This window comes from Ovis canadensis, chromosome 1, assembly GCF_042477335.2.
Source record: "Ovis canadensis isolate MfBH-ARS-UI-01 breed Bighorn chromosome 1, ARS-UI_OviCan_v2, whole genome shotgun sequence".
Lineage (NCBI taxonomy): Eukaryota > Metazoa > Chordata > Mammalia > Artiodactyla > Bovidae > Ovis > Ovis canadensis.
In genome coordinates, this window is record NC_091245.1 from 133,539,050 (window position 1) to 133,611,138 (window position 72,089).

The 72,089-nt window shown below is 41.3% G+C and overlaps 1 protein-coding gene and 1 long non-coding RNA gene across 2 annotated transcripts; both read left to right on the forward strand.

Annotated features, from left to right (window-relative positions):
* The first annotated feature begins 16,113 nt into the window (after positions 1–16,113).
* Positions 16,114–31,140, forward strand: MRPL39 (mitochondrial ribosomal protein L39). The gene is made up of 10 exons (XM_069549915.1): positions 16,114–16,289; positions 17,066–17,272; positions 19,047–19,186; positions 20,878–20,977; positions 22,313–22,380; positions 24,522–24,634; positions 25,940–26,005; positions 26,920–27,073; positions 28,981–29,028; positions 31,017–31,140. Exons 1-10 carry the CDS (start codon positions 16,226–16,228, stop codon positions 31,062–31,064), a joined length of 1,008 nt encoding a protein of 335 aa, XP_069406016.1. The 5' UTR covers positions 16,114–16,225; the 3' UTR covers positions 31,065–31,140.
* A 7,828-nt stretch (positions 31,141–38,968) lies between these two features.
* Positions 38,969–42,202, forward strand: LOC138418494 (uncharacterized). The gene is made up of 2 exons (XR_011248606.1): positions 38,969–41,154; positions 42,034–42,202. It is a non-coding gene; the product is annotated as an uncharacterized lncRNA (long non-coding RNA).
* Positions 42,203–72,089: the final 29,887 nt, after the last annotated feature.

Sequence of the window (72,089 nt, forward strand, 5' to 3'; positions counted from 1 at the left end):
AGCCCATTTATTAATGAGTCAGAAACAAAATAACTGTGTTACTTAACACAGTTTATACACATGTATATATACATATTTAAAAAAACATAAAATATTACATATGATAAACTCTATACCTTGATGATCTGTATCCTTGGTTCTCTCCTCACTATTAGGAAAAGAACTGTTAAGATTTTCTTATGGTATAATGAGGAAAGGGTGGCTTAAGGAGGAATGGCAGTGGAGGAAGTGAACTAGTGTATATCTTTATATTCAACTGCTTTTCAGTTCTCCAGAAATCCATCAGCAGACGCGCGCGCACACACACAGACACACACACACACACACACACACACCCTCCACTGCCACCTCAGCCCATGAAGGAGCTGGTAAGGACTGATGCTGAAGTGAGGGGCTTCCCTGGTGGCTCAGTGGTCAAGAATCCACCTGCAAAGCAGAAGACGAGTGTCCGATCCTTGGGTTGGGAAGGTCCTGTGAAGGAGGAAAGCGCAACCAGCTCCAGTAAGCTTGCCTGGAGGATTCCATGGACAGAGGAGCCTGGTGGGCTTCAGTCCACAGAATCTCAAAGAGTCGGACATGACTCAGCAACTGAGCACACTCGCATGCCTGATGCGGAAGTGAATCACCATTTAGCCCTGGGCTGCACTTGCTTTCTCTTCTCTTGCTATTTCTCAGCAGCAGCTTGTCCATCCTCACTTGTCAGGCCAGGTGCAAACTAGGGGTGTTAAGCCCTGATGTGAGATAATTGATAGAAACATGTGTGTGTGTTTAACACATAGGAAATGTAAAATGCATAGCAAGTGCTTCTTTATTTAATTTCTTAGACACAGCTTACTTCGTGTGCTTCCCAGATCTCCAAGTACAGGGGGCGTCCCTGACTGAGAGCCCCAGTTGCTAACTCTGAGACCCTTGGCCTTGCTGGCAGCTGCATCATCCTCTTCCCATCAGTTGCTCCAGCCAGAGACTGGGTGTGGCCGGGACACTGAGGCAGGTCCACTCCTGGGGCACCGGGACCCGCTGATGGTGGACTTTGGCTCAAGGGTACCCCCACCCCCGTGGCCTTGCGGACTCTTTTTTTAACCTCCTCTCTATCTTCCACCCTTCTCCCTTCTGTGCGGCATCAGCTTTACCAGGCTGAGTCTCCTTTTATCCTCACAGATGACCCCCCTCATAAAACCCTTGCTTGTTTCACTCTGTCTGTGGTTGTTTCCTCGGGGGACCCAGATGAACACAAACTGATTAAAAAAAAAAAAGTATAGGTTTTCAAGGCAAAGAACCATGCGTTTGCTTGGTTGCATTTTGGTTCAAAAAGGGTGGAAAATAAGAACATCTTCAATTAGTGGACTAAGGACTCAAGAACTCTCTGGCATAAGAAATTAATCACAGTGGTAAGATTGGTGAGATTTTGGAAATCACCTGTGAATGGGGACAAAAGGTGAGAGGTACCTTTTCATGGTGTGTGTACTGTACAATATACATGTTTTTGATTTTCCAAGTGAATAAATGCATGATCATTTGAAGACATAGAGTCAAATATTTGGCTCAAATAACATGCAAACCTGAGAAAAAAGAAAGCATCGATTTTGGAGATGGATCTGAATTTGAGCTCTTCTCTGGATGGGGGAGAGTAACTGGGCTACCAGATTCCAGATTTCAGCGTTCTGCTTCTGGAAGGAGATGTCTATGACTTCATTCTCTGACTCCATAGCGAAGGCAGACACCTCCTGCCAGACAGGCTGTGGGACTTGCTGGGTTAGGGGACTGGGAGGCTGAGAACCAGGTGGGTCTGACTGGACACTCTGTAGAGTCCTGAAAAGTCCCTACTTTCTTTCCTCTGGCCCCAGAAGTGCAAGTCCCAAGCAGGGACCGCTTCTGAAAGGCAGCAGGACCCTGTGGTCCCTGCCCCCCACCCCCCACCCTGTCCTCTGCATGACTTTTGTCTGTGGAAAAACTTTAGCCCAGGAATAAGCTTAATCAGAGAAATGAGAAAAGGCAGAAACAAAGGAAAACAGTCAAAGGAGACCAAATAATAATTCAGTTCAGTTCAGTCACTCAGTCGTGTCCGACTCTTCGTGACCCCATGAATCGCAGCACGCCAGGCCTCCCTGTCCATCACCATCTCCCGGAGTTCACTCAGATTCACGTCCATTGAGTCCGTGATGCCATCCAGCCATCTCATCCTCGGTCGTCCCCTTCTCCTCCTGCCCCCAATCCCTCCCAGCATCAGAGTCTTTTCCAATGAGTCAACTCTTCTCATGAGATGGCCAAAGTACTGGAGTTTCAGCTTTAGCATCATTCCTTCCAAAGAAATCCCAGGGCTGATCTTCAGAATGGACTGGTTGGATCTCCTTGCAGTCCAAGGGACTCTCAAGAGCCTTCTCCAGCACCACAGTTCAAAAGCATCAATTCTTTGGCGCTTAGCCTTCTTCACAGTCCAACTCACATCCATACATGACCACAGGAAAAACCATAGCCTTGACTAGACAGACCTTAGTCGGCAAAGTAATGTGTTGGTCATAACTTTTCTTCCAAGGAGCAAGCGTCTTTTAATTTCATGGCTGCAGTCACCATCTGCAGTGATTCTGGAGCCCAAAAATATAAAGTCTGACACCGTTTCCACTGTTTCCCCATCGATTTCCCATGAAGTGATGGGACCGGATGCCATGATCTTCGTTTTCTGAATGTTGAGATTTAAGCCAACTTTTTCACTCTCCTCTTTCACTTTCATCAAGAGGCTTTTCAGCTCCTCTTCACTTTCTGCCATAAGGGTGATGTCATCTGCATATCTGAGGTTATTGGTATTTCTCCCGGCAATCTTGATTCCAGCTTGTGTTTCTTCCAGTCCAGCGTTTCTCATGATGTACTCTGCACATAAGTTAAATAAGTAGGGTGACAATATACAGCCTTGATGTACTCCTTTTCCTATTTGGAACCAGTCTGTTGTTCCATGTCCAGTTCTAACTGTTGCTTCCTGACCTGCATACAGATTTCTCAAGAGGCAGGTCAGGTGGTCTGGTATTCCCATCTCCTTCAGAATTTTCCACAGCTTATTGTGATCCACATAGTCAAATGATCCATGATCCATGGATCCAGCGGATGTTGGCAATTTGATCTCTGGTTCCTCTGGCTTTTCTAAAACCAGCTTGAACGTCAGGGAGTTCACAGTTCATGTATTGCTGAAGCCTAGCTTGGAGAATTTTGAGCATTACTTTAGTTGCATGTGAGATGAGTGCAATTGTGTGGTAGTTTGAGCATTCCTTGTCATTGCCTTTCTTTGGAATTGGAATGAAAACTGACCTTTTCCAGTCCTGTGGCCACTGCTGAGTCTTCCAAATTTGCTGGCATATTGAGTGCAGCACTTTCACAGCATCATCTTTCGGGATTTGAAACAGCTCAAGTGGGAATTCCATCACCTCCGCTAGCTTTGTTCGTAGTGATGCTTTCTAAGGCCCACTTGACTTCATATTCCAAGATGTCTGGTTCTAGATGAGTGATCACATCATCATGATTATCTGGGTCGTGAAGATCTTTTTTGTATAGTTCTTCTGTGTATTCTTGCCACCTCTTCTTAATATCTTCTGCTTCTGTTAGGTCTAGACCATTTCTGTCCTTTACTGAGCCCATCTTTGCATGAAATGTTCCCTTGGTATCTCTAATTTTCTTGAAGAGATCTCTAGTCTTTCCCATTCTGTTGTTTTCCTCTCTTTCTTTGCATTGATCACTGAAAAAGGCTTTCTTGTCTCTTCTTGCTGTTCTTTGGAACTCTGCATTTAGATGCTTATATCTTTCCTTTTCTCCTTTGTTTTTTGCCTTTCTTCTCTTCACAGCTATTTGTAAGGCCTCCCCAGACAGCCATTTTGCTTTTTTGCATTTCTTTTCCATTGGGATGGTCTTGATCCCTGTCTCCTGCACAATGTCACAAACCTCCGTCCATAGTTCATCAGGCACTCTATCAGATCTAGGCCCTTAAATCTATTTCTTACTTCCACTGTATAATCATAAGGGATTTGAACAGAGATCATTCTGTCATTTTTGAGATTGCATCCAAGTACTGCATTTCACCGTCTTTTGTTGACCATGATGGCTACTCCATTTCTTCTGAGGGATTTCTACCCGCAGTAGTAGATATAATGGTCATCTGAGTTAAATTCACCCTTTCCAGTCCATTTTAGTTTGCTGATTCTTAGAATGTTGATATCCACTCTTGGCATCTCTTGTTTGACCACTTCCAATTTGCCTTGATTCATCAACCTGACATTCCAGGTTCCTATGCAATATTGCTCTTTACAGCATCAGATCTTGCTTCTATCACCAGTCCCATCCAAAACTGGGTATTGTTTTTGCTTTGGCTCCATCCCTTCATTCTTTCTGGAGTTATTTCTCCACTGATCTCCAGTAGCATATTGGGCACCTAATGACCTGGGGAGTTCCTCTTTTGGTATCCTATCATATTGCCTTTTCATACTGTTCATGGGGTTCTCAAGGCAAGAATACTGAAGTGGCTTGCCATTTCCTTCTCCAGTGGACCACGTTCCGTCAGACCTCTCCACCATGACTCGATCGTCTTGGGTTGCCCCGCAGGCATGGCTTGGTTTCATTGAGTTAGACAAGGCTGTGGTCCTAGCGTGATTAGATTGACTAGTTTTCTGTGAGTATGGTTTCAGTGTGTCTGCCCTCTGATGCCCTCTTGCAACACCTACCATCTTACTTGGGTTTCTCTTACCTTGGACGTGGGGGTATCTCTTCACGGCTGCTCCAGCAAAGCACAGCCACTGCTCCTTACCTTGGGTGAGGGGTATCTCCTTACTGCCACCATTCCTGACCTTCAACGTGGGATGGCTCCTCTAGGCCCTCCTGCGCCTGCACAGCCACCACTCCTCGGGTTGCTCCTCCTGGCTGTGGGCCCTGGCCTCGGGCATGGGTGGCTCCTCCCACCTGCCGCCCCTAACCTCGGACGCAGGGTAGCTCCTCCTGGCCACCACTGACATACTCATTAATAACCTCATGCGAAGAGTTGACTCATTGGAAAAGACTCTGATGCTGGGAGGGATTGGGGGCAGGAGAAGAAGGGGACGACTGAGGATGAGATGGCTGGATGGCATCACTGACTCAATGGACGTGAGTCTGAGTGAACTCCGGGAGATGGTGATGGACAGGGAGGCCTGGCGTGCTGTGATTCATGGGGTCGCAAAGAGTCGGCCACGACTGAGCAACTGAACTGAACTGAACTGAACTGAACTGGAGAACAGTCAAACGGCTGTGAAAAGAAGAGAAGTGAAAGGCAAAGGAGAAAAGGAAAGTTGAACTCTGAATGCAGAGTTCCAAAGAATAGCAAGGAGAGATAAGAAAGCCTTCCTCAGTGATTAATGCAGAGAGATAGAGGAAAACAATAGAATGGGAAAGACTAGAGATCTCTTCAAGAAAATTAGAGATATGAAGGGAATTTTTCATGTAAAGATGGGCACAATAAAGGACAGAAATGGTAGGGACTTAACAGAAGCAGAAGATATTAAGAAGAGGTGGCAAGAATACACAGAAGAACTATACAAAAAAGATCTTCATGACCAAGATAATCACGATGGTGTGATCACTGACCTAGAGCCAGACAACTTGGAATGTGAAGTCAAGTGGGCCTTAGAGCATCACTACGAACAAAGCTAGCGGAGGTGATGGAATTCCCACTTGAGCTGTTTCAAATCCTGAAAGATGATGCTGTGAAAGTGCTGCACTCAATATGCCACCAAATTTGGAAGACTCAGCAGTGGCCACAGGACTGGAAAAGGTCAGTTTTCATTCCAATTCCAAAGAAAGGCAATGCCAAAGAATGCTCAAACTATCACACAATTGAACTCATCTCACATGCTAGCAAAGTAATGCTCAAAATTCTCCAAGCTAGGCTTCAACAGTACGTGAGCTGTGAACTTCCAGATATTCAAGCTGGGTTTAGAAAAGGCAGAGGAACGAGAGATCAAATTACCAACATCCACTGGATCATGGAAAAAGCAAGAGAGTTCCAGAAAAACATCTATTTTTGCTTTATTGACTATGCCAAAGCCTTTGATGGTGTGGATCACAATAAGCTGTGGAAAATTCTGAAAGAGATGGGAATACCAGACCACCTGACCTGCCTCTTGAGAAATCTGTATGCAGGTCAGGAAGCAACAGTTAGAACTGGACATGGAACAACTGACTGGTTCCAAATAGGAAAAGGAGTACGTCAAGGCTGTATATCGTCACCCTGCTTATTTAACTTCTATGCAGAGTACGTCATGAGAAACGCTGGGTTGCAGGAAGCACAAGCTGGAGTCAAGACTGTCAGGAGAAATACCAGTAACCTCAGATATGCAGATGACATCACCCTTATGGCAGAAAGTGAAGAGGAACTAAAAAGCCTCTCGATGAAAGTGAAAGAGGAGAGTGAAAAAGTTGGGTTAAAGCTCAACATTCAGCAAACTAAGATCATGGCATCTGGTCCCATCACTTCATGGGAAATCGATGGGGAAACAGTGGAAACGATGTCAGACTTTACTTTTTTGGGCTCCAAAAGCACTGCAGATGGTGATTGCAGCCATGAAATTAAAAGACGCTTACTCCTTGGAAGAAAAGTTATGGCCAATCTAGACAGTTTATTGAAAAACAGAGACATTACTTTGCCAACAAATGTCCGTCTAGTCAAAACTGGTTTTTCTAGTAGTCAAGTATGGATGTGAGAATTGGACTGTAAAGAAGGCTGAGCGCTGAAGAACAGATGCTTTTGAACTGTGGTGTTGGAGAAGACTCTTGAGAGTCCCTTGGACTGCAAGGAAATCCAACCAGTCCATCCTAAAGGAAATCAGTCATGACTATTCATTGGAAGGACTGATGCTGAAGCCGAAACTCCAACACTTTGGTCACCTGATGTGAAGAACTGACTCATTTGAAACTGACTCTGATGCGGGAGGAGAAGGGGATGACAGAGGATGAGATAGTTGGATGGCATCACTGACTCAATGGACATGAGTTTGAGTGAACTCTGGGAGTTGGTGATGGACAGGGAGGCCTGGTGTGCTGCAGTCCATGGGGTTGCAAAGTGTCGGACATGACTGAGCAGAGCAGCACAGGGTTTTCCATAATATTGTAAGCTATAGCCTGTGAGTTGTCTTATAGATACCCAAATCCCCACCAGGTGGAGAAGTTAACTACCTGATGACCAGACTGTAGCTGTGACAAAGAGTCTGACGCATTCCAAGGGCTGGCCTCCAAGAAATGCAAACTATCTGACCCTGGAACCGAAGATTAACTGTGCTTAAAACAATTAAAATGATGCTTGGTCAGACCACTGATGACCAATTTCAAGATGATTGTTGGAGCTGACTGTGCTGTTTCTGCATGTAGACCTCTCCCTCAGCCTATTAAAGCTCTTGCCCCTTGATTGTCAGTGGGGGCATTCGGCCTTTGGACACGAGTGCCCCCCTCCCTCCCAATCCCAAATTGCTGGCATCTGAAATTAAGCAAACGTTTCTGTCCATCAACCTGGCTCCTCTATTGGCTTTTGAGGGGAGAGCATCGGACCCCAGTTTCGGTAATGCTTCTACAGCTCGGAATCTGGGATAAGGTTGTCAAGACCCCCATGGGTGCATACCTGCTACCCCAGAAATGCAGTATGAGCAAAGCCAACTTCTGTGGTTGAAAACTACTGTGGTCACTCCCTCAACATTTTATTTGGAAAAATTTGAGAGTAAAGTTGAAAGAGCGGAACCATCAACACCTCATTTAGCCTCACCGATTGGTTGCATTTTGCTCCCACATTTGTTTAATTGCTCTTGCCCCCTCTATGTTTGCTGGACCATTTGAGAGTGACTAACTGGCGTAAGGATGCTGCACTCCTAAATAGTTCAACATTATATCCCAAGAAAAGGGTTTTCTCCTCTATCAATACAATGATCATATCCACAAATATAACACTGATACAAGAATACTATTTAGCATACAGTTCCTATTCAAATTGCTTTCATAATCATATCCTTTGTACATTATTTTCCTTTCTGATCCAAGATCCAAGCAAGGATCAAACAGCTGTTAGCTGCATGTCTTTCCCTTCTCCTTTAATTTAAAACAGGTCCTTGACCTTTTTTGGTTCATCTTCCATGAAAGTGGCATATATACATTTTAAAATTAATTTTTATGGGAGTAGAGTTGGAGAAGGAAATGGCAACCCACTCCAGTGCTCTTGCCTGGAGAATCCGAGGGACGGGGGAGCCTGGTGGGCTGCCGTCTATGGGGTCGCACAGAGTCGGACACGACTGAAGCGACTTAGCAGCAGCAGCATAGTCACTTTACAATGTTGTGTTGGTTTCTGCTGTACAGCAAAGTGAATCAGCTGTACATATACACATACCCTTCTTTTTCTTCCCATGTACGTCACCACAAAGCATTGAGTAGAGTTCCTTGAGCTATACAGTAGGCTCTCATTAGTAATCTTTCACACGTGGTATTGAAACTGTTTTTTTTGAAGAGTTCAAGCGAGCTGCTTTAAAAAATGTATCATTTTTTGAACAAATCTGATTATTCTTCCTCATAATTCTTTAGATTCAGGGTCAGCATTTACAGTAGGAATACTTCATTGGTGATGTGGTTTATTTCACAACTGGGAGGCACAGACAATGTTAGATTGTCTCATTTTGTGTGACGACAGGTTTTACTCTTATGTTAAGGTGGTATCCACTGGGTTTCTCCATTGAAAAGTTTCCTTTATCCCTTTATATTTTGTCGGTAATCTATGGTGCAATATTTGTATCTTGATCCTCAACAACTTTCCCCGTTGGTTTTAGCATCCATGGATGATCCTTTCCGGAAGGAATCATTGCACTGCTGCTTGTGGGATGGCTGATCTCCCCTCATTCTGTAATTCCTACTCTGGCATTCTTTTGTAAAGAAAACATCTTCTCCACTCTCTGCTCCCATTTATCTTTGAGTATCACTATGGGTTCATGGATTTCTAACACATATAACATTATAATCCTTCATCATTATTCTTTCTGTTATTTAAACTATCCTAAATTTGTACAATGAGAGTCCCCATTCAAACTGAATCCTGTGTTCTCAATTAAGATAAAGACATATTTGGGGGGATTCTTGACCAAAGATCCATCTCAGGTAGGTCTCTCAAGTTCTCTAAAACTGCATCACCTCTCTTAGAAAGTGAAGATTATTATGGTTATTGTATGAGTCATTTGTGATTGATTGATTGGTGTGTTCAACCTTGCAATAGGTTGAGTATTTGTTCGACATTATCATTACCAACATCCTTCCAAACGAATTAATTTCTATGATACTTGTAACTTCCAATTACTGCTTCCAATGCAATTTATGATTAAACTTGCTTAAATTTACATTCTGAAGCTTTAAGTATTGCTCTTCTGAAGGCAACTAGATGGGGTTAAATGGGGACAAACTCTAGTGAAACAGTTTCACTAGAAAGACAGCTTCACTAGTGAAACAAAGATGGCCAAGGGAATAACTGTACACAGATTGAAGGAGGAAGCAAAAGATACACTTCTCCCATACATACACATCATACAAATATATCGACATATGTATATTTCGTGCTTTGAAACAGAATCTTAAATGAGTAAAACTTGGACTGGGTATAAATTCAAGGTAGGACACTTACACTTCTCCTTTAAAAGCTGAAGGTAGTTACCCTGTGCAATTGTGGATGTACAATTTGGGCCAAGGAGACAGATCTATCAAGGAACAGAGTAGCTTTTTTCTTTCAACTAATGTACAGCACTGTTTAAGGTGTACAGCATCAGTTCAGGTCAGTCGCTCAGTCGTGTCCGACTCTTTGCGACCCCATGAATTGCAGCACGCCAGGCCTCCCTGTCCATCACCAGCTCCCGGAGTTCACTCAGACTCACGTCCATCGAGTCCGTGATGCCATCCAGCCATCTCATTCTCTGTCATCCCCTTCTCCTCCTGCCCCCAATCCCTCCCAGCATGAGTCTTTTCCAATGAGTCAACTCTTCGCATGAGGTGGCCAAAGTACTGGAGTTTCAGCTTTAGCATCATTCCTTCCAAAGAAATCCCAGGGCTGATCTCCTTCAGAATGGACTGGTTGGATCTCCTTGCAGTCCATGGGACTCTCAAGAGTCTTCTCCAACACCAGATAGTGATTCAATATATGTATATGTAATGCAAAATGATTGCCATGCTATCCTAAGTCGCTTCAGTCGTGTCCGACTCTGTGCGACCCTATGGACAGCAGCCTTCCAGGCTCCTCTGTCCACAGGATTCTTCAGGCAAGAATACTGGAGTGGGTTGCCATTTCCTTCTCCCTAAAATGAGAGTAATTAGTCTCTAAAAAGAAACTCTCTTCCCTCCCCTTCCAAATAATCACAGGAGCTAAGAGAGCATCTATTTTCTAGAACATAAGGAAAGCCTCTTATATGCTTTCCTATACGGCTAACGTAAGAATTTCTTTCTAATCAGTGATTAGTTTTACTCTTAAGATGAAATGTGAGAATATTAGAAAGCAAAAAATTACACTATTTCTAACCTTTTAGTTACCTAGGATGAAATTAACACTATCAAGACAGAAAGGCACCTTCTCTCTAAATGCTCTCAATAGAACAACTGCATTTATTTATTTTTTTTTCCTGCATTTATTTTTTTTAATTTTTTTTTAAAAATTTTAAAATCTTTAATTCTTACATGCATTCCCAAACATGAACCCCCCTCCCACCTCCCTCCCCATAACATCTTTCTGGGTCATCCCCATTCACCAGCCCCAAGCATGCTGCATCCTGCGTCAGACATAGACTGGCGATTCAATTCACATGATAGTATACATGTTAGAATGGCATTCTCCCAAATCATCCCACCCTCTCCCTCTCCCTCTGAGTCCAAAAGTCCGTTATACACATCTGTGTCTCTTTCCCTGTCTTGCATACAGGGTCGTCATTGCCATCTTCCTAAATTCCATATATATGTGTTAGTATACTGTATTGGTGTTTTTCTTTCTGGCTTACTTCACTCTGTATAATCGGCTCCAGTTTCATCCATCTCAACAGAACTGATTCAAATGAATTCTTTTTAACGGCTGAGTAATACTCCATTGTGTATATGTACCACAGCTTTCTTATCCATTCATCTGCTGATGGACATCTAGGTTGTTTCCATGTCCTGGCTATTATAAACAGTGCTGCGATGAACATTGGGGTACATGTGTCTCTTTCAGTTCTGGTTTCCTCGGTGTGTATGCCCAGAAGTGGGATTGCTGGGTCATAAGGTAGTTCTATTTGCAATTTTTTAAGGAATCTCCACACTGTTCTCCATAGTGGCTGTACTAGTTTGCATTCCCACCAACAGTGTAGGAGGGTTCCCTTTTCTCCACACCCTCTCCAGCATTTATTGCTTGCAGATTTTTGGATCGCAGCCATTCTGACTGGTGTGAAGTGGTACCTCATTGTGGTTTTGATTTGCATTTCTCTAATCATGAGTGATGTTGAGCATCTTTTCATGTGTTTGTTAGCCATCCGTATGTCTTCTTTGGAGAAATGTCTATTTAGTTCTTTGGCCCATTTTTTGATTGGGTCGTTTATTTTTCTGGAGTTGAGCTGCATAAGTTGCTTGTATATTTTTGAGATTAGTAGAACAACTGCATTTAAATAAATGATTACCACAAAATAATTACCACAATGTTTAGTTAACATCCATCACCTCACATAGTTTCAAAAACAAGTTTCCCCTGCGATGAGGACTTTAAGAATTTCCTCTTTTGGAAACTTTCAAATACACCATATAGCATTGTTGATTACAGCCGTCATGTTACACATTACATCCCCAGGACCTACTTAACTTACAACTTTGTACCTTGTGACCACCGCCCAATTTCCCCCACAGGAGGGAGCCTTATGGCACCATCTGTTCCTTAGTCAGTACCGCCATCTGGTGGTGGTATGTTTCAATAGCAAGTCAAGGAGCAGATGGGGAAAATGCGGGGCGTGAATTTGTTACTGAAGTCAGTGCTAGTCGCTCAGTCGCTCTTTGAGACTCCATGGACTGAAGTCCACCAGGCTCTTCTGTCCATGGAATTCTCCAGGCAAGACTGTGGAGCGGGTTGTTAATTTACACGATTTAAAAGAAGCCGTAGCAGGGAACAACTCTGAGTAACAGCATTTCCATACTTCACCTCCAGAAGGCTTACTTCAACAGCAGCAACATCTTAGTGCGACAAAGGAATCAGACACTACCCTGGATGCAAGCGCATTAATTCATTCAGCAAATATACACTGAGCACCCATTGTGTGCCACCCAGCATTCTGGGCACTTAGGGTTCATCAGTGAACAGGAGACAAAAATTCCACCCTTTAACATGGGTTCCTTTCACCATGCTCTCTATATAGTACGGGAGAAGGAAATGGCTACCCATTCCAGTATTCTTGCCTGGAAAATCCCTTGGACAGAGGAGCCTGATGGGCTGCTGTCCATGCTGTCACACGGAGTCGGACAAAAACTGAAGTGACTTAGCACGCATGAATACATTGGAGAAGGAAATGGCAACCCACTCCAGTGTTCTTGCCTGGAGAATCCCAGGGACGGGGGAGCCTGGTGGGCTGCTGTCTATGGGGTCTCAGAGTCGAACACGACTGAAGTGACTTAGTAGCAGGAGCTATATAGTATATAAACTAGTCTAGATAATTTGTAAAGCACTCTATGGATTACAAAATTCCCTCCAAGTCAACAGGAGGTATTTTGAGGTCTATATTCAGTTCAGTCCCTCAGTCGTGTCTGACTCTTTGTGACCCCATGAATCGCAGCATGCCAGGCCTCCCTGTCCATCACCAACTCCCGGAGTTCACTCAGACTCATGTCCATCGAGTCCGTGATGCCATCCAGCCATCTCATCCTCGGTCGTCCCCTTCTCCTCCTGCCCCCAATCCCTCCCGGCATCAGAGTCTTTTCCAATGAGTCAGCTCTTCACATGAGGTGGACAAAGTACTGGAGTTTCATCTTTAGCATCATTCCTTCCAAAGAAATCCCAGGGCTGATCTCCTTCAGAATGGACTGGTTGGATCTCCTTGTAGTCCAAGGAACTCTCAAGAGTCTTCTCCAACACCACAGTTCAAAAGCATCAATTCTTCGGCGCTCAGCCTTCTTCACAGTCCAACTCTCACATCCATACATGACCACAGGAAAAACCAAAGCCTTGACTAGACGGACCTTAGTCGGCAAAGTAATGTCTCTGCTTTTGAATATACTATCTAGGTTGGTCATAACTTTTCTTCCAAGGAGTAAGCATCTTTTAATTTCATGGCTGCAGTCACCATCTGCAGTGATTTTGGAGACCAAAAAAATAAAGTCTGACACTGTTTCTACTGTTTCCCCATCTATTTCCCATGAAGTGATGGGACCGGATGCCATGATCTTCATTTTCTGAATGTTGAGCTTTAAAGCCAACTTTTTCACTCTCCTCTTTCACTTTCATCAAGAGGCTTTTTAGCTCCTCTTCACTTTCTGCCATAAGGGTGGTGTCATCTGCATATCTGAGGTTATTGATATTTCTCCCGGCAATCTTGATTCCAGCTTGTGTTTCTTATGAACAGTATAAAAAGGCAAAATGATAGGATACTGAAAGAGGAACTCCCCGGGTTGGTAGGTGCCCAATATGCTACTGGAGATCAGTGGAGAAATAACTCCAGAAAGAATGAAGGGATGGAGCCAAAGCAAAAACAATACCCAGCTGTGGATGTGACTGGTGATAGAAGCAAGGTCCGATGCTGTAAAGGGCAATATTGCATAGGAACCTGGAATGTCAGGTCCATGAATCAAGGCAAATTGGAAGTGGTCAAACAAGAGATGGCAAGAGTGAACGTCAACATTCTAGGAATCAGCAAACTAAAATGGACTGGAATGGGTGAATTTAACTCAGATGACCATTATATCTACTACTGTGGGCAGGAATCCCTCAGAAGAAATGGAGTAGCCATCATGGTCAACAAAAGTCTGAAATGCAGTACTTGGATGCAATCTCAAAAACGGCAGAGTGATCTCTGTTCGTTTCCAAGGCAAACCACTCAATATCACAGTAATCCAAGTCTGTTCCCCAACCAGTAACGCTGAAGAAGCTGAAGTTGAATGGTTCTATGAAGACCTATAAGACCTTTTAGAACTAACACCCAAAAAAGATGTTCTTTTCATTATAGGGGACTGGAATGCAAAAGTAGGAAGTCAAGAAACACCTGGGGTAACAAGGCAAATTTGGCCTTGGAATGTGGAATGAAGCAGGGCAAAGACTAATAGAGATTTGCCAAGAAAATGCACTAGTCATAGCAAAGACCCTCTTCCAACAACACAAGAGAAGACTCTACACATGGACATCACCAGATGGTCAACACTGAAATCAGATTGATTATATTCTTTGCAGCCAAAGATGGAGAAGCTCTATACAGTCAACAAAAACAAGACCAGGAGCTGACTGTGGCTCAGATCATGAACTCCTTATTACCAAATTCAGACTTAAATTGAAGGAAGTAGGAAAACCACTAGACCATTCAGGTATGACCTAAACCAAATTCCTTATGATTATACATTGGAAGTGAGAAAGATTTAAGGGACTAGATCTGATAGAGTGCCTGATAAACTATGGACTGAGGTTCATGACATTGTACAGGAGACAGGGATCAAGACCATCCCCATGGAAAAGAAATGCAAAAAAGCAAAATGGCTGTCTGGGGAGGCCTTACAAATAGCTGTGAAAAGAAGAGAGGCAAAAAACAAAGGAGAAAAGGAAAGATATAAGCATCTGAATGCAGAGTTCCAAAGAATAGCAAGAAGAGACAAGAAAGCCTTCTTCAGTGATCAATGCAAAGAAAGAGAGGAAAACAACAGAATGGGAAAGACTAGAGATCTCTTCAAGAAAATTAGAGATACCAAGAGAACATTTCATGCAAAGATGGGCTTGATAAAGGACAGAAATGGTCTGGACCTAACAGAAGCAGAAGATATTAAGAAGAGGTGGCAAGAATACACAGAAGAACTGTACAAAAAAGATCTTCACAACCCAGATAATCACGATGGTGTGATCACTCATCTAGAGGTCTATATTACTATTGGCTGCTGCTGCTAAGTCGCTTTAGTCGTGTCCGGCTCTGTGCGACCCGAGACGCCAGCCCACTAGGCTCCCCTATCCCTGGGATTCTCCAGGCAAGAACACTGGAGTGGGTTGCCATTTCCTTGGCTAAATATAGGCAAAAGCCTTGCAGACAAAGGTCCGTATAGTCAAAGCTATGGTTCTTCCAGTAGTTATGTACAGGTGTCAGAGTTGGACCATAAAGCAGGCTGAGTGCTGAAGAATTGATTCTTTTGAATTGTGGTGTTGAAGACTCTGGAGAGTCCCTTGGATAGCAAGGCGATCAAAGAAGTCAATCCTAAGGAAATCAACTCTGAATATTCATTGAAAGGACTGATGCTGAAGTTGAAGCTCTACTACTTTGGCCACTTAATGCAAAGAGCCAACTCACTAGAAAAGACCCTGATGCTGGGAAATATCGAAAGTCAGAGGAGAAGGGCACGACAGAGGACCAGATGGTTGGATGGCATTACTGACTCAATGCACATGAGTTTAAGCAAACTCCCTGAGATGGTGAAGGACAGGGAGGCCTGGCGAGCTGCACAGTCCATGGCGTCGCAAAGAGTAGGACACGACTTAGCGACTGAAAACAACAAAGAGAAGCCGGGTGCAGACCCGCTCAAATCACCCTAAAAATTAAGCCTTGCGAAACCGAGAGTTAAGCCACAGCAGAGGATGCCATCACCGTGGTCAGCCGGGCTGCATGAAAGCAAGAGTAAACAGAAGCCACCTTTCCTCGATTTTTCTCCCCAGAAACATGTTTTGTGAGCACTAAGGGTTTCTCCAGCCAGCCAGGCTCAAGCCCGCGGCGGACGGAGGTTGGCAGCACGTGTTGGGGTCTGCGGCTCCAAACCAGACGTTTGTCCCGCCTGCGGCGCCCAGGGTCCCCGAGTCACTCTCCGCGCTCCCGGAACAAACCCGGATCCAGAAGCCGGACCTCCGGCGACTGACTCGCAGCGAGGCTTGAGCGCGCCCCCTAGCGGCGGTTGCCGTCCGAGAGCCTGGCCCGGAACGAAACTGTCGGGCGGAACCCAGAGTGCGCGCTCGGAGTTTCCGGGGAAGAGGACGGAAGAGGACCTGCGCGCGGAGGTTCCTACCGCCGCGGAGGAGGCAATGGCGGTGGTGGTCTGGGGGCTGCGGCTTTGGCGGGCCGCCCCCAGTGGCGGGGCTGCCTGGAGTGAGTTATCAGCGGCCGTGCGGACGAGGAGGGAGGCTTAGAGGACGGTGTCTGTTCAGGCTGGACCCCAAGCGGGTCCTAGGGGGGAGTCCCGCGGAACTGAGGGGGCGGAGGCGGGTGTTTAAATCTGCCGCCTCTCCCGGCCTTGGCGTCCAAATCTCGGGGAGCTGAAGGGAAGGGCCGTTGGAGAAGCTTGGGGCGCCCCCTGAGAGGGAGACCACGTCCTGTTGCATAAGTGCCCTTGTTTTCCCATTGAACTCGTGCACGCCTTGCCAAATCCGCTGTTTTGGGGTTTCGGAAAAACAAAACAAAACAAAAAAACAAAACAGCCTTTCTCCCTCTAGATATGGAGCGATTTGGCGTGGGACCTTCAGTCTCTTGGAGCTTTCTTGTCGCCAAGACCTTTTCAAAGCGACAAACTTTGCTCAACTTTGCCTTGACTGGTCTGGTTTTTGACTCCACTTCCTGGTTACCTTTTTCTTGCTCCTTATTGTTTGTAAAGCACAGATTGGAATTCGACGGAGAAAACTGGTGAGAAGTGGAGATCTGATCGTCAAAGCAAAGTGGAAATAAAAGCGCGGATCTGGGCAGCCTGCGATTCTCTTGCGTTGGCGTTTTAATTAATATTGTTGCAAAGTGGACCTCTGAGCTCCTTTCGGCAAATAGCATTGAAAACTCCCTTGCCTTCTATTCTTTCTCGGCTGGAGGAGGGCGATGGCAGGAGTGGAACAGGGCGGCTGCAGGGTGTATTCACATTTATTGTAACTTCCTCATAGGGTCTGTGGCCACATCACCTGCTTCTCAGCTGTCACCGACCGAACTGATACAAATGCAGAATGATCTCTTTAACAAAGAGAAAAACAGGCAGCTGTCACTAACTCCCCGAACTGAGAAGATTGAAGTGAAACACGTTGGTAAAACTGACCCTGGCACTATCTTTGTGTTGAATAAAAACGTTTCCACTCCTTATAGCTGTGCCATGCGTAAGTAACGGATCAGGGTCCCATTTTGATGATTTTAAATAAGAAAGGGGAAAAACTGGTGCAGAGGAGACAAGATGTTGTCATTGCTCCCTGAACTCCCCAGTTTCTAGCTTCTTACTGTGTGTTCACTGTTGACTTAGCTTTTGAGAATACTAGGGGTCGGGTGGGTATTCTAATGCACAGGTTGTCCTGGGACTTGCTTGAATCTGGCTGAGTTTAGAGTGCTGTCATCGTGGCAGACCTCAAAGTATAACTACTCTTGTGCTTGCCCTTTTTAGAGACACTCTTGGTGTAATGAGGGTAGTCCCCCTGTGTGTCCCGTTAGAGGATTTTGAGACAGAGGGACTGCCCTGACCTCAGATGATCAGCTATTTTTTTGGCCTTCTTTTCCTTTCCTGCTCTTTTATATCTAACTTAACCCTTTTATGAGCTCACTGCTTGCCTTGTGTGTGTGTTGTGTCTTTATTTGTAGTAAATATGTGAGTGCATGGCGTGAGTGTGATTGGGGTAAAAATACTTCCTATGTTCATATATTACAGAAGATAATAATGCCTTGTGTGTGTGATCTGGTTTGGAAATTAAGGGAGCAGGGCCTCTGTATTATTTTCGATCAAAATTCTTTTGTAGTAACTTTGATAGAACTGGTAATGTTTAAATTCCGAAAGAACAAAAAGTCGATTTGTAAGTCTTGCGTGCTCATTCGAATATGACTATCTGCATTGTTCAGGCTCTTGGAAAACTTAGTGATGATTCCATTTGAGTAATTAATGTTAGTTAAAAGCTTGAGGTGACCTACAGAGTGTGAACTCTCAATCTTCCTTTACTTTGGCACTTGAATTAGTACTTAGAGTTGCTTCCTTGTTTGGCGAGCACTTATGGAACCTCTGCTGTAGGATAGGTATTAGGAATACAGCGGAGGCTAAGACAAGGACCTTAACCGGTTTTACACATTTCACATGTAGAGATGGAGCCTCTGAACACTTCCAGCATAACCCCTGCCCTCAGACTTGCTTCTCTCTCATACTGTCAGTAGTTCAGTACCTGTTTTTTTTTTTTAATCTTTTTTTTTTTTTCCTTTATTGACTACCTGTCATATTTCAGGTCTGGTGCTAGGCTCTAGATAAATTGAGTGAGCAAAAATAGGCATGATCCCTGCATTAGGGAGCTTATTGAGACGCTATGGTTGGACCACTTCTGTGAATATCTTTGTACTCAAAAAACATCTAATCAGGGATGAAGTTGCATTCTGGAGTCATATAACAGACCAGAGCTGATCTGCTTATGTGTGAATTCATACTGATTACTGAAAACTGATTACTATTGTATTTAATTTAAGAGTCCATGTTAGGGAAGTAAGAGATGATTTGGAAGGAAGGCCCCAAACCCCTCTAGAACAGACTTACTGTGGATGTATATTTTTATATTTTCCCTTCTATGTTGTGTGTGCATATATCCAGATATATTCATGATGCTGCTCTCTGAATATTTAAGTGTAGCTCTTGGCAGATTATTTTATTACTTAATTAACAGATTAATTTCAGGTTAGACTTAGCCTTAATGTTTTTTGCTTGGGTAATTTTGTTAATAATTAACAATACACTGAATGTGTTGGAAATTATTTTTTATTAGCTACAAATATTTTTTTCCCCTCATAAAAGACAGCTTGCCAAATCTTGCCTTTCTGTCTTTTTATTTCTTAACGTAGCACTTAAACATGTAACTTTTCACGTGGGTTTCGTTAGAGTTAAATCTTCAATCTGTTCTGAATTCCTAGATTTAAGTGAGTGGTACTGCAGGAAGTCTATTCTGGCTCTCGTGGATGGACAGCCTTGGGACATGTATAAACCTTTGACAAAGTCCTGTGAAATTAAATTTCTAACTTTCAAAGATGATGATCCAGGAGAAGTCAATAAGGTATTTCTGCCTCTGCATTCTTTTGTCCTCATCCCCCTAGTTTTTCTTCCCCCTTTTATTAAAATCTGTTTACTTTGGAGTATGCTTGTACTGTGCTACGTTGCCTTGGTCCTGTTCGACTCTTTGTGACCCCATGGACTGTAGCCTATCAGGCTCCTCTGTCCACAGGAGTCTCCAGGCAAGTGTAGTGGAGTGGGTTGCCATGCCCTTCTCCAGGACATCTTCCTAACCCAGGGATCAAACCCAAATCTCTTGCTTTGCTGGCAGATTCTTTACTGCTGAACCACTGGGGAAGCTCCTATGGAGTTAAATATGCCCAAAGTCAAATGTTGTACTGTACTAATCGGCGTTTTAATTGGTAGATAAGGCATTTTCATAGTTCAGAAATCCTCAATGGCATTCATATCTGTATTTTGGTTTGAGAAAACTATATGATGTGTCTTTCACATTCATATATTTGTTCAGCTTAGTTTTATTAATCACCCTGTATATTGCAGTAATTTTTTTCTTGCCTTTGACCATCTGTTCTATATTATTTCAATAACTTTTTAACTTCTCTCCCTCCCTCCCTTTTTTATCTGAAAGTCTTCCTTAATAGTCTTGCAAAAGTTTTGTTGGATGTTGTGATTGATCCCTAAAGCACTTGCCTACCTGATAACCTTTCATGTAACTTTACTGGCCTTGCGTGGACCCTTCTCTGACCCCCACCTGCTCTTTGAACTTTAGTTTCCGCAGCATCTTTCCACTTCCTCTCTGCTCCAGCCACACTGGAGGACTTGGACAATAATGGTTTCTGCTCTGTTGTCCTCCTTGATTTGAGTATTCTCTTTCCTCCCTGTTAAAATCCTGTTTATCTTTCATAGTTAAGTTAAAATGTAATCTGCTCTGTAGAACCTTCTCAGTGTCTTCTTGTCAGATGAATCCCTCTTCTGGGTCTCAAAACAGTTGTGTAGTGTCTCTCGACGCAGTATTTTGATTTTCCCTTGTAATATGAGCTGTTGAATGCATTGGATTCTTGGCTCTGCACAGACAGGGATCATGACCCTTATTGGATCTTGTCCTTGACTTACATACAGTAGGTGTTTAATAAGTATTTGTTGAAATGAAATAATTTAAAGAAGCAAATGATAAACATGATAATTAAAGTAGCTAACATGAAACATTTATTGTCTATCAGACACTGTTTTAAGTGATTCACAGGTATTAACTCACTTAATCCTCATTAAAAAAAAATCCCATAAAATGTACTGTTATCGTCATTTTACAGATAAATAAACTGAGGCAAAGAGAGATGCAATAGCTTGACCAAAGTTATCAGTTTAGGAAGTGGCTGAGCCTGGATTTGAACCTAGGCACTGATTTTGAATTCCTCAGACATTAGAAACAATAAATTCAGGTAGATGAAAAAGAGCATCTTGCTGACCTTCAAGGCCTGAATTTGTGTCTGTTTTTAGTGTATCTCTGTGATTGTGTAGAGCACATTCTGGAGTCTCTGTGAGCCCACTCTCGTCCGCAGGTGTGAAGCACTTAGGAAAGTCATGTGCCCCCTTATAGTCGTGCCAGTGCAGAGCTGCCAACGGGTGGGTGGGCTGCAGTACTGGTGTTTCTCTTTCTAACTCTGTGATGGTTATTTTGAAGAAATATTAGTAAATCTTAGTATTATTATATTTGTGTATATTTTATTTTTCTAGGCTTATTGGCGTTCTTGTGCCATGATAATGGGCTGTGTGATAGAGAGGGCATTCAAAGATGAATATGTGGTCCATTTGGTCAGAGCCCCAGAAGTTCCAGGTGATGTATACATAGAAGGAAATAAACACATTCAGGTCTACTTTTTGTATCTGAATATTTTGGTACCTATGTTTAATGTTGTATAGAAAGTGATGCTTAGTCGTGTCTGACTCTTTGCGACCCCTTCCAGGCAAGAGTACTCGAGTGGGTTGCCATTTCCTTTTCCAGGAGATTTTCCTGACCCATGGATCAAATCTGAGTCTCCTGCATTGCAGGCAGAGGCTTTTACCTCTGAGCCACCAAGGAAGCCTATTGTATAGAGCTCACTTCTAATTTAATCTGGGATTCCCTGGTGGCTCAGATGATAATTCTCCTGCAACTCAGGAGACCCAGGTTCGATCCCTGGGTTGGGAAGATCCTCTGGAGAAGGAAATGGCAGCCTCCTCCAGTATAGCCTGGAGAATTCCATCGACAGAGGAGCCTGATTGGCCACATTTCATAGGGTCCCAGAGTCGGACATGATTGAGCAACTGACACTTTCATTTTTTCTAACTTAATCTAATGTAAATTACCATTATATGTACATTCCATTCATTATAGGTAACAGAATTCATCTTATTGCTGTCATATTCCATTTATTAGGATTCAGTTATTAACATAATAGAACTAGAGGAGATTGTTTCTCTTGAATATGCATTTCATGTAACTATACTGTGTCAGTATTTATTTATTATCATTTAAAGTATTTATTTCCAAACAATGTGTGAAGGAGGAGGAGATTTGAGTATAAGTAGACTTCTATAGAAAACTCTGTTTAGGTGGTACCATTTCACCAGAAATAACCCTAACACTGGAGAGGAACACCAGTTTTGGGAGGTGGAAGAGTTCATATTCTTTCATGTAGTAGGATCACATTTGTATTTTTTTTTTAAAGGTAGAAGTTTATATGCCAAAAAATATTTGATTCGGCAATAAATGATTCTAAAAACAAAACAACAAAAAACTAATCTTTATTAAAAGATACTAAAAAATTAAACATTTCATATCCATTTGGTTATTCACCTACTTGTTAAATATTTTATTCTTTAGGAATTTTTATGTCTAGTAACTGTTTTGATCATCAGAGAAATCTCTGTGGTGATAATATTCCTGAAGAAAATGTGAATGGTTAAAAAATACTGGTGATATTGGGTTAACAAAAAGGTGAGATAATTTGATGTTAGAGTTGGTAGAGGTCTGACAGGCAGCTGGAGTAATGGTAACAGTTTTATAATTTGTAGTGTTGGGAGAGATTGTCCACTCTTCAGGTTAGGATCTAAATATTCATTTGTGTTAAATTAGTAACTTCATACCCTAACAGATAACTTTGCTTTTTTATTTTGGTTGGGTTCACAGTAATCGCTGGAGCCTTCTGTTATGATGTTGTTTTGGATAAGAGACTTGATGAGTGGATGCCAACAAAAGTAAGCCTGCTCTTTAGAGTATTAGAGTCTGTGCCTTTCTTTGTTAGAATGATTCCTGTGTTAGAATGATACTCTGTGTTGAGAATGTTTAAAAGATCAGTCATTCAATCTTTTTTTTTTTTGTAAGTGTATTTAAGACAGAGGTATATGGTTGAGGGTATTCACCGCAGCATGGTGCCCAGAATATAAAATATAGAAGCTTAACTATCTTGGATCCCCAGAGCACACTTTGAAAATCACTACTGTAAACCCCGTTAAAGCCTATTGCATGCCGAGTTCTTCCAATAAACAAGGATTACATTGAGAGTGGTGGTGGTGGTTGGGGAGGGGGTGTGAGTTAAAAAACATCAGACTTTGAGAAAGCTAACCCAAAAAGCAACAAACTAGCCTGTTCTCGAATAGGCTGCCTTCTTAATGAGGGCAACGATGCTTTGTTGCTCTGGGACTCGGGAGCTGCAGGAGCCTGGCTAACAGAGTGGATATGCGTCAGATGCTGTGTGAGTAGGGGGTGCTGATGGCTTTTGAAAGTTAAACCTAGTGACTTAGTTATGACTGGGGAGAACGGACAGATGCCTAATTAAGCAAAACTGTATGTCCTACATTGGGAGTTTGGAAGTCAGGAAAGGGGAGGCAGTGTAGTGTACCACTTTATCAATTTCACTATGTCCATTGTTTTCACAGTTTAATATCTCTAAAACAAATATGTCTTTTGTTTGTTTCTATAACTTTTCTTAAACTTTTTTTAGTTGAAGAAAATGATAGATAACCTGTGGCGTTGCCTGGTAGCTCAGCTGGTAAATGCAGAGCAATGCAGGAGACCCCAGTTCAGTTTCTTGGTGGGAAAGTTCCCACTGGTAATGTCTTTTCTCAGTGGTGCATCTTAAGTTTAGTGAAATAGTTTCTAAAAGCAAGAATTTCAGAGTTGCTGACTCCAAATGTTGGCTTTAAAAGTTATTTCTTAAATAATCTTGCCCTTATTGCTTAATATCAGAAGGGAGCCAGGAGAGAAACAGGAAGGAAGAAAGAGAGAGAGGGAAGAAAGGTGTTGAGAGAGATGGGGAGAGGGCCAGGGAGGGGTAAGAATGGTTTCTTCATCTGTGAACTCGTGTCAGTATATTTCTTTTTTCCAAGTCTGTCAAGATTCTCCTTTTACTGAAGTTAAATAAAAACTAAGGTGGTCAAAATTTAACTCTCATTGTCTGTGAAACTTGCTGCTACTTTTTTCCTTTTTTTTCCAAGATAAAACTTTAAAAAAGAAACGTACTAGTTCATCGGAGGCACTGTGGGGTTTGGTGGAAGGCTTTGAGAAAGTGGGGGAGAGTTACATTCAAGCTGTATTAAACCATGAATGTGTATTTGTAGGAAATTATCTCTTTTAAGGATGAGAAGAGTCATTTCATTCAAAACAGTCTAATAAGAGGTTTATAGAAAGAATTTTATTACAAAAATTATTTGCGTAATAGTGCTTGATCTTTTCTGTATTAGTAATGATTTATAGTGTGAAAACTCAATTATAGTTTTTATTAAAATCTCATAAACATTGTTAATGTGTATTATTAATCATTTCAATTGTATTAAATAGACGTTTTCATTAAACAGAAGTTTCTAGCATTGAATTCTGTGCTATGTCTTAGACATGGCCAGTGATGACATTTACTACTGAAACTTTCTGAATCACATAATAAGTTTTTCCTCATGGATTTATTTAAAGAACTTAGTTTTACTCACAGTGTAAACAAAGTTTTGTATCTTACTATTTGCTTATTAGCATTTCTACTGCTTGCACCATTATTTTAATAAACATTTACAAGGCTGTATAAATGAAATGTTCATTAAAATTTCTTTGTAGGATTATCCTTAATATTTCTAATACAGGATGATATTTATTTACAAGTTAATTACAAGTTTTATAGTTTGTAGAGTTGGGAGAAATTGCTAATCATACATCTCATGGTTCAAGTATTCAGTTGGTGCAAATTAATGCTTCCTTTCCTAGCCAGTTGGCTTTTGCTTTTTGTTGTAGTTGGATTTATTACATTAAGCATACAGTTTTATCTGCCTTATAGAGAAATGTTTTTAAGTAAATTGTTACAAAAGATTAGTACTTGTTTTTCATTAATACTTTTTTTTTCATTTTTAAGGAGAACCTGCGTTCTTTCACAAAAGATGCCCGTGCTTTAATTTATAAAGATCTTCCATTTGAAACCCTGGAAGTTGAAGCAAAAGTGGCATTAGAAATATTTCAGCACAATAAGTAAGTGTTGGCTTCCTCTAAAACAAAAGTAAACCTCTCAAAGTTGTATATAATGAAGAAAATTCAGGTGTTTAAGAACTTTGATATTTGATGTATGTAGGACACATTTTACTTTTTAGCTTTTACTTTTGTTCAGCTCACCATTTCCCTGAGAAGAAATGACCCCCTCCCCAGCTTTTGATTCTTTTCTTTCTTTGTTTTACTGGTTTTTTTTTTTTTTTTGGCCAGTTCTTCTCTTTATGTTACCATCGTGGTGTGTTCCCCTTGTTTCCTTTCACTGTGAAGGGGGTAGCCTGTGTGAAACTGTATTATTGTGAAATTAAACTTTAATGTATTTAAACTGTATTGCATTTGGCAACCTTTCCTTCCCATCTTTCCACTTTTCAAATGAAAAGGGTAAGACAGTGAATGCCAGCTGTCCAGAAGCAGTTAACAGCCGAAGGAAAATGTTCACGTGGCCAGATCTTAGTCTTCCCTGTGGGAATTACTCATTTGATGGATTTTCTTTGCCAACGTTTTTAATTGTGCCTGGCTTCTCAATTCCCTTTCTCACTCAGAAAACCTCCAATTTATCTTCTACTAATTATGAGAACATAAACTAAATTTTAATATTAATCTAACTAGAATCCATTATAAGGGAAATCTCAGAATTTTTTCACTTGGACATGTCGGTGGTTGATGTCATTTACTAAGCTAGGGGATTCAGGAATGAGTTTGGTGAGAAAAGAGGTGGTATGTTTTTGTTCAGTTTGCGTATTTGGGAATGTAAGATGCTTGTCGAACACCCTGATGAAGTCCAGAGTGTTTTGCATATACATTCAGGGCTCAGAAGAAGTATGTGGATGAGAAGCAGAGATGTAGAAGATGAAAGCACAGAAGTGGTAGTTAAAGCTGTACAGATCAAGGAACCAGCCCAGAGAGGATGCTTTGATTGAAGAGAGCCGAGGGGCAGAACTTGCAGGGCAGGGAGAGAAGGGTGACCAGAGAGTCACAGTACCTACAGTAGGGAATGCCACAGAAGCCGGTGGAAGAGAACACCTTGAGAAGTGGAGGTGAGCAGTGGAAATGAGGACCTAGACTGGCACCAAGGAGGCACCTGTGGGTACCGTGAGAACGTTATGGTGGAGTTATGAGGCTGTGGCCAGACCGAAAGAGGTGAGATGTGAAAGGAGGCGGGAGGGGGAGGCGCCTAGTCTAACCCTCCCTTTCAAGCACTTTGGCTGAAGAGGAAGAGAGAGGGAAGTGGCTTTAAACACCTTTTTGTACATTTAGAATTAAAACTTTTTTTTTTTTGCTGCTCTTTAGGTACAAAGTAGATTTCATAGAAGAGAAGGCATCCCAGAACCCTGAGAGAATAGTCAAGCTACACAGGTAAATAAAGATTAAAAAATTGACCTCTATGCTAATTGAATGGAAGGTATAGTTTCATTGTTACCTGACTAGTATAAAACTGAATAAGATGAGTTTGTACCTTTATTTGTGGTTCTTTTATCTTATTTTCTGTTGCTTTGTTTAGTTTTTTGATATGGTGGTGATTGGAAGCTCTGTTGTCTTCAGGAAGGGTTGTGGTTTCTCTTCCTCATTTTGCTGTTTGTTACTTTTATATTTGTATTTTACAAGTTGGAAAGCATTGTTAAAAAATGTAATTTTTAGAGTTAATTTTGAAAATGGGTGAAATATCCTTTGTTGTGAATTGATCATAATTCATATGAAGTCTATATTCATATGTATATAGAAATATGATTACTGACGAATTAGTTACTGCTTGTGTTACGTGTAAGGAAGTCATATCACAGTGTGCTTTCTGATGCAGAGATGAGAGAGGTAAGACAGGGCGTTAGCAAAAATGACTTCCTGGTCTGTATCTGTTTTTTCAACTTAATGTTTTCTTGACTCAGACTCAGCTTTTTTCCTCTAGGAAGCTGCTCTTAGGGCACAACCTGGCCTACATACTAAAACTCTAAATTCTGTTGCATTAGTTGTTACAAGGTTATAGGTTATCAGATTTAGACATTGGATCCATTTGATGGCATATATATGTTCAGTGATCTTACAAATCTTCAAAATTGTAGGAAGAAAAAGTTTCACCAATTTTAATTTTCAAAATTTTAGTCTCTTCACTGGAGATGGCTGTGTCAGGGTCTACTCCAGATCGAATTGATCCATAGGCATTGTTCTTGATTAGGGACGTAGCAGCAAACAGAATGAATAGGCTTTTTTTTTACAAACTGTTGTAAGTGATGTGATTTTATGATCTAATTTGTTTATTTTTAAAATCAAATCAGATTTGGTGACTTCATTGATGTAAGCGAGGGCCCTCTTATTCCAAGAACAAGTATTTGTTTCCAGTATGAAGTGTCAGCGGTTCACAATATTCAAGCCACCCAGTCGAGTCTTGTACGAAGATTCCAGGGTCTCTCTCTACCTGCACACTTAAGAGTAAGTAAAGCCGAAAGTTTCAGGTTATTCAGTTTGGGTGTGAGTGTAATTCCAGTGTTGATTTTTATATCAGTTGGAAGGACATATATTTTAATTTTCATTAAATTATGTAACACTAATATTTCATCAACTTGGGTTTATGATTAAAAATAATTTTAGCCAGGATATAAACAGATAATTTACAAAAGAAATATTAGTTGAAAAAATTAACTCAAATTGAGATAGTATTTTTAATGTTTCAAATTCATTTAGAAGAGAGTGCAGTGGGGAACATATTGATGGGACCTTCTGGAGTGCACTGTGGCCTTAAATTTGGCCTGTTCTCCCTAATTTTGAGGATCTATGTCGCCCCCTTCTCCTGTCCTCAGTCTTTCCCAGCATCAGGGTCTTGGGGTATACAGTATATCTTTTCATTTATTTAAATCTTCTTTCATCAGCATTTTGTAATTTTTGCCATATGTGTTCTTTATGTGTTTGATTTTTTTCTCACATGCCTTCCTTTCCTAGCTCCCTCCATTTCAGTAAATGAACTGTCAGCTACCTGGCTGATGGAGGTAACCCTTGATTCCCTGGTTCCCTCATAGCCAGGCCCCATCCCATCCATCAGGAAGTTGACTCTTTAAAACACATCGTGAATGTATCCACAGCCAGCAGCTCATCTACTACTGCTCGCCACATCCTCTCCCTCTTTCTCCCCATTCTCCTTCCTTGCTTTTCATTCTTGCCTCCAAAGCACATTCTCTAATGAGTAGCCAAAGCGATCCTTTTAATATACACATCAGATCATGTAATTCCTATGCCCCAGACTTTCCAGTGGCTTCTCATGAACAAATGCTGACCCTTCGCCCTGTCTCATGAAACCCTACATTGTGAGACTCCTGCCTTTCTTTGACTTCATCTCATACCGCTTTCTCCAGCACCCATTATATCCCACTCAAACCTTAAAGTCTCTCACTGTAGCTCATTCTGCCTCAGCCAGGTACGGTTTTCCCTTGAAATATGCCACTCTTTGCTCTTCTTCCAGAAGGGTTTACGTGTATGTATTTAGTAATTTTATCTTTTATCAGATTTTTACCAGCTCATCCAGTTTGAAATAGTTCCTGACCCACCCACATCCCTCAGTATCACCTTCAGCGATTTAGTAAACACTGATGTGGTCATTTTGCACTTTGCCGTTTTCATTTATGCATTCTGAAAATTCTCTGCTGCATATGATTGTTAAGTATTAAGGAAATTGGTTCTATAACGTTACTATTGTCTTTGTCAGTTTTTACTTGTTCTGTAGAAATCTAAAACTTCCAGGTCTGCTTTTGCGATGTGAGATATCACAATTGGTTCTTTGTGTGTGTGTGTGTGTTAAATTTTTATTAGAGCATAGTTGGTTTACAGTGTTGTGTTAGTTTCTTCTGTGTAGCAAAGTGTATCAGTTATACATACACACATATCCACTCCTTTAAAGATTCATTTCCCATACAATAGAGTTCATTATGGAGAACTGAGAAGAATTAATGAACCTTTCCTTGTAATTGCTTATGATTTGAACAATGACCAGTAGCATGTTGAAATTGGCTATTTGAGGAAAGGATTAGGGGTTAGTGGGAGAGATTTTTGCTTCCCGTTAGAAGGAATGCTTTCTATGGTGGTACTGATTAAGGACAAAGAATGGCATGTTCAGTCCTTAAGTCTCTTTTTCTTAAAGGCTGAGCAAAGCAGCTGTCCTGTATAGTGTGTACCTTTTTTCCCTACTCAGACTCACTTTTGTGACCCCGTAGCCTCATCAGTACTGCCTAACTTTCCATGTATTTGTTTTCTGTATTTCTTTAGTTTAAAACCTATATAAAGACTCAGCCTCTTTGATTTTAACTTTGCTGCTTTAATTAATTCATAGTAAATTTTTTCTTTTCAAGGCACATTTTACCATATGGAATAAATTATTGGAAAGGTCTCAGAAAATGGTAAGTGTTTTTGACAGCGTGTGAGTACATTTCTATGAAGAAATTTTCCTTGGAATTAAGCAACCACCACCACCACGACAACAAAATAATAAAGAAAAAGAAAAGGAAAGGAATTGGTTGTCTCATTAGCTAAAGCAGTATTGTGGTTGTTGACCTCGTTTGTATTTTGGCAAAAGAAAAGTTATTTGGCAATTCTGTTTTTATTTGGTAATAACATGAGAGTGATACTGTAGGAACTTGAAGAAAAATAAAACTTACTGCTGTGTAGCAGTAACAGTTCTTTATGGCTGTAATGGTGTTTATTAAGTCTATGCTATATTTTTTTGTGAACTTAGTGAATATTTAAGATTTGCCAGGTATGTTTTAAAGCTGCCTTGACAGTAGACACTTTAATATATAAATGTCTTGAAAAACCATTACCCAATTAAATATTTATTATTTTGCATGATGATGTGTACAGCCAGCCTATAGTAATGACTTTACAGGTAGAATGTGCTATTTAGGCACTTAGCTATAATGTTCTTGTGCACAAATGATGTAATTTTCTTTTTCTCATGAGAAGAAAGTGTTTTTGAATAGATGGAATAACTTTGTCTCTTTGGTTGGTAGCAATGACCATTTTAGATTAGAGAAGAAATGAATACATAAGAAATGTAGTAAGTAGTAGAGAAGTAGCCTAGAGTGTCTAGTGGAAATCAGTGAGTAGCTGTTTTACAATATTTATTTCATTCACTTTCCTCTTTCACTGTTTATTTTGCTTGTACAAAGGGAATAGCTTAAACATATGGTTCATTGATTTAACTACATAGCCTTGTTATGTGCCAGGGACTGTAGGTGCAATAATGAACAAGATCTACTTGCTGTCCTCAATGAAGTTACTTGAACAGCATAACTAGACCTATAAGAAGACAATTCAGGTGTACATGTGGGGCTCTGGCATAAAGAAAAGGACCCAAGCCAAACCACTGGTTGGTTAAGGAGCATTCCCAATCGTTATTTCTTAAACTGGTTTTAAAGGGTGAATGGAAGTGGGCCAGGCAGATGATTTGCTTGCAGGTGGGTTTATCCCAGCAGAAGCTGCTTGTCTTAAGAGGCTGGTAGAATCGAGTGCATGGTGAATGTAAGAGGAATCTGGATGCACACTCACGTGTGGGATGGGTGATGAGTCTGTTGGGAATAGAATATGAGGGGCTTGTCTTCTGTGATGTGGAATATGCATGCCCCTCCTGAAGATGATTGGAGGTAACTGGAGAATTTGAGTAAGAAAGTGACCTGTTGATAAAATCTTCCTGTTTACAAGCTCATTCTGGGGCCAGCATGGAAGATAACTGTGACTTAAGCCAGCAGCCCTCTAAGGGGTAGCAGATGACAAGACCTTGAAGTTTAAGCAGGGCAGTGAGAATGGCTGTGAGAGTTACGTAGGTGGAATTAATAAGACTGTTGATCACATACGCAGGTGAGAGAGATGTGGATTCTCTTATGCCTGGCTTGGCGTCTGAGTGGAGCCCTTCACTGAGATAGATGCCGCAGGAAGTGGAGCAGGTTGTAGGGTGACGAGGAATGCCGTTTAGCTCTGTTTGTTTCCTGAGTGACATATAACAAATACTAACATACACATATGTATTCTACTAAACCTGTAGTATACTGTGTTCAAAATAGAATTAGATTTTTTTCAGCAAAATTGATTGATTTAAAATACTTTGTTGATTGCATTTTATAGATGAAAAATTCAATCACAAACTTGAGAAGCCTAGATAAATGCCTCAGATTATGGTTTTAGTGAAATTGTACTTTACTTGATAATTTATATTGGGAACTTGGTTGTGTAAGTTTTCTTTTCTTTCTACTTAACTTTCTATAATAATTACTATTGAAAAAGAAAGGCAAAGGATTATTAAAAAAGAAAGACTGCAGTGATTTTAAACGGTGAGTGAACGGTAAAAGTAAAACTGTTTATTAGAAAAGTAAAGCTATTTATGTTTTTGCAGGTAACTGAAGATCAAACTAAGCCTACAGAGAAGAGTGCATCTACCTAGTAACTTCCTCAAATTTAAATACGTAGAGTAAATTAAAATAAAAGTTTTCTATGTGTGTTTGTGCGTGCTTATAAAATGAACTGTCTTTTTCTCCCTGAGATTTATACTGGTTTACTGTCTCCTTTCTCTGAAGGGTAAAACAGTAAGAATTTTACATAGAAACAAACCTGCCCCCTTCTACTACCTGGATGCAGCATTTTGGCCTGTTTTCTACTTTCAGGGCTTTTTTGTACATATATAAACATATATGTTGTTGCTTAGTTGGTAAGTCATAACCGGTTCTTGTGGCCCCATGGACTGTAGCTGCCAGGCTCCTCTGTCCACGGGATTTCCCAGGCAAGAATACTGGAGTGGGTTGCCGTGCCATCCTGCAGGGGATCCTCTGACCCGGGGATTGAACCTGCGTCTCCTGCATTGGCAGGTGGATTCTTCACTGCTGAGCACCAGGGAAGCCCCTTAAACATATATGCACAGATAGAAAGTTAATCTTTTACAAACATAAATAGGATCATACTAGTTTCCATTTTTCACTGTTTTAAACAGTGATGCAGTAAACATCTTTGTGCAAAATGGCATGAGTTTTGTGCATAGATTAATTGCTACTGAGTAACTTGAGTGTTTCCCATAACCAGTCCTTGTGCTAAGCTTTTCATATGGAATCTCGTATTTAATTCTCAGAACAGCCTGTTAATAAGGTGTTTCCAGTTTGCGAGTGAGGAAACTGGAATCTGGCAAGTATTAATAGGAAAGCTGGGGATTGGATCTAGGTGCTTTCACTCCCATGCCCTTATCTCTTATGTACTATGCTTTTGTTCATGTTTAACAGGTGCATATGAATTTGTGAATCTTTCAGAGATACTGATGGAGTTATATGTTTGTTTGTTCCTTTATTTCCTAGTCCGTGAATGATCTCCTTCCTCTGGAGTCAGATATTTTGCTTATCTAAATCTTTGATGTTTCAGGTTCCCCCTAACCATGCCCCACCCCCAAATCTAGCAACTGTTGGTTGTTAGTTTCAGTTGAGAATGCGGCTGTAGGGAAGGAGATTGAGGGGTAGCTCTGTGGTATGGGTGAGGTTTGGCTTCTCTAAGGGTGAGTAGGTGAAGCTGGCTGTTAGGATGGGGATTTTCTAGTGCTAAAATGAAGAACTTGTCAGTTTTGGTGACTAGTTTCTATGGTGACTCTTCCGATTCTCTCTCGACTCTTCTTTAACTTATTTTATGAGACCCCTCCAATACTTTACCTGTGGACCCATGTTAGACTCAGGCCTTGATGTATTTGGCAGTAATGGGTGGGGGGCAGAGAAAACTGGTTTGTATATAGACCTTTGTAGAGCCCATTCTTTTCAGTCCCTCTTCTGCCTTTTGTCTTCCACCATCTTTGAGGTTCTCTGGCCAGCTGGGCAGGTTGGCTCCCTCTTGTGCTGGACTCTCCCACGTATTCTGGGTGGTGACATCCTCCACCCTTGCACGGGTCACTTCACTGTCCATCTGTTAGCAACTGGGCAAGATTTCTTGTCTGCTGCTGCTTTCCTCTCCCATACCCTTTGTTGTTTGTGGGTTTATGCTTTGAATTCTTTTTAAAAAATTGTGAAATATTTTCAGCTTACAAAATATAATTTAACACTCCCTTATTTGGGTGGCCATTTTTCGTGCTTTTGGGGCACCTCGTCCTCTTGAACGTCCACCCTTTGGTGACTTCACCCTTCGTATATCCTGTCTTACCCAGTGGAGAGTAAAACTTAATCTCTAAGCTTTCCTCGCAAAAAGAGCCTAGACAGGTGTCCTGGGCTCACCAATTAGACACATGTGTCTGAAATTTGAAAGCAGTGCTGTGAGGACAATGGCACGTGAGTTTCATTTTGTCCAAGGGGAGCAGTGACGTGACTTTTGAGGTGGCGGCAACAGCAGCGGCTGAGGTCTCATGTGATGGAAGGTGGACTGAGCCCTGTAGTTTTCCCCCTGCAGCTGCCCTGTGCTGTAACAGTGGGCGTTTCTTTGGGTCCTATAACCTGGTCTCTGAGCCTGAGCCTTGTGAACCATTTGTTTTTTGCTTAAATGAGTAGATCCTGTTGTTTGCAGCCAAGAATTGTTAACCTATAGCCACTACCCAAATTAACCATCAATCTTTTCCCTTATCAGATCCTTTTGTTTTTAAATCAAGGAAAAGCTGCCTATCCATTGAAAATTTTCCTCATATTATTTCTTTCTAAGAACTCCTGTCCTTTTGTGCATATCCTTACCATTCATGATTTGCAGTGTATATTATTCTTTGTATATTATACTGAACATAATTGGCTTCATGATACGCATGTTCTTTTGAAATTTGCTTCCATTGCTCAGCACTGTGTATTCACATTTAACATGTTGAGACTTGTAGAGCTAGTGTGTGTGCTGAGCTGGTTAATGCATGTAGGTGTATATAGTGTCCCATTGTATGATTAATCCCATGATTAATTCATTTGCTTATTGATGACCATCGAGGATGGTCTTGAGTTTTTAGTATTATAAACAGTACTGCAGAAAATATTCTGCTTATGTTTCTTTGTGTATACATTTGACAGTATCTGGGGTGGAGCATGCATCTTCACCTACTAAGTATGTCAGCCACTGCAGCAGTGGTCCTAGTTTACTCCCTGTCAGCAGTCTGATAGTCTCTGTTTCCCCACTCCCTCACAAACACTTGTCATTGTCAGACAGTCAAATATTTGGTCAGTTGGATACACATGATCTAATACTGAGCATGTAGTGGTAGTGAACATCTCTTCATTTGTTTCGTAGCCAATAAGAGTTATCAGTTTACAGACTTTATCCATTATTATTTATTTTTATTGGATCCTTGGTCCTTTTAGGAGTTTCTTTATATATGTTCAGAAAGTTAAACCTTTGTCATTGTAAATCTCTTCTCTAGTCTGACTTGCTTCGTTGGTACTATGTCTTACGTGGTCAGAATTACTCATCTTTACCTTTATGATTTATGTGCATTTTGGAAATTTTAAAAAAGCCTCCCCTAACTTGAAGTTAATAAGGCATTGTTCTTATAAGAAGGTTATAAGGTATTTTTTAATATTTTAAAGGCTTTCATATTTAATTGCTTCATTTAGTTGACATTTAATTTTGCATTTAGAGTGAGGGAAGGGATCTAATTTTGAATCTAACCCCACATGGGTCATCGGTTATTCCACATCATTATTTCCTCCCTCCCTCTTCAGAGGTTACCACATAATATATCAGATTCCTTTACATGCCTGAGTCCTCACTGATCCATTTGTCTATCCCTGTACTACTGTCACACTGCTTTAATTATAACTTTGTAACATGTTTTGATTTATGGTATGGTGAGTTGTTATTTTTTTTCCCCAAATTTTCATGATTGTTGGATCAGCTTGTCAACTTCTGAGTGACTAGTGTGAAAAGCTGTTTTTCTGATAAAACAGCTTTTCTACAGATATTTCTACATGAGCTTCTTTAGGTTAGTGGTAAATACTTTTCATTCCTTTTAACTTTTTTTATGTCATTATGTTTTAGGTTTTCTCTTTAAAAAAGCATGTAGGAATCTTTTTTCTTCAGTCTTAAATCCATTCTCCTACAGCGATTGTGGATTTGACATTTTATATTTGCCTATTTTATTTAGAGACTGTTAGCGCTGTGTATTCCAGTTTGGAATTGTTATAACTTGATGGCAAATTGTTTTCTTTTTATCACTAGATAAGGATCCTCTGTATCCCTAATAATGCTTTCTCCCCTTAATCTGGTTTCCTCAATCTATTTTTTCTTTAATCTGGTTCTATTTTCACATTAAATTTTTGTTAGTGTTTACATAGTATACATTTTTCTGTCCCTTTTCAAACTTTTTAAAAATGTTGTTATGTTTTAAATCCATTTTTCATAAATAGCATAAAATCATTGAACTTTCTTTTAAAATCCAGTCTTGGAATCACTGTCTTTTAAGAAGTATGTTTTAATTCATAGACCCCTTCTTGTGATTACTACTTTGCATTCCTTTCTTTCCTTTCTTGCTAAACACTGGATTTTGATCCAGTTTCCTTTTTTTCCTCTTCTTTTCTTCCTGTTTTATTTTTTTAAATTCATTTTTTATTGAAGGATCATTGGTTTACAAAATTTTGTTGTTTTCTGTCAAACCTCAACATGAATCAGCCATAGGTATACATATATTTCTCCCCCCATTTTGAATATTACTCAGCAATAAAAAAGGAATGCATTTGAGTTAGTTCTGATGAGGTGGATGAACCTAGAACCTGTCATACAGAGTGAAGTGAGTTAGGGAAAGATAAATATCATGTTCTAATGCACATATATGGAATCTAGAAAAATGGTGCTGAAGAATTTATTTATAGGGTGGCAATGGAGAAGCAGATATAGAGGATAGGCTTTTCTTCCTATTTTGGAATTTACATATTCTGTTTCCATTCTTTCAGCCTATAGAATTCTGTTTGTGTTAAATAAAGGTGTACCATTGTTAAGTTAGAACCCTGTTGATGGTTGACTTTACATTTTTGCTTTTAAAATAATGCTTCAACTGATAACCTTGTACATATGATACTCCACATGTGCTGGTAGTTCTGTAGTAGTCTTATAGTCACCTATAAGAATAGGTCAAAGGGTTATGTGTATTTTAAGTTTTAATATAGGTAATATCCTTTTGAAGATAAATTTATTCAGTTAGATTTTAGATTTGATAAATATACTAAAGGTAAAATACTTATTTTTAGGGAAAGCTACTGCAATGTTATTTCTAAGGGATCTCAAAGTTGGGTGTTACATCAAGCCTGCCTGGAGGGAGGAAAAGGACAAATTTTTGTATATATACTTTGGGTGATGGAATTTCTAAAACGAATATGGAGACTGCCCTCTTGAGCTACAGAATTTAGGAAGAGCCAAATTGGTGCTCAAGTTGAATCCATGTACGTTTATTGAAAAACAGTCCCTCAGGTCTGAGAATACAGATATGCCAGGTACAGACAGTCTCCAGCATCAGAACAAGTTGTATTTCCAGAGTCAGTGGAGACTTGGATAGGTTTTCCTATTCCAATTAAGCAACTGTGAGCAAGGGCCTGGGTTGAGTGGAATACAGAAAAGTTTACAGTGATACTTCTTCCCTGCAGGAGCTCACGATCTCGAGGAGAGGACAGTGTGTACTCAGTGAGGCCAGCGCAGGGCACAGAAGGATGCTCCTTTACAGGAGAGCTGCAAACTGTGCTTTGGGGGAACGGGGCAGAAGGATCCCTCTTGGATGCAGCCCTCTTCAGGGCTTTCTTCCTGTGTTCTCAGCATGGGCAAACAGGTCAGAAATTGCTGAGCTGTCAGCATTTGGGAAACGGTAGGATTTTCCTAAGTGGAGACTGGGTATTGAGACTGGTGAAGCCTCGACAGCCTAGGAGTGTGAGTGAGATAGGATGGCAGTGACATTTCACACTTGTTTCTTTAGCCCACCCTTTTGGCAGGAACTGGCACCTAATTCTTTCTTGACCATCCCTAACTACTGTTCTAAGCTGATCGGTTAGGCCTAGATAGTCATTGATTGGTTACAGTTGGTGGCAGCTGGTTTTAGTGAGCAGCTTTCAAGTCAGGTGGGTTTGTTGAAGATGGTTAGGGTGTTTTGAGCAGGCAAGGATAATGGGACCTGAAATTTAATTGCTGCTTATCCCCTGAAGAGCTCAAGGATAACTACATCTCACTACTCAGCCCTCGTGGCAGAGCTTCTGGTTACACAGCGAATGGTGTGTAAACAGGCATTACACCTGTATGTTGTAGGATTTCTGCTGACCACCATTTCTAGTTGCCATGTCAACAATGGGCTGCCCAGGTGGCACTAACTAGTAGAGAACCGGCCTGCCAATGCAGGAGATGTAAGAGACTTGGGTTTGATCTCTGGGTTGGGAAGATCACATGGAGAGGGCTATGGCAACCCATTCCAGTATTCTTACCTGGAGAGTCCCATGGACAGAGGGGCTTGGTGGGCTATAGTCCATAGGGTCTCAAAGAGTGGGACATGACTGAAGTGACAGCATGCATGCATGTCAACAGTACTCTTGGATATAAACTACTGTTCTTTAGAGTTGATTTATGAACCACTTGTATCTGGATCACTTGGTTAGCTTGGTAGAAAGTAGTTTCCTTAGTTTTATTACAGAATCGGATTTTTTTTTTTTCTTTTTTAGTGGGGAGGGGGTGGGTGCACCTGTGAACCTGCCCCTTGATAAGTTTCCCAGGTAAGAATCACTGCCCTAGCTCTTCAGTCACACATAGAACTTCCCAGTCATTTGTTTGCTACAATGAACTTTTATTTACCCCAAATCACCTCTTTGAGCCTAGCAGTATAAAGTGGAATGTTCACTGTATTTACACTAGTTTCTGTTTTCACAGTTGGACTTGGAATGATGGTGTAATTAAGTCAGTAAAGAGTGAGCGGGATCTGGAAATGCAAGATGGCAGATGGGCCATCAGGGGTACCGCTTCCTCTAGTACAATCAGCCACACACCAGAACAAATTAGGATTCAGTGTGTTAAGTGCTGGTGATCCAGGAAACCCCTGAGTTTTGCAAAGAAGGGTGGAAGAGTGATTCAAGATGGACAAGACATCATTGGGATGATAGTTGAGAAATGCACCTAACAAAATTGTTACTTAAATGCTTAGGAATATATATGTGTTAACCCAGGTGGTGCTAGTGGTAAAGAACCTGCCTGCAAATGCAGGAGAGGTTAAGATGTGAATTCTGTCCCTGGGTTGGGAGGATCCCCTGGAGGAAGGCAGGACAACACATTCCAGTATCCTTGCCTGGAGAAATCTCATGGACAGAGGAACCTAGGGGACTGGGGTCCAAGGGTCGCAAATAGATACGACTGAAGTGACTTACCATGCACGTGTGTGTTAGCCAGCCAAAGACTAACACTGGAAGACTTGGATTAGTTAAAACACAAATTCACTTCTCTCCTTAATTCGTCTACATTTTCCCCTTTATTTTTAATCTACTGGGTCTATCTGGCTACCAACAGTGAATAGGAAAGGACTGGTCTTTAATTTAGCAAGTTTCTGGGAAAGAGTCAGATCCTAGACAACCCTTTTGACATACTTAATTGTTTTAAAATAAGAAATCAGGTCCTGCATAATATAGTGTTTCATTCAATTGTTATTCAGTGTATAAAATTGGGTTCCTTTTCCCTTGGCCTTCCTTTTTCCAGAACACTCCTTTACTTCAGCCACATTTGGTTTGTCACTTTCACACACACCCTCCAATCCAAATGCACACCCAGTCTTACTCATGCTCCAAGAATTTTTGAAATGACTGACTATATTGATCAGATCCATCTGAGACCAGGAGATCAGGAACTAGAAGTCTAAGAGAAAACCCAGTGGCCCTTGCAGTATCTAGGTTCTCTGAGTGGTCATCATGGGGTTACAGTTAAACTGAAGTTACTCTGTCCTTGGGGAGATCTGTGACGGTAGATCACTCACTGTAGAGGCTGAAATTTAAATGTCTTAAAGCTAGTGTTTATTTAACACAATGCATAGTCGATATCATACAAACACTTTCATTTAAGCCTGTCATGAAATGTAGTTATCATTCTACTGATGAGGAGGCTGAAGCTTAGATTAAGTCACTCCCCTTAGTTTCATCTACTCTAGTGCTTTTCAAATGGAGCATTTCACAGCATGGTTTTAAAATCTGCCTTTTTGATGTTCGTAGTGTTTCATCATAACAGCAGAAAGGTAATACTGGCTACTGTATTCCAGGCCTTAACACTCTGGGTCTTGGTGGCTGTAGGTAGGGTTCTGAAGAATTGGGAATCAAAACAAGGACTCCTCTTGTAGCCAAGCAGTGCAGATGAGATGAACAGTCCCAAGAAACACCCTTCAGTGCGACCTACCTATGTAGGGGCTCCATGGAGTCCAATGTTCACTCCAAGGGTTAACAGGAGAAATTTATCTTGGCAGCAGACATAGCTTGAACAGAAATGGGGGACAGGCCAAGGGGATGCCCTCAGATGAGAATACTGTGTCCTAGGAGGCAGGAATGTTCCCCTTAATATTCTCATAATTTTTTCCCATTGTCTTTTCTTGTGTAAATAGCTTCTGAAATTACAGTTTGTACTTTGCAAAAGAGAAAAAGACTATGACAATTATTTTAAATCAACTAAAGACTCAAGAGGTTTATTTGGTTAGAGTGCATAACCCATTTGACAAAAATGTTGAAAAGAGTTGCTTAATACAAATACACATTAAATATGCTAACAGTTATAATTAGCTACATATATGTAAGAGATGTAGTCCTATAATTATGGAGAAAGGTTGCATAGGAATCTGAACGTGAAAACTTCTGTAATCAGATCATTAGCTTTTCACTAACAAAGGGGGATTAGTTCTTGGATTAATTTTACTATAACATTAATGTATGCTATATTTTATACTCTGTATTTTACAAACAAGTTCTCTATCTCATGTAAGCCTCATACCAATATTATAAAGTATGAGCCCAATTCTGTGGAAAGAGAAACAGGCTGAGAGGAAAAGTGGATTCTCTTACCCCACAATGTTGTGTGGCCAAGCTGTTGAATTTGAAGCTACATTTGGGACTTAATTTCACATAAGATGTTTCTGATTAAATCTTTATGTCTTGTAGGGAAAAACATTAGCTCTCAGATGTCATTTACCATACTAATTTTTAAAAATATTTCATTTTTAAAAAACAAATTGTCATAGCCTTTCAGTTCCCCCTTAAGATTCAAAATATCCATTTTACATAAAGTTATCTAATAGAGTTATTACATGGGGAAAAACATCAATTTCTAAATCTTTAAAACACATTTCTGGACAATCAATGATGTAACTAGTGGATAGTAGTAGTCCTAATTTTCAGTTACAAAGATATTCTGGAAGCTTGTTTCAGAATGTGTTTAGTCCGTATTTCTTCCAGTTGAATTGCTGAAAGTGTTTATGAACAGTTTCATAACCAGAACGAAGAAATCATAACTTTAAAATGACACGAATACATTTTCCACTGAAAATATAGATGTGGGCCTGAGGATTAAAGTAAAATTACTGGCATTCAGGCTATGGCTGTTAAGTCTTTAAAATGACCTTACTCTTACAACTTAATTTAAGGTAGAACATCCCAGTGACCAGATAAAGATTAACAGAAAATAATAAAGCCTGCAGTCGGAGTTGATCCAGCAGGGTGACTCAAGCTTTGTCACCCTCCCACAGCAGCAGTTTGTTCCATGCGAACGCTCGTAACAGGCGCCGTGCCCTGTTAATGCTAACATGTAGGAGTCAGTCCGAGGTAAAAACCCCTATCACGATTAGCATTAATAGCACACAGCCCACAGCAAGGCTCCAGCACTCGGAGGATGAGGTGTAGAGAACGTAAACCACAGATGTCCCCTTCCTGGTTTGCGCCACCTGCAAGAGAGAGAAAGGTGGTCATGTACACACATGCAGTTATAAAGCTGGAGTTTCAGAGTGTAAATCTGAAAGTAAAAACAGTTTGTTTTTTTTTAAGGGAAAGAGTTCATTAAGTCCTAGTTAGTCATTTGTGGAAAAGCATAGAGAAATTGGCAACTAAAGGATGATATTTTTACCTTTTAAGTGTATTTGAAGACTATTTTAAAATTTGTTTAAAATTCTAATGTAGTTTTGAAGTATTCACACGTACGTATCATCTTCTTTATAACAAAAGTGAAAGCACTCTTCAAAGTCCAAAATGCTGAAATGCAAAGGAGAGACTTTGCATCCTGACGTAGTACTATCTTTTCTGATTTATATCTCTCCTAGGAAGTGGGTAATTTAAATAAAAGCCCAAAATATTAAAAATAGTACTCTGACTTATAAAGATTAAAACTGAGTTAACTTGTTTTATAGAGGTAGATTTCGGGCTAGATTTTCATTCTGTAATAAATAGTTGTGGTTTGACCTCTTTTTTTTTTTTTTCTTTCTTTTTTCAGGAGATATGATACAGGCAGTGGAGGTGTTGTCTAGAAATGAATTCATCATAAGATGGCCCCCTCTTCTATTTAGAGATTCCTTAGGGGAAACACTACCAGTGGCTTTGGTTTTGATCTACGTAAAGGAAGTATGACTTACAGAGTGCTGGGTTTCAGACTATTTGCCTTCAGCAGAGTGGATTAAAAAAAGAAAAAGATGAATTTGCTACTTCCTGTCAGGGTCTGATTTTATTCTCTCAGATACAGTGACATTTCTCCCACAAGCTTCTGGTTTCAGTGTTACTACAGCAGAACCTAGAAGTTAGAGTATCATTCAAGTGTGTGGTTGCCTTCAGCACAAGAGGGGAATCACCTTCTCTTTTATTTAATCATGAAACCAGCTAGATGTGAAATTGTGATTAAGTTCAAAAGAAGTGTATAAAGTTAAAAATTCCCCAATGAATATATTTTGACAGGGCAGAATATCGTGGTTTGGAAATTTCCAGACCAAGGAAATTTGTCATTCTTACTGATAGTTCTTTTTTCTCTTGAACTTTGCTGTTTTCTGAGATGAATTAAAGATGAACTCTGAATTCAGTGATGTCAGTTCAGGATTTTAGTTTTTTTTTTTTTTTAACATGTTCAGTCAATAAAGGTAAAGATAAGGACTTTTTCCCCCCTTCACAGAGCCTTGGACTCAGTAAATGCTCGATAAATGTACATTAATATCCCAGCATTACCCTCCAGTCAATACAATTCAACCTTCTTTTCAAGAACTGTGTCTAATTTGTTTTTAAGGTGAACTGATTGCATACTGTTTTTCCCATAAATTTTACTCCTGGTCTTGAAAATGACATCTGAGCATAGGTATGAAATGAAATATATTTATTTAGTATAACAATCAGAGTCTTTTTCATCTTGTTTTACAATTGCCCGATGTGAGTGTTCAGAAAAGTGGCAGTGGTTTTCACAACACTGTATTAAAAATTCTAATAGCATTTTTTTTTTTTTTTTTTTTTACTACACAGCATAGCACATGGCACCTTAGTTCTCTGACCTGGGATCCAGCTCATGCACCCTGCAGTGAGAAGTGTGGAGTCTTAACCACTAGACCGCCAGGGAAGTCCTCTAACAACCTGTATTTTTTTTATTGGTTCAAGCACTAAAGGTATGCAGAAATAAAAGTGTCACACGGGTCTCCTTTTGTTCTCAGTATTCAGACAGAAATTGTGGTACTGTGTTATCTAGACAGACCCCTCAGGCATGATGAATTCCTAAAACTGTGCAGTTTGTCCAGATACACTGTGCTGTGCTGTGTTGCTTCAGTCGTGTCTGACTCTTTGTGACCCTGTGGACTGTAGCCCCCTAGGCTCCTCTGTCCATGGGGATTCTCCAGGCAGGAATACTGGAGTGGGCTGCCCTGCCTTCCTCCAGGGGGTCTTCCCGACCCAGGGATTGAACTCAAGTCCCGTGCATTGTAGACCGATTCTTTACTGTCTGAGCCACCACAGAAGCCCCCAAGTATGCTGCACACTTCTAAATATCACTTAAAACATAATGAGAGAGGAAAAGCGTTAATCCCAATAAACCAAGTACAGAAGAAGTTATCTCAGACTAGTATTTTTAAAAGGATAGTCAGCAGACTTTGAGACAAAACTGCTCACTTTCACTGTTTTCGCCTGGGCTTGCAAGGAGAACCTAAGCCAACGACAGAACTGCTATGCGTCTGAGTGGAAATTAGTGATCACAGACAACAAAGCCTAGTCAGTTAGCCAAGGCATTGGGCACAGGATGATGTCAGGAGGTATTAAAAAACGAAGTGGTGTTATTCTGGAATTAGAATAGCCACCCAGCTGATAGAGTGGCAGAGGAAGAATTACAGACCCAGCAATCAATAGTTACAGAGGCTAACCATTTGAAAAGACTGTAACCAGCGTGATGTGCAGTATAGATCAATACCAAGAAGTTTATATGGATTACACAATATGAATTGGAGTGAAGGTCTTGACTGGGATTCTTCTAAAGATCTACTTCAGACCCCTCGCTCCACAATACTTTTAGGCCTGCGGTATGAAATGTCCATTATGAGTATAAACTTGACTATAGCACAGCTGAAGATGCCTGCATGCTAAGTTGCTTCAGTTGTGTCCGACTCTTTGCGACAGACACCATGAACTGTAACCCGCCAGGCTCCTCTATCCATGGGCTTCTCCAGGGAAGAATATTGGAGTGGGTTGCCATTTCCTCCTCCAGGGGATCTTCCCAACTCAGGGATTGGGCCTGCAGTCTCTTATATCTCCTGCATTGGCAGGTGTTTTTTTTTTTTACCACTATCAAAGATAGGTTCCAAGTTTAATATAGTACCTGACAGTATTTATTATTTAGTAGAAAGAAAAGAAAAAGTCGCTCAGTCGTGTCCAACTCTTTGCGACCCCATGGACTGTAGCCTACCAGGCTCCAGTACTGGAGTGGATTGCCATTTCCTTCTCCAATTATTTAGTAATTGAGTGTCAAAACCACTCCTTGAGTTAAAATCTGCCAAAGTGCAGCATTACCTGCACTAGATAAATAACCACAATAGATATCCTTCATTATATGACAGACCTGTTCTTCCTCTGATAGTCAGATCTAACCTGAAGACAGCACTCTGGGGAAGGTTCCCTTAAGTTATGCTTTACTGAAGGATTTTTTTTTTTAGGGGAGCATATGATTTCAACATATCCTTTTATTCTTACCTTACTGATTAGCCAGGAATGACATCAGCTGTATATATTCAGAGTAGACTATGTTAGGCTTGTCACTAAGGATCTCTTCACACATGAATTATAAGTTAGATCCTTCCACAGTTTTATATATCTCTGTGTTTTCTTATTTTGCTTATTTTCAGCACCAACCACTTAATATTTGCATATCAAAACAACTGCATGCTATAAAGTTTTCTTTAAAAAGAAGTCACAGTGATTGACTCTCATAACCAAGCCATCAGGGACAGCTCTCACTTTACTCAGCATGAAAGGTACAGATATTTTGATACTATTAATTTGCTGTTACAAAGTGAATATACACTTACTTCTACTAAAAGGCATGATCCTATATTGATGTAGTCATACAAATTCTAGGTCCAAAACCATTTTAATAGGTGAAAAATAATGAAATTACACTTTTGAAAATTAAAATGATTAAGTTTAGATAACTTCTTTATTTTCCCATTTTTAAAAGATTTTCTTATATACCAGTAAAAAACATAACCATTAAAATGAAATTCAATATTGATTCTTATTTGGATCTACTCACTGAAAGTGACTAGCATATAAGTGCATAAGAAAGCATATATTTTCTTTCCCACCAGAACTTACCCTATGTTTTGAAGTCACTGTTTTGATTTAAGTCATAAAACTAAATGGTGAAGTATATAAAAAATCAAGATCCCGAGAAAGTCTATACTTGTCGTTGTTCATCTTTGGAAGAATAATTTCTTGATTAACTTTTGACTTAGGGTGCTTGCACACATGATGCTCCAAGGACCTGCCCTCTAAAAATTCTGCATCATAGTGTCTCCCTTCCCGTTTGCTGTGTCTGAATTTCTTACCATGAGAACCATTGCCTTTGGTAGGAGAACCAAGATGGCAGGTAAGGTTTCAGTTAAAAAGTCCTTGAAATGCAAGTCAGTTATTTGGAGAAGGAGGAGAAGGGTGGCATTGAAGCCCCTGCATGGACACCTCAATGTAGACTTGCTTATTAGGTTAGTTAGCTAGTCATCTCTGAAGGCAGAGATCAAGGACAGAGAGAGGGCCAAGGTGGGTAAGTTTCAATGGGGATAAAGAGTGATTTAGAGGAAAGATATACCCTCAGTTATCCGAGAGCGCCTCCTTTCCAAGTCCAGCCTAAAAGAGTCATAGATTCAGTATTGAAAACAGTATCACCTGAGATTTACTTCAGTCCTCTGTGTTTCAACCTCTGTGTATTATAAAACTGCAAAAAAGTGTTCGATTTCTCAATAATTCTTCATAAAAACCTTCAATACTTGGTGACAAAAAGAAATATTCAAGTGACTGGCTTTCTAAAGTGTGTATCTTTGAAGTTTTTTGTTTTTTTTTTTTATCACTTTCTGTAGAAAATGAGTATTCCGTGTTACATTTCAGTAACTGATTGTAGAGTTAAGTCAACTTCTGTGGTGTCAGGAAATGGGGCAAAGAGGATTATGTTCCCCTTGAGTTCACATGCATTCCATCATTAAAGAGGGATCGATGCCCAAGGAGTATATTGCTTTCTCTGTTTAAAAAAGTTACAAAAGAAAATCATAAGAGGAGTTGATGATGTGACCTGCTACCAAATGAGATGGTATCTAACTAGGGACATGTCTAATAAAGCACACAAATGCATCTTCTAAAAGTAAAATGGACTGTTCTGCACAAATAACCCATATCCTGACCTCTTGATGAATAATACATTTACTTTTCATATCATTAAGTTTACATTTAAGGAAAATTCCCTGTATAATCCTTTGCTGGGGAACAATTATAAACTATGTCATGATATTTTCTTTCATTTACTTCCATAAAAATCTAACATCACTTTTCTTGAGTTCTAATTAAGAATTCTTTAATGAAAATACCTGCTTTTTCTAAATTAAGAGCTCTTGACTAAAAAAGACTGGTTTGCACATGAAACAACTTTACTAGAACATACCTGTGTGTCTTTTGAAATTCAGAAAATGAGTGTTTTTAAAGATATATGCCAGTAATGATTTTAATGCATAAAACTAAGTATTTCATACTTTCGAACTGTCTCAGAAGAAAGCCAAAGTGGATACACAGGATCACCATGGAAGCATTATACTGAGGGACCATTTAATTGTGAATGTGCACACGAGGAAGAATACTAGCCTTAGAGTCGTATTCTGCTTTTCCCAACTTTAAAACCAGGAAGTTTTCACTGAAACTCCTTTGGAACTTACAGGCTAAGTAACCTTTCCAGTAGTTCTATTATGGACAGTGATTAATACCTTCAGATAAGATGGTGGGGGGAAAAAAGAAAAGGTTAGATATATTTGCTCCCAGAGTCATTCTGTGGAGGAAGCAGGAGGAGTAGGTTGAGTGTTCACAGAGGGGGCTTCCTCCACGCCCTGACCTCACGCTGGCTCAACTTCAGGGCTGAAACTTCCAGAAAATGTTATAAACCAACGCGGATAAAGACCAGGGGTGAGAAGGAGAGAACTCAGCGAGGATGCATTCTACTGCTGAAAATCATAGCCCTGAATCCTTCCTTCCTATGGACACACAAGGTTTTCCACATACCTAACAACTTCAACTTTAAAGGATCCTATGTCCAGAAGAGAATCTGAATCATAAATTTTCTCTTTTTCACTTATAGCTAATTTTCAACATCTTTTCTCTTCCCTTCCCTCCACCTCCCCCAGCTCAGGGAAAAGAAAAGGGGGTGGTGGTTATCAGCACTGGATGTTTGCCATCCTTTTGGGGTCACCTTTTCCAGGAGGCCTCCTCTGTGCATCTGAGTTTGCAGGGCTTATTGTCAACACTGAATTTCAACAAAACACCTCCTTTAACACTTTCTATGGATCACTTGTTTGTTAGTTGTATGTACAGGGTCCCCTAGGTCTGCCATTATAGGAAAAATCAGCTTTTCTATGTCTACCAGCCACAGTTCATAAACTTCTATCTCTATACACCATCAGGACAAGGAAAATTTTGTGTACCGAGAAGCTACAGTTTGTGAGACAAACTGAGCAAGTTCTGGGAACTGTTTAGTTTTGTCCATTTAAAATTTTATTTTTCTTAAGATGTGACAAGTATAGGATACCCTGGGTTACAAGGCAAAGACCATACCAGTTACTTCTACACTCATACCTTTTTACTCAGCCTTAACACACCAAGCAAGTGTTATGTGTGCTGCTCCACACGAAGCCATCAGATCTAGGCACACCCTCATACACACTCTCAGGCTCCAGACAGTCCCATTCCAATTGCTCAGGGATAGATTTGTCCACCTTGCATTCCTTCTCTGGCAGAATGGAAACTCCTGGAGGCTGGGTTCTCTGTGTCTTCTGCTGTGACCCTCCCTGCTGTCTGCCCCAAGGCTGTCAGTCCTCTGGGTGCTGAGAGAGAGCACTCCTCACTGCACCGTGGTGATTATTTTATTCCCTAGTGCTGAGTGCGCCTGAGGGCAGGGACTGGCTCTTACTCTGATATGTTTGTTGCTTGCGCTCAGTAACTGCTTTAAAAGCTCAATCTGAATCCTCCAAAGGCATTTCGGTCTGCCCATCTGGCTTGGCTGTGGCATGGGAGCGTTTCAGTAAGATCTAACTAATAAGCAGGTTCTTGGAGAGTTAGGGTAGAAGCTTATAAGTGTGAAAATAGGTGAGGTTTGTTGGTTTTCCAGATGAGTAAGGACCACAGCTCCAATAATTTGGCCACCTGATGCGAAAGGCGACTCACTGGAAAAGACCCTGGTGCTGGGAAAGATTGAAGGCAGGAGAAGGGGACATCAGAGGACGAGAGGGTTGGATGGCATCACCAACTCAATGGACATGAGTTTGAGCAAGCTCGGAGATAGTGAAGACAGAGAAGCCTGCTGTGCTGCAGTCCATGGGGTGCAAAGAGTTGGACACGACTGAGTGAACAACAACAAAGGACCATTTACATTGAGAAGATCCTAGGCTTGGAGCTCAAAGTATAATCATTAATGGATAGAGCTGGAGAATTCCACCAGATATGATCATCTGAAGTTGTAGATAAAAATTAGGTTTTATTCCTGTTGTTTTTTTTGAACCACACTTGGATGCCATAATCTTGTTTTATTTTCCTCATTCTTAGGAGATAACATGCCAAAACATTTAGAAGTGAGATGCTAGCTCTGCTTATAGATACGGACATAGAGAGGCGGAGAGGGACAGAGAGAAATAGCGCAGACGGCGCAGATGCTAACCATGACTGAATCTCAGTGAAAGGTCTGCTGTTTTCAACCTGCCTGGGTTCCATCCCTAACCCGAGCAATATGACTAGCTGTGTGCTACTCGGCAGTTGAATTGAGCTCTCTAAGTTTTAGCTGCTGTGTAGATGAAGTGACAGGATGAACGTAAAGCATTTGTCGGGTGCTAGGCTCATCATCACAAGGGATGCGAGAGCCACGGTACTAACATCAGTCATGAATACTTGCTGAGTGCCCGTAAGTCTCTGTACATTTATTACATGTTGCACTTGTTTTAAAAGTACAAGTCAAGATACATTTACTACTGTATACCCGGATCATTATACAAATTAGAGGTTATTGAAAAACCTGTTAAGACAGCTAGGAACCTATACTGTGTATGCTGCTGCTGCTGCTAAGTCGCTTCAGTCGTGTGTATAGAACATTCTCATTTATGAAGTCATGACAAAATGACATTATCTGTCAATGACATTATCTGTCATTGTCCTTATTCAAGCATCAGCTTCACAATTTCATAAAATTAGCTGTTTGATAGACTTCAGTAATCTTTCCTTCTGCCAGTTCTTTAACCTCATGGACCCATGCTAATTTTTTAGCATTAAAATAGACGTATTCCCAGCCTATGGCCCCTGACCGACGTTAAGCCTCATTTTCCGGCTAGTGTGCCATCTTGCCTAAGGGAACTGTGCCTTTTGGTTCCAAGTGTGTTTCTACTTTGCTGTGAGTCCTGGAGTTGTGAGTGAGGAGGCTGAACTATTCAGATGTATGGTGTGTTCATTTGAGGAGAGATGCACTTTTGGGGTGGTTTTGCTTGAAGCCCTGAGTGTTGTAAGCCCAAAGACAAGACTGATGGACACAGCCTAAGTGTTTCATGGCAGGAGAGAATTATATAGCAGTGGTCAAATTTAAAATGCTACGTTTACTTAAGAGTTAGAGATAAAGCAATATATATATATATATGTATACATATATACACACAAAGAATAAAGTAATACATATATGTGTGCGTGCTCAGTTGTGACCCTTTGCGGTCCCATGGACTGTAGCCCACCAGGCTCCTCTGTCCATGGAATTTCTGGGCAAGAATACTGGCGTGGGTTGCTATTTCCTACTCCAGGGGATCTTCTGCATTGGCAGGCAGATTCTTTACCGTTGCATCACCTGGGGAGCCCAATACATACATATATATGATGTAGTGAAAAGGTAGGATAAAAAGAGGCTTTTAAAGTTTTAATATTTTTCCTTGAGAAGGAAATGTTTGACAATTTTCTTATTCTATCCAGTTTCAGCCAACATGTGACAGTTTTGAAGGAGTAAGATAGGTGAAAGGCAAACATACATTCTCTAGTTAGTTACACTGGTACTTACTCTCTTTAGATATAGAGGCTATGAATTCACTGAATCCTGCTGGGTCTTAGTGGCTATATGAAAGTGAAAAGGTACTCACACTGGAATCAGAGAATTTCCATCAGCTTAGGAGACTTTGGAAATGACTTTCATCCCAGCCACCCACTATAGAGATTAGAAGAATTACACAGAGCTGGGACTTAGAAACCTGCCATGATTCCCAGCTTGGTGCTCTTTCCATACCAGGTTTCTGCCCTGTGAGGCAGAAGGCCTTATATCAAAACAACAAAGGTGTTAAAATCAATACCTTCATCTAGGCAGTGGCCAGTGACCTCACAAAACTGTAGAGATGCCAACGTGTCAAGACAGAGGTGCTCAATCCAGGAGCAAGGAGGAGTTCTCCTACCAGTCTCCATCACTCCAGTTATTTAGTCCTACTAGGTCTAAAAGAGACTATGAAACTCCACCCCCAGGAGGGTCATGGCTGAGATTCAAGGATGCCTGGAGCCTCCTGACACTGAATGTAAAATTGTGTGTGAGCATGCACATTAAAAAAGAAAAAAAAAAATCTGGGAAAAGCATACGTAACCTCCATGAGATTTGACACAGGGGAAAAAAAAAAAAAAGAACTATTTCTTTGATATGAAAAACTTCCTTTCAATTAAACGGTAGATCTTAGTCATGACATAAAACAGCTGATGAAAAAACTTTTCAAAAGTTAAAACTTAGAACTTTTTCTTGGGTGGCTTTTTTGATTCACAGAAGACTGATCTGATGACAGAAGCAGAAAGATGAAGGTTATTAATTTTCCATGTTTGTGATTGGAAAGCCCAGAATGACAGAATTCACAGCACATTCTAGCTAGTTATGTTATTGCAGTTGAATTGCATGCATAGCAGTGGCATTCAGGGATCTGGGATTTTCTGTAAGGCCAAGAAGTTACACTTCTTACACATGATTAGTTAGGTAAAAACCAGACTAGAAATTTGGGCAAATGTCACTGTTCTGCCTTGAAACAGTGTCGGTATCAGTCAGTGCTCAGGTTTCTCTTTATCAAGAGGTGTGGTTAGGAAGCTTGGTTCTGTGGCTGGGGCAGCTGACCCACTGGATGAGGGAACCCAGTTACTACCAGCCATTACTGACTAGTCAATGCAGTAGAACTAATTCCTAAATGTGCTTTGGTCCCCTGAAAGGGAGACAGCAAGTAAAAGGGACCCAAACATAAATGGAGGTAAAATTCTCCTGGTTCCCCGCCTCCCCTGCCGCCAACATCCCACATCCATACCTGAAAACAGGCTTTATATCTTTGCATTAAGGACCTAATGACCTTACCAGAGAAAACATAAGCTCTCTGGGCCACGAGTCCTCATGGGCAAAGTGGGGACACCACCATCCATCCTGCCGAATTCCTATCACTGTGACTTATCAAACTAGATAATAGGAAATTGCCTCGACAACTTTATAACTTATACTACTCTTCCCGAAGATAGACAAATACTTTACACATATCCATTTTTAAAAGCTCAGTCCCGTGCTTATTAAAAGTTTAGCTGCCCTAGTCAGTTACAGGACTCATTATGTTAAAGCCATATATCAGAGGCACTACTTCAGAGAGATGAATAGAGAGTAACTTCAGCTTTATGTCAACTTTACATGAGGTCATATGAAAAGTATGCCTCTACTTAACCTCACCTATCTGACACAAAATATAAGCTAAATTGTGAGCATGATTAGATACCCCTAGCCTCTTCCAACCGCTTGGGATCCTGGATTTGCTGTGTAATGTTGGAAAACTAACTTCATCTCTCTGGTCCTCAGTTCTCTCCTTTTGAAAGACTGGATTCTAACTTACATCTTTGTCAGTTATCAACTTAAGTAATTCCAGGTTACATTTTATTCGTAATCATCCCGTATGCCTATTTTAGATGACAGAATATTCACAGATCTGGTCACCCTTGGGAGCTGTAATACGTGGAGGGCGGACACACGGTTTTTTTTTGGGGGGGGGGCAGGAATAAAGCTAACCAACGTGCTCTGCCCAAGTGCACTTTGCCACGATGGAAGCAAAGAAAAAAAAAAAAGCTCCCGAAACGCCTTCTCCTCGGTCCTCACGTCTATTAAATGAGAACACTGGATACCTACGACGTTGTGATTCCAACTTATATAAAATGAAGGTATATTAGTAGTTATTTTTCAAAAGAAAATAGAAAAGGCGCCTGTCTTGAAGGCAGTCCCTTTTGAGCCAAGCCACCCTGCCCCTCAAGCCTGTCCTGCACACTTGCCCGGCCGCCCCATTAGCTAAGCTCGCCCAGGGCCACGTCTCTGGCGGCATCTCTCCTACCAACTCAGGGAGCTTTGGAGAGAAGCCGAGGGCCGGGTCTTTCGCACCCCTCCTTCCCCTCGCCCCTTCCCCCCGACCAGGAATCCATCCCTAGCCCCCTTATGACCTGGGCGAGGTCCCCGGGACGGCGCCCCTCGGACGGCCGCCGGCGGGCGCGCGGGGCCGGGCCGGGCGCCAGGTGGTGGCCACGTGCGCGCCGCCTCCGCCCCCGGCGCCCGGCGGGGGAACCCGGGAGCCACCGGCCGTCCTACCGCCCGCCCGCCCGCCGCGTTCTGGCGCGTCCCAGCCCGGGGCAAAGCCGGCGTTACCTTCCTTCCTTCCCCGCGTCGCGTGATCGCCGCTGAGCTGGGCTGCGCCGGCGTCCCCGAGGCCGGAGGCGGCCCGACGGGACCGTGGCGCTGCGCCCCGGCTCGGCCGCGCACAGGAAGCCCGCGCCTGCGAACGTGCGACCCTTTTATAACCCACTTGTGACTCATAACCGACCAGGCGCCTTTTCTGTAAACCCCCCCACTTCCCCGCCTTGCCCCCCTCCCGCCTGTTCTTGGAACCTACAGCGCGAAAAACTTTTTTTCTTTTTAAAGGAAAAGTCGAAAAAGCCCAGCGCGGGATTGGTGTTTTCCCCTTTCCCTTTCTCGTGGGTCATTGTCTCTCAGTGTGTGCGTGTGTGTGTCTGTGTGTATGGGTGTGTGTGTGTGTGTGTTTGCTCTCGACACACGTCGTGTACTTTCCGGCCCAGGCGCTGCAAGGCTCGGACTCCCAACCTTTGTTCTGAATGAAAAGGAAACGCATTCAAATGAGCGTTTCAGTTCGCGGCCGAGGGGAAGTTGCTGGGTGGCCTGGCTGTCTGTACACTATCCTGGCAGATGAGAAAGACGCGGGAGCAAGTGGAAGACTTCTCTTCCCCCCAACAGAATACCTGGAGGCCAGCGGGTCCCTAATAGGAAAAAAGGGTCAAGTGATTTCTGGCTTTGACCCCGCCTCTTCAGGATTTGGGATTGGGAATGTTCTGGGGTTTAAGTATAGTCGTGCCTTGCCCGCTACCCGCATATGTATATATACTTAAGGATATCCCACCTTCTTTAAATTTGACCTCACCGACATTTTTTCCCTTGCTGTCTCCACCTCCCTTTCACTCTAAGGTCACATTCCTGGAGCAGAAAGGAACTTCACTTTTAATTTTGCTTTCATTGCCTCTCACTTTTCATTCTTTCCCATCCTATGGTTGGGGCGGGGGTGCATTTTCCTGGAGCGGGTCGTTTGACACATTGGATGGAAATAAATACAGTCAATTCTAACACATGGCACGTGTATACTGCAAGCCTAGTTGAGTAACTCATTTTTGAGCCTCGATTCAATAAACGCTTCGACCTTAAGAAGGAAGGTGAAGACATCAGAGGAGGAGGGAGGAGGTGGAGAAGAGGAGGGGAAAGTCAGGAATGGACTCCCCGCCCCCCACCCCCGCCACGTGACTCATACTGTTTTGTGGCTAAGACAGCAGCCAGGGTAGGATTTCAGCGCAAGTCTCCTATAGTTGGATCTCTATCCCAGAGTGAGGGAGGAGACATTTTAGAATAGTTTGTATTAAGCTAATGTTAGAAAGTTAGTCTGTAGGGTGCCTGATGATGTGGAAGCTAGAAATGACATAGTCCTTAATTTATAGATGGCCCAGGTTGGTTAAGGAACTTTGGGGCACTTTAAAACCCTCTATTCTTAAAAAAGAAAAAAAAAAAAAGTTTTTGGCTGCTCTGTGAGACATGCAGGATCTTAGTTCCCTGACCAGAGATTGAACCAGTGCCCTCTGTAGTGGAAGTGTAGGATCTTAACCAATTGGCCTGCCATGGAAGGGCCCCCAAACCTCTATTCTTAAGGTTTTTTCTTAAACCTTCTTCTTGAGGCTTATTCTTAAGGCATTTCCCCTATTTCTTGTAATTCAGAAAAGAATGATTAGAATAATAACGGATGTGAGAGTTGGACCATAAAGAAGGCTGAGTGCTGAAGAATTGTTACTTTTCAACTGTGGTGTTGGAGAAGATGCTTGAGAGTCCCTTGGCAGCCAGATCAAACCAGTTAATCCTAAAGGAACTCAACCTTGAATATTCATAGGTAGGAATGATGCTGAAGCTGAAGCTCCAGTACTTTCGCCACCTGATGTGAAGAAATGACTCACTGGAAAATACCCTGATGTGGGAAAGATTGAAGGCAAAAGGAGAAGGGGACGAGATGGCTGGATGGCATCACCGACTCAATGGACATGCATTTGAGCAAACTCCAGGAGGTGGTGAAAGACAGGGAAGCCTGCCATGCTGTAGTCCATGGGGTCGAAGAGGGTCAGACACAACTTAGCGACTGAATAGAACATTTATAAAGCATTCACTATATGCCAGGCCCAGTTCTAGAACTCCGTATGCATATTAATTCTTCCAGTCCTTACTGTGGTCGTAAGAGGGAGGGATATTGAGGCACAGAATAATTACACCCTTTGCCTTGCATCAGAGTAAGAAGTCAAAAAGAGATTCAAACTCATCTCTGTCCCAGGTGTATGTCTCCACAATCCCGTCTCCCTGCTTGCCAGATCCACATTGGTCCAGGAGCTGGGGAAGAGATGTAAAATGTGTGGTGGGGAAAGAAATCAGGACCCCAATCAGAGTGGGTTGTGCCTGTCTGCTTGTTGTAGATGTCTGCAAAGACTGTCCAAATTCCCTTTTCTCTTATTAGGTCCGAGTTTAGGTTACACAGTAATGGTAGACAGATCGATGTTTTCTTTGAAATCAACCTAACTGACATTTTACACTGATTCTAGCTGTGGGAGCTAGGAGTTCACCTCTCTGTGCCTCAGTTTCTTCATCTGTAAAATGAAGATAATAGTGTCCTCCATTAAGGATTGCTATGGAATGAATTGGGCTTCCCATGTGTCTCAGTAGTAAAAGAATCCGCCTGCAATGCAGGAGACACAGGTTCCATCCCTGAGCCAGGAAGATCCCTTGGAGAAGGAAACTGGCAATGCACTCTAGTATTCTTGCCTGGGAAACTCCATGAACAGAGCACCTTGGTGGCCTATAGTCCATGGAATCACAAAAGAGTCAGACACGACTGAGCAACTAAACAACATTAAACAACCTGGCTTCACTGGGCTCTTGTCCATTGTTAATCCTAAAAGTTTTGTTTCTCTCACTTGCCCATTTCTTCAAAGACCAGGGTAAGTTCAAGTTAATATTTTCTGAGAACCAGAAGCCCTTTGGAAATACCAGCTAATGGTAAATAATAGTGGACACTGCTGTGCCTTCTTCAGTGTTTTCTACAGTCCATGGGGTTGCAAAGGGTCAGACACAACTTAGCCACTAAACACAGCAACAACAAATGGAATGAATTGTGTATCCCCCACCATGCCCCAGATCCATGTGTTGAATCCTTAAGTCCTAATGTGATTGTATTAGGAAGAAGGTCCTGTGAGGAGGTGATAACAGTTAAATGAGGTCATCAAAGTGGGGTCATAATTTGAAAGGGCTGTGTTTATGAGAAGAGGAAAAGACCCCAGAGCTCTGTTCTCCACACTCACTCTAAGGAAAGGTCATGGGAGCACACAGTGTGATGATGGCCACCTACAAGCCAGGAAGAGTCCTCACCAGACACCAGATCCTGTTTGACGTTGACCTTGGGCTGTCCAGCTTTAAGATCTGAGAACATGTATGTCTATGGTATTTTGTTATGGCAGCCTTAGCAGATCAAGACAGGGATACAATGATTCGAAATGATGGATACTTAGTGCCTCTTTCGAACCAGAGCTTCAGGAAGTAGGAGCCACTCACTGGCACAAGTGTTGTCTCCTGGACGTTGTTATGGGTTGAATTGTGTCTCCTCCGAACTTGTACATTGACATCCTAACCCCCAGTACCGTAGAATGTGACTTTACTTGGAAATAGAGGGCCATTGCAATGTAGTTAGTTAAGATGAAGTCTTAAGCTGGGCTCCTAGTCCAAGAGGACTAGTGTCCTTAAAAAAAAATTGCCGTGTATAGAGAAAAAGATACACATAGACTGAAGATGATGTAAAGTTACACAGAAAGAGTATGGCCATCTACACACCAGTGATGAGGACTGGACATGATCTGAGCCTTCTCTCGCATGCGGAAGGAAACAACCCTGCCAGTACCTTCATTTTGGACCTCCTGCCTCCAGAAGTGTGTAAGACCATAAAAGTTCTGTCGGTGAGTGAGAGAGTCAATTCCTAGGCAGGTTGATAAGAAGTCTGGGTGTCCCCTAGGAGAAAGGGGTCTGGAATTCTCAAGGAGGAGGAAAGGACAAACATTTTCCCCCCTTCTACATTCCTTAGGATTATATAACAATAATGTATTCTGCTTGAGGACAGTCTCTGGAAAAAACCTTCTGGCTAATCCTGTTATCTTAAAATGTAAATTATGGGAGTGGGTCTAGTAAGGTCTTTAAAACCTCACAATAAACTGTGGAAAATTTTGAAAGAGATGGGAATACCAGACCACCTAACCTGCCTCTTGAAAAACCTGTATGCATGTCAGGAAGCAACAGTTAGAACTGGACATGGAACAACAGACTGGTTCCAAATAGGAAAAGGAGTGCGTCAAGGCTGTATATTGTCACCCTGCTTATTTAACTTATATGCAGAGTACATCATGAGAAATGCTGGGTTGGAAGAAACACAAGCTGGAATCAAGATTGCCAGGAGAAATATCAATAACCTCAGATATGCAGATGATACCACCCTTATGGCAGAAAGTGAAGAGGAACTAAAAAGCCTCTTGATGAAAATGAAAGAGGAGAGTGAAAAAGTTGGCTTAAAGCTCAACATTCAGAAAACGAAGATCATGGCATCTGGTCCCATCACTTCATGGCAAATAGATGGGAAAACTGTGGAAACAGTGGCTGACTTCATTTTTCTGGGCTCCAAAATCACTGCAGATGGTGATTGCAGCCATGAAATTAAAAGACACTTACTCTTTGGAAGGAAAGTTATTACCAACCTAGACAGCATCTAGGTTGCTGTCTAGTCAAGTCTAGGTCCATCTAGTCAAGGCTATGGTTTTTCCAGTGGTCATGTATGGATGTGAGGGTTGGGCTATAAAGAAAGCTGAGTGCTGAAGAATTGATGCTTTGGAACTGTGGTGCTGGAGAAGATTCATTTTTTTTTTTTACATGATAATATACATGTTTCAATGCCATTCTCCCAAATCATCCCACCCTCTCCCTCTCCCTCTGCGTCCAAAAGTCCACTATACATATTGGAGAAGATTCTTGACAGTCCCTTGGACTGCAAGGAGATCCAACCAGTCCATCCTGAAGGAAATCAGTGCTGGGTATTCATTGGAAGGACTGATGTTGAAGCTGAAACTCCAATACTTTGGCCACCTGATGCGAAGAGCTGACTCTTTTGAAAAGACTCTGATGTTGGGAAATATTGAAGGCAGGAGGAGAAGGGGACAACAGAGGATGAGATGGTAGTATGGTATCACCTACTCAATGGACATGAGTTTGGGTAAACTCCGGGAGTTGGTGATGGACAGGGAGGCTTGGCGTGCTGCAGTTCATGGGGGTAACAAAGAATCAGACACAACTCAGTGACTGAACTGAACTGAATAAGTAATTAAAAAGTATATAATTCCATTGCTAACACTAACTCTTTCTGCCCCCTTCTGATGGTTATGTCAGAAGATTTATCCCTTTTATACTTTAATAAAACTCTATTACACAAAAGCTCTGAGCGATCAAGCCTCGTCTCTGGCCCCGCATTTAATTCTTCTTCTCCAGAGGCCAAGAATCCCAACATCTTTTGTGGTTCAGCAGCAACCTTTCAGCGAGGACACCTCATTTATGCTACTATGTTATGGCAGAATAATCCCTTTGTGTGTCCAGGACTTATCTGGCTGGCATCCTTGTCCCTCCTCATGACTCCTCATACCCATCAGAGGCTGAGCAAACTAATGACCTCTCAGATCACAGTGGTACTTGTTGATATTACTTATGATAGATAATGATGAATAGATTGTGACAACTGGCACAACTACACACCAGTGGGGAAGTCTTGCTAAACACACCATGAGTTCGTGAAATTCTGCAAAAACCACAATAACCACAGGGAATGATTATTAACCAGTTTACAACCTCTCCCCTTAAAAATTAATGATGGAAACAATTTAGAATAATTCCTGGAGGCTTAGTGTTAAACTTCTCTTGACGCTCAGCCCTTAAGGGTACAAGAGAGAGATTTGTTATAGTGGATCGTACAGGCTTGGCCAGTTTATTTAATGTAGCACAAAGTTTCAGTTGAATAGTAAAATGGAGATAATTCATTACTCCATGAACTTGTGGATTCTTTCTGTCCCTGGGGATGAAATGAGTTGAACTGACTTCCTCTAGACTGCATCAGTGGCGCAACCATAATTAACACCCAAGGCTAAAAATCTTGCCTCCATAGATGTTCAAACTTAATAAGTGATGTTTATTTTTCATACACGGAGCATCAGAAGTTAGTTTTATTCCTATGATAATTTAACATTTATTCTTTTCACTGTTTGTAATGTCCTGGAAGTTCAAATCTGTAGTCTGTATTTTCTCACCGACATTTCCTCTGTAAATGGATTTCTGGTTAAGAGTGTTTTATGATATTCTTAAATGTTGGGGTGCCTGCCTTCCCCTTTGTTTTTAAAAAATCTCTTTCAGTTAAAGAGATGAAGCTTACAGATTATAGATAATTAACCTTATAACTTGATCTTTCCCATTTACCCTTTTCCGAAAGCACAAGGAAATGAAGTCAGACCTCTAAATAAGAGAGTATGTTTATTGCAGAGTTACAGGCTCTAATTAGCTATAACCTCATTGTCAATCATTTGGATGCACCAATGGCCTCATGAGAATCCTTTTGTGTGCATGTTTGCTGCCTGCCTTCTGTAGATAACTTATTTTATAACCTTAATGTTTAAACTGTATGGTAATGGCTGTCTGCTCTGGGCCAATTTCTCCTTTTTTGTGTTTTGTGAAGCCAGGTTGTCATCATCTGTTGGAACGTTTCATGTAATGGAGGCAGAGTGAGGATCTTGGGGTTGAATGGAGATTCGAAAAATCTTCTGGTTTATGAACAACACTGGCAGGGAACCATTCTGTTCCCGGCTACTATCATCACACATAAAGAAGACTCCGCCAGCCACCTCCCACCCCTCATGGCTGTCCCATCACTCAGTATCTGACCCCCCCGTGCTCTTATCTCTGCTGGCCTGGCCCAGCATTCTCAGCTTCAGTTGGTGAATTGATGACTCACTGGCAGTAAATCACTCTCCACTGTCGTTTCTTTTTTTTTTTCCCCCTCTTTCTTCTCTGAAATGATTAGGGAGACACTCTAATAGAGCACCAGCACTATCTGTTCTTGTGTTTTATTTCTTCTCGAAGACCAAAGTGTACAAACCAGGTCCCTGGAAGCTTCCTGCAAACTCAGTGGTACTTTGATGTGCTCACTTAGTTGGCTTGGGCTGCCATAATCAGTTATAAGGTGGCTGTACCTAGAGCCTGTTATTCAGAGTGAAGTCCAAAGGAGAAAAACAAATATTGTATATTAATGCATGTGTGTGGAATCTAGAAAAATGGTATTGATGAACCCATTTGAAGGGAGGAATGGAGATGGAGATGTACAGAATGGACTTGGGGACACAGTGGGGCAAGGAGAGAGTGGGATGAACAGAGAAAGCAGCATCAGCAGGTGTACACTACTGCAGTTAAAATGGATCACTGGTGAGAAGCTGCTCTATAAACACTGGGAGACAAGCCTGGAGCTCTGTGATGACCTAGAGGGATGGGATTGCTGGATCGTGTGATAACTCTAATTTTACTTTTTTAAGGAACCTCCATACTATTCTCCATAGTGTCTGAACCAATTTACATTCTTACCAACAGTGTAGGAGAGTTTCCTTTTCTCCACACCCTCCTCAGCATTGATTAATTGTAGACTTTTTGATGATGTACATTCTGACCGGAGTAAGATGATACTTCATTGTAGTTTTGATTTGCATTTCTCTAAAAATTAGAGATGTTGAGCATCTTTTCATGTGCTGTTGGCCCTCTGTCTGTCTTCTTTGGAGAAATGTCTATTTAGGTCTTCTGCCCAGTTTTTGATTGAGTTGTTGTTTTTTTTGTTGTTGTTGTTATTGAGATGTATGAACTGTTTGTGTATTTTGGAAATTAAGACTTTGTTGGTCACATTGTTTGCAAGTATTTTCTCCCAGTCTGTAGGTTGTCTTTTTTGTTTTGCTTATGGTTTCCTTTGCTGTGAAAAAGCTCATAAATTTGATTTGGTCCCATTCATAAATTTTTGCTTTTATTTCTTTTGCCTTGGGAGACTGATCTAAGAAAACTTTGCTGTGGTTTATGTCACAGAATATTTTGTCTCTCTTATGTTCTCTTCTAGGAGTTTCATGGTATTACGTCTTATATTTAAGTCTTTAAGTCATTTTGAGTTAATTTTTCTGTGTGGTGTGACGGAGTCATTTGACTTTAGTTGGATGTGGCTGTCCAACTTTTCAAATACCACCTACTGAAGAGACTGACGGCCTTAAATCTTAAAGTCCTTTGTTCTATACTTGTTTCCTCTCACTGTTAAATGGTTACTTTTGCATTTACATGCTGTCTTTACCACTCTACTGGAAATTGTATTCACAAATTATACTGAGAAGCGATGTAAAAGAATTTGAGAAGTTCTACCTTTGCTGGGTCAATTTGTAGAAAACGTTCACTAAAGAATCTGCCTGCAGTGCAGGAGACCCTGGTTCAGTTCCTGGGTCGGGAAGATCCCCTGGAGAAAGAAATGGCAACCCGCTCCAGTATTCTTGCCTGGAAAATGCCATGGACACAGGAGCCTGGCAGGCTGCAGTTCAGGGGGTCGCAAGAGTTGGACACGACTTAGCGACTAAAGAGCGAGAGTGAGAGCAAGAGCAAGATCGAGAGAGAGAGAGAGAGAGAGAGAGAGAGAGAGAGAGAGAGAGAGAGAAGATTCCCACCTCATATGGCGAGAAAGTGTTTATATTTGGTCTGTAAATAACATGGGCCTCCTTGGAGTAATAAATTGTGTGCAAACACTGATACAATCTTTTAGGGAGTTAAATATGTTGGGATCATGCAGCTACTAGGCTAGTGTCCGAAGATGAACAAGAGAATTCAGGACAAGTTGCATATTCTTTTTTTTAAAAAAAGACTTTATTTGCTTAAGACTAGTTTTAGGGAAACAGCAAAATTGAGAAGGTACAGAGATTTTCCATTTACCAGCTGCCCCTCTACATGGACTTCAGTCGTGTCTGACTCTGTGTGACTCCATAGACGGCAGCCCACCAGGCTCCCCCATCCCTGGGATTCTCCAGGCAAGAACACTGGAGTGGGTTGCCATTCCCTTCTCCAATGCATGAAAGTGGAAAGTGAAAGTGAAGTTGCTCAGTCGTATCCGACTCTTAGCGACCCCATGGACTGCAGCCTACTAGGCTCCTCTGTCTATAGGATTTTCCAGGCAAGAGTACTAGTTGGGTGCCATTTCTACATGCTTAGCCTCCCACATTATCAACATCCCCACCACAGTGGTGTATTTGTTACAACTGACGAACCTGCATTGACACATCATAGGCACCCCACATCCATCGTTTACCTTACAGCCCACTCTTGGTGTTTTCCATTCTGTGCATTTGTACAAAAATATAAAGACACGTATCTGCCATTATGGTACCATTCAGACTTTTTAATTGCCCTGATAATTCTCTGTTTAGGCTGCTCATCCCTGCTTCACACTCCAGCCCCTGGCAACCACCGATCCTTTTACTGTCCCTACGGTTTGAGATTTTCCAGAATGTCATATAGAAAATAGCCTTTTAGATTGGCTACTTTCTTTAAGTAATATTCACTTAGGGTTCCTCTGTGTTTTTTCATGGCTTGATAGCTCATTTCTTTTAAGTTCTGAATAATGTCCCATTGTCTTGATATACGGCTTCCCAGGTGGCTCAGTGGTGAAGAACCCGCCTGCCAATGCAGGAGACGTAAGAGATGTGGGTTTGATCCCTGGGTTGGGAAGTTCCCCGGGAGAAGGGCGTGACAACCTACTTGAGTATTCTTGCCTGAAGAATCCCATGGACAGAGGAGCCCAGAAAGCTACAGTCCATGGGGTCGTAAAGAGTCAGAGCAACCGAGAGACAGAGCATACAGGCACGCAGGCATGTCTGGGTATACAACAGTTTATTCATAGACCTGCTGAAGGACACCTTGGTTGTTTCCAAGCTTGACAATTACGAATAAAGCTGCTATAAACATCTGTGTGTAGGTTTTTGTGCGGCCAGTAGTTAGGTTTTAGATTTTTAGGTAAGTATCAAGGAGCCTGATTTCTGGGTTGTATGTGCTTCATTTTGTAAGAAACTGTAAACTGTCTTCCAAAGTGACTGTACCATTTTGCTTTCCTTCAGGAATGAATGAGAATTCGTGTTGCTCCACATTCTCTTCAGCATTTGATGATGTCAGTGTTCTGGATTTTGGACATTTTAATGTGGGTAGTGGTATAGTTGGAGAAGGCAATGGCACCGCACTCCAGTACTCTTGTCTGGAAAATCCCATGGATGGAGGAGCCTGGTAGGCTGCAGTCCATGGGGTCGCTAAGAGTCAGACACCACTGAGCGACTTCACTTTCTCTTTTCACCTTCATGCATTGGAGAAGGAAATGACAACCCAATCCAGTGTTCTTGCCTGGAGAATCCCAGGGATGGGGGAGCCTGGTGGGCTGCCATCTATGGGGTCGCACAGAGTCGGACACGACTGAAGCGACTTAGCAGCAGCAGCAGCAGCAGTGGTACAGTGGCTCAGACGGTAAAGAATCTGCTCGCAGTGCAGGAAACCCAGGTTACATCCTTGGGTCAGGAAGATCCCCTGGAGAAGGAAATGGCAACCCAGTATTCTTGCCTGGAGAATCCCATGGGCAGAGAAGCTATAGCTACAGGGGTTGCAAAGAGTTGGACACAACTGAGTGACTAACACTTTCACTGCAGTGGTATCTCACTGTTGTTTTAATTTGCTTTTTCCTGTTGACACATGATGCAGAGCATCTTTTGATATGCTTACTTGCCATCTGTCTGCTTTCTTTGGTGAGGTATCTAACAGCTATTTGACTCACTTTATTATCAAGTTGTTTATTTCTTTTCACTGAGTTTTAATAGTCCTTTGTATAGTTTTTCAGCAGATAGTTTTTTTGCTAATACTTTCTTCCAGTCTGTGATTTGTCTTCTCATTTTCTTGAATTTGTCTTTCTCAGGAAAGAAGATTTTAATTTTAATGACATTCAACTTATCAAGGATTTCTTTCATGGATAATGCATACAGTGTTGTAACTAAAAAGTCATCACTACACCTGAGGTCTTCATCTGTGTTTTCTTCTAGGAGTTATATAGTTTTACATTTAGGTCCATTGTGAATTTTTTTTCATGCTGCATATTTTTAAATTAAAAAAAATCTGTTATGCAACAGGCCAACTTAAGCTCTAGAAATAGCTACCTGTGTAACTAATTATGCGGCTTTTTGAGATTTAAGAAGCCCAGTACCATGAGGGTAGTAAGATCATTTTTGTGTCATCTCAGTGAGAGAAGCTACAAGTGGCCCCTTCTTGCTGCAGGTACTCATCCATTCAGTTTTACTGTTTCTGTCCCTCTGCTGCTGCTACTGCTGCTAAGTTGCTTCAGTCGTGTCCGACTCTGTGTGACCCTATAGACGGCAGCCCACCAGGCTCCCCCGTCCCTGGGATTCTCCAGGCAAGAACATTGGGGTGGGTTGCCATTTCCTTCTCCAATGCATGAAAGCGAAAAGTGAAAGTGAAATCGCTCAGTCATGTCTGACTCTTCGCGACCCCATGAACTACAGCCCACCGGGCTCCTCCATCCATGGGACTCTCCAGGCAAGAGTACTGGAGTGCGGTGCCATTGCCTTCTCCTTCTGTCCCTCTAGGTTGTGTGAATGTGAGTTCTGGATGCAGTGTAGGTTTCCTGTCAGTGTTCTTTTCTTTTCTCCATTACTGCATTACTATGCACTTGTGCATTTGTGCATTACTGCATTTGTGCATTTTGTCACAAAACTTTTGCTTTAATTCCCTGAGGTGTTAAGTACCTTCATTTGCTCATATCAAAATTGTCTTAATGGAGCAGATTCCAAGCATTTTGGTTGACCATAATTGCTTGTTTTAAGCTCTAAGCTGTATTTGCTTTCCATGGAGAAAATAGCTTAATAGCACCAAAGCTGCTGGATTAGTTTGCTGGGGAAAATTCACGAGCCCATGGGCAGCTGCAGATGTAAACGTTCCTTGCTGCTGTTCACACTATTGAGGCATGTCACAGCGACCTGATAGGGCAAGATGTTAGATTTTAGGAGAGTGAAACTGACGCCTGGGCCATGTGGCTTAAAGCATCATGATTAGGGAAGTACTTGCCTTTCTCCTGATGTGATCAGGGGGTCAGGGTCCCAAACTTATGGTTGTAGCTATACAATATAATAAGCTAGTGAAATAATCCTGGCAGGTCCCAGATAGGGTCGTTTAGTAAGCCGAATAATGGCTTTCTCAGAGTTGTCCTTGTTCTCATCCCTGGATCCTGTGATTACATTACATGGCAAGTGAGAATTTTGGTATTGTTCAATCACTAAGACATTTTGGGCTCTTTGCAACCCCATGGACTGCAGCATGCCAGGCTTCCCTGTCCTTCACAATCTCCCAGAGTTTGGTCAAACTCACATCTGTTGTGTTGGTAATGCCATCCAACCATCTCGTGCCCTATTGTCCCCTTCTCCTGCCCTCAATCTTTTCCAGCATCAAGGGCTTTTCCAGTGAATTGGCTCTTCAAATCAGGTGGCCAAATTATTGGAATTTTAAGCTTTAGCATCAGTCCTTCTAATAAATATTCAGGGTTGATTTTCTTTAGGATTGACTGGTTTGATCTCCTTGCAGTACACCAGACTCTCAAGAGTGAGAATTAAGTTTTTATTTATGGTATTTATTTGGCTGTATTGAATCTTACTTGTGGCATGCTGACTCTTTGTTGTGGCATATGGGACCAGTTCTCTGCCCAGGGTTTGAACCCAGGCACCCCTGCATTGGGAACAGAGAGTCTTAGTCACTGGACCACTAGGCAAGTCCTGAGAATTAAGATTGTAGATGGAATTAAGTTTGCCAATTTGACCTTAAAATTAGATTAAACTAAATTCTTCAGATGGACCCAATTTGATCACAAGGGTTGTTTTAATGTAAAAAAGGGAAGCAAGAAAGTTAGTATCAGAGTATAACTCAATGTGAAAAAGACTAGACTGGCCATCACTGGCTTTGCATGTGGAAAAAGGCCATGAGTGAACAAATTCTAGAAATTGGAAAATGTGGGAAAACCGATTCTCCATTAGAGCTTTCTAAAGGAACGCAGCTCTGCTGACCCATTTTACAATTCTGCTTTCAGAACCGTTAATCGGCAATCTATATTGTTTTAAGGCATTCAGCTTGTAGGGGTCTGTTACAACAGCACAGGAAACGGATACAGAAGGAGTTGTTGGGTCTAAGTTGTTGGCCAGGACTGATGGTCTTAGGTGGCTGGGTTGCAGCCACTTGTCACATAGCTTCACAAAGGCCAGGTCTTTCTCCTTGCAGGTGGCCATTCTTGGACAAGTTAACCCTTATCTTACCTCTCACTAATATTTCTAATTCAAAAGTAAAACTTCATGGTATTACTTTACTTTGATGTCACAACTGTATCTTTTCTCTTCCACCCCAAGTATCCCGGCTTCCAACAACATCAGCCTTATTGCTTATCCTGCTACACACAAGGGCATCCCCGGTGACAGGGAGAAACACCTGGGTTCCAGGAGAGGGTTGACTGTTGCTCTTCAGCCTCTTGTTTTTAGTGTCTGTCTACCATCTGATGTACCAAGCATAGTATTTCTGAGTCTTACCAGCAGACCAGTAGGCATCTCCCACCTGTACCGTCTCTGTGTGTGTGTTTTAGGCTGCACCTTCTATGTTCTGCGTCATCAGTATATTCCCTCTCCTGCTCTGTGTCTCCTGGAGAGTTATTGAATTCCTTATTTACTGAGAGTCATCCTCCTGTTCTCTCCGCTGTGGGTTTACTGTGCTGCCAGTGCAGGAGAAATGGATTCGATCCCTGGGTCAGGAAGATTCCCTGGAGAAGGAAACGGTAACCTACTCCAGTATTCTTGCTGGGAAATCCTATGGACAGAGGAGCCTGGTGGGCTACAGTCTGTGGGCTTGCAGAAAGAGCTGGACACAACTTAGTGACTAAACAGCAAACAGACAGAGCCTTAGGAGATAGAAAAAATTAATGTACTCAACTGCACCTTGAACCCAGAGCCTTATGAAGCTTTACTTTCCTTACCACCCAACCCATAGTTTAGTAGATGAGTCAGCTTTAGTTGCCTATGTTTTTAGAATTGTTTTTTTTTCAGTATTTCTTCTGAAAGAAAACCCACTTTTAAAGCTAAAACCTCATTTTTTATATCTTGTTTTGAAAGACATTCAGCATCCATTTTATTTCATTTCTGTCTTCAAGAAATCCTCATTGTTTCTGTCCAAGCCTCCCTGATTTTCCTGCGTTTATATTAATTCATATTTTTATATTGAATTATTTCAATATAAATTTCAGAGAGATTTGTGCTGGGGAGAAAAGAAAATGTGTATACTTAGTTAACCATCTTCCACTTGAAGGCAGAACTTTCAAATTTTTAAATGATATAATTCAATAGCCTTTTCTCTTTTCATAAAAGTCTTATAGCCTATAAATCTGAAAGCTTTCAGAAAAAGCAGCCTAAAATTGTGATTATGAACACACATTTAGAGAAGTTCCTAGTTAAATTCTCTTTAAAATATTTGATCCTGAAGGCATAGTCTAGGACTTCTTATCAATTGCAGTCTATTTTTGACTTGTTTTCTTCTCACAAGATATATATTCTTATCTGTCCCTTCCTCTTTTGGTTGAGTAACCCCTCCATACTGTATGATTCAAAACCTTCCCATCTTTCTTTGAAATTTTACTGTATTTTGAGTTCTCTTACATGAATCTTCTGCAAAAGACTGCTGACAATATTAGGTGAACCAGAAGCCACTGAAATGAAAAGAAATATTCTGTGTACTATGTTATTTAAGCTGAAAGGAAAATCTGGTATTTTGCTGAATATTCTCAAATCTGTATATATCCATGAATTAATCTTGTAAGATTTTTTGAATGCATACAATTGGCCAGACATGTTTTAGTCTCTAAAAGTGACCAAGTGGTGACTAAGACAGAAAAATCATGATGCCTACATTCTGCTGGAAACAGTCAATAAGATCAACAGGCCAAAGACATGTGTACTAATGCTCTTAGAGAAGCGGAGCCAATAAGATATATAAATATAAAGAGATTTATTTAAAAAAATAGGCTCATGCAGTTATGGAAGCTGGCAAGACTCTAGATCTGCAGAGTGTGCTGGCAAGCTGGAGACCCAGGAATCACGTTCTAGGTCTTAAGGCCTGAGAACCAGAAGAGCTAAAGACATAGTTTCATTGCAAAAGCTGGCAGGTCTGAGACTCAGGAAAAGCCTGTGTTTCAGTTTGAGCTTGAAAGTAAGAAAAAGGACAATGTTCCTACTCCAAGATGGTCAAGCAGAAGGAGTCCCTTTCTGCAGGAGGATCCGTCTTTTGTCTGGCCTTCTTCTATTAACTGGACAAACCCACCCATATTAGGGAGTACAATCTGCTTTGCTCAGTCTACCTATTAAAATGAAAGTGTTATTCTCTCAGTTGTGCCCAACTCTTTCTGACTCCATGGACTGTAACCCTCCTGGCTCCTTCGTCCATGGAATTCTTCAGGCAAGAATACCAGAGTGGGCTGACATTCCCTTCTCCAAGAGATCTTCCCGACCCAGAGATCGAACCTGGGTCTCCTGCATTACAGGCAGATTCTTTACTGTCTGGGCCACCAGGGAGGTCCTTATTAAAATGGGAATCTTGAAAATAAAAACAAGTTACAGATGGAACTGACCCTGTGACTTAGAGCATATTCTACTCCTGCCGCCGTAATGTATACTCAAGGAACTGACTATGGCATCGTGGAGGTTCATAATGAAAAACTGCAGCACAAATGTGACTGTGGAAGGCCCTGGAGCTGTGTTTGTTTAAAGCATTCAAGTCGGATGGGCTGTGGTATGCAGTGTCTCTTGAAGTGAATGGAAACTATACCATTTCGGTTCCAGACCAAGTTCACACTGCAACAGGCACAGACACAGGGGCTCTGAAAACCTTAAACCTTGAACATCAACCATGTGTTTTTTTGGTGATCATATCTGCCAGCAAGGCATAAGGCATGGAAGATCCCCTAAGTTAGTAGTGATTTCAGGGGTTGTATGGATTCCACTTACTTGAATGGGTAGGAGATCTCTTTCAGTAGCAAACCAAGAAGCTAGGTATACATTGAATAATCAGGGGATGTATCATCTCTTGGGTGCTTATGAACAGCTATAGAAAGAAGAGTACTTAAGTAATACTTGCCAGGATGGAAGCATTCGCAATTTATCACCTACTGGAGGTTCTTATCGCAAATACAGTGCCTTAGACATAGGGGCATATTGTGAGGTGAGCATCAACCTGTGTTCCTCCCATCCATGCCTTTATGGGGGTACAGGCATTGTGGGCAATGGACTTAGTTTGCCAATGTAGACAATTATATGCTGGTCAGAGGTGCCAGCTTAGCCCATGCTGCAAAGATAAACCCTGTGAAAATGGTGGAACATGTTTTGACAGTTTAGATGGTACTGTTTTGTCTGTGTGATTCAAGTTTTAGGGGAGAATGGTGTCAGAGTGACATTGATGAATGTGCTGGAAATTTCTGCCATAACTGGGCCCTTTGTGAGAATGCACATGGCTCCTATCACTGTACCTGTGCACAGGACATGCATACAGAGGAAAACACCATTTCAAGACAACATGTATTGTCTCCATAGAATATTAGATTGGCTGAAAGCATAGAGATAGATTTATAAAGATAATATTTTCACTGGTGTAGCAAGATGTTTAGGTGAAAGAAGAGACACCAGGCTGAACAGGAAGACAAACTCTTGGGATCAACCGCAGCTTTCTTGCAAAGACCTTAGCTTGATTCAAAGCTGAATAAGAACATTGGCTCAGGCATACCACCCCAGGCATTTAACCTGCATTACACCTCCAACCATTCCACGTGGCTCTTGGAACACTCTTAACTGAAATTCGTTTGAAGAATCTGTTACATCAGAGCATTCTGAATTCCGTATCTTTAGCCCTGAGTCTGTGCAGAGACATGGAAAAGCAGTGGACATCTGTACATTGCCTCAAACTTGTCTTCCTGTCCTCCTTTGAAGGCTCCTGACAGTGACTCAATATAGAAACCTAACAGAGACATCCACCATGATGCTAAAATAGCGGATCTTGAGGCTTGCCCCTCCAAGAAACCTCCAGAGGAAAGACTTTCTCATTCCTACAGTGCCTGCGAAATCCTAACAGAAGGGCAGTCCCGTAGCTTCTTTTCATCTGAATCAAGTACTGAGATACATTGGATTGGATGTCGGGTGTTCCTCTGCCAGATACACAAAAATTTCTCAGTTATTGGGAAACCCCCGTACTCACTGGATCCAAATGCCACTGATACAGGCTATTATCCTGGAAGTTATGACATTGAAAGCAGTTTTTCTGCCCTCTCTAGAAGTCTTTCGCATTCCTAATGAATCATCATGACCTCCAGAATTCTACGATCAGTTGAATTCACAGGCTCTCCTAGAGACAGACCTTGCCTATAGATCCATAATAACCTTGATTATAGTTCTATTATGTGTTTATCTCTTTCACTGCACACTATGAAGAGTAGGGACTCTGTTTTATTTATTTGTCTCATGTTTTATTTATTAATCTTGTGGTCTAAGCAAACACCTAGTATATTGCCTGTTTAGAGCATAAGCTTAATATGACTTGATGATTTCCAAAATGAATAATCTATCATCCTAGTCAGTCAAGCCAGAAGTCTTAGAGATGCTTGTGGTTCTTAATGCCTCATTAACCCCCATATTGAATTGGCTATTGACTCCTATTCACTTTACTGTCCAAGTCTTGTTTATATCTGCCACCCACTCTCCATCCTTGCTGTCATCAGTTTGGTTTTCATAATTGTTCACTTGAACCATTTCAAAGCTCTTGCTTCCTCTAGTTCTATTATTTTATGGTCTATTCACCACATGGCCATGAGGATGAGGTTTTAAACGTACATTTGGTCACATCATTTCCTGTTAAAATGACTTTGATGACTTATCTGACATACAAGCTATTTTTCATGATCTGGTCATTTCCCTGTATGTCCTCAGAATATATCTATGCTGAACTACTTGTTCCTTCATATAAATCTGTAAATCTCTATCTTGATCACAGGGCATTGGTAATAGGCTCTCAGAGCAGAAGTATTTCTAAGACATGATTCCTGCCCTCATTGAATTCTTGATTGAATAATGGAGACAGTCATTTTAAATGTTATAAATGTTATGATAAAAATGACTATGAGTGATATAAACACTTGAAAAAATATGTAACCCAGATTGGGGGATAAAATTGTCAGTTGCAAACTGGTAGAGGATAGGAGGTAACACGTGGGTTAGCTAAAAGGACAAGCATGAATTGATCAGGTAAGGAGGAAAAGGTGGCTTTTAAATTTGCAGTTAGAGGTAGCTATGTATGTAGCAAGGGGAGAAAGTGCTTTGTCGGGGGAAACGGTTGCATGAACCTGTGTGTCTGTGTTGGGGTAGTGATCAGACTGCAGGTAACAGAAGGGACTAGATCAGAAACCACCCTGTATACCAGGTTAGTGATTTGAAAATTCTTTTCAAGGCAGTGAAGAGGTATGGAAAGATGGAAATGTATGAGTGGCATGCTCATATTCATATTTTAGGAAAATAATTCTGTTTTAAATCTAGTTAACGGATTGGAGTGGAGCAAGAATGGAGGCAATGGAAGACCTTGGCAATGATCCAACTGGTAAATCATGAGAATTTGAATTAAGTCAATAGTAGGAAATCGGAGAAGAAGCTATACACGTGAGAAGTAGAAATAGTAGTAACTGATGCCTGAGCACATGGGTCAGGGCGAAGGATGAGTCAGGGGTTATTCTTAGGTTTCTGCTTTCAGAGAAGCGATCAAAACACAGGGAATATAGGAAAAGAGCATTGGGAGGAGGATGGTCACATAGAATTAAAATGCTTATTGGATACCCAAGTGGAGGCCCACATGCACGATTAGGTGTAATGATCTAGAGTCCAGCTCATTAGTTTGCTTTCAGATAAGTATAATTTGGAGGCATGTAGGCATTATTTGACGCCATGGAGATTATACAATATCAGATAGGAAAAGTATTAGTGTGGGAAGAGGAGATGAGAAAAGAGGTCTTTTCAACCTCAAAAGGTCTGAAAACTTCAGTACTTAGAGATGACTGAAGGAAGAGGGAAGACAAGGAAGGAGAAGGACAAGGACAAGGAAGGAGGAACACCACAGAAGGGTCTTAAGAGCCAGATTAGGAGAGAGTTTTGTGACAAAGGAGATGCTCTACAGATTTAGTGTGGCAGGGCAGTCAAGTCATAAAAATTTAAACATTTTCTTTGATTTTGGCAACAGGAAAGTCTTTGATAATGTTGGTGAGAGCAGGGTCAGAAGAGTGGTGAGGGTAGAAGCTGGCTTGCCACAGGGGTTTGAAGAGCCTATGGGTGTTTATGAATTGGACATGAGTATAGACAACTTTTTCAAGTAGTAAATAGTTTGATATTGAAGAGAATGATGAAAGGTTGTAGCTATAAGAAACAAAAGGGTCAAAAAGCAAGACTTTTCAGACAGAAAAGGTGTTGATGGTATTTATGCTGCTGCTGCTGCTGCTGCTAAATCACTTCAGTCGTGTCTGAGTCTGTGCAACCCTATGGACTGCAGTCCACCAGGCTCCTCTGTCCATGGGATTCTCCAGGCAAGAAAACTGGAGTGGGTTGCCATGCCCACCTCCAGGAGATCTTCCTCACCTAGGGACTGAACCTGCATCTCTGATATCTAATGCTTTGGCAGGTGGGTTCTTTACCACTAGCACCACTGAAGATATTTATATGCTGAAGTAAAAGAGAAAGAGTGGGAGCTAGATATATGGTCAAGAAGGGATAACTAATTTAGCAATATCCCTAAAGATATGGAGGAAAAATTAGATACAGAGATTAGGAAAATTAGCTCAGGAAAATACATTTAGCCAGAATTTTTCAGGGAAAATGGTAACTAAAAATAGCAAGGTAATGGCTTAAAAGACCTGGATATGAACACTAAAACTAGTTGAAATAAAGATATATCAAATGTATCTTGTTAAAATCTGAGAAAAAGTCAAAATTTTCTCCTAAATGCAAAGTGG

What these genes read in the sequence shown, in the direction of transcription:
- MRPL39 (XM_069549915.1), top strand. Translation starts at nt 16,226, where the DNA reads ATGGCGGTGGTGGTCTGGGGGCTGCGGCTTTGGCGGGCCGCCCCCAGT. An exon ending in CAGTGGCGGGGCTGCCTGGA is followed by an intron (nt 16,290 to 17,065) that starts GTGAGTTATCAG and finishes ACTTCCTCATAG; the next exon opens with GGTCTGTGGCCACATCACCT. An exon ending in TCCTTATAGCTGTGCCATGC is followed by an intron (nt 17,273 to 19,046) that starts GTAAGTAACGGA and finishes CTGAATTCCTAG; the next exon opens with ATTTAAGTGAGTGGTACTGC.